We start from the raw sequence: 72,089 nt of genomic DNA, 5'->3' as shown, positions 1-72,089 counted from the left end.
TCGTAAATTCCTTTCATTTGTTCCTTGTTTTCCTATTTCTTGTACCCTTTCTTATAGTCTTAAGAATTGAATTCTTTAGTGTTGACTTTTATACTTTGTTAAACATGTCCAATGTCACTCCAACAAGGTTCTTACCATTTATGTTGAATATTAAGTTTCAACTAGATGATCTTACCAGAAGCTTCTAAAGTTCTCTAAGCATCGATCTATTCGAATGTCTAGGGACTAGACTCATTCGAGAATTAAATGGACAAAGATATTATGTTGTTAACCATTGGTAAAGCTGAGCGTATTAAACTCAATGCTTTATGATCTCAAAACTACAGTGTATTTTGAATTCACAAGCACCAACTGGTTTGCCATTTGATTTTGATGTTCGAAAACAACCATAAAAGTCGCTATAAGAAACGTACATTTTAAATTGCTCACTTTCTCTCATTTCCGTGAATCGTTCTTGGATTCACTACCAATCGAGGAAATTTACTGTTACCTTTCTAAAAGGATTTACTGCAGTGCAAGATATTTAATTATAAACAATAATTAAGACATACATTGAAGCATGCAAAGTCTAAACATTTATCATGAGTAATAACTTGAAAATTAAAGCAATCATGCAATTTTAACAAGTTATTAGCATTTTATTCGAATTTATTGTTCCGGAAGGTGTGAATAAAATGATTCCAAGATCCTAAAATCATTGAAGAATTAAGCACAGTTTGTCGACTTAATCCTAAATCATCTTAGGTAAGCAAAAGCCTTTTGCTAATAGTCTAGAAACTATTCTTGGTTGATAGGTACGTCTAAGAACTATTCTTGCTGCGCGCGATCAGCGCTGGGCGCAGCGCTCGTGGCACGCGAGCTTGCGCTTGCTGCGCGCGAGGCTGCGCGCGCTTGCGCGAGGCAGTGCGCGTTGTGGCGCAGCTCGCTTGCTGCCCACACGCGACTGCCATGCCTTGGCTTCGCCCATGCCCATTCATCCATAGCTCGTGGCCCACGACACAAGGCAGGGCTGCTGCCTTGTGCTCGTGCACCATGCCCTTGCTCATTGCATTCGTGCCGCACGGGCGACGAGCTCCCTTGCTCGTCGTCGCATGCCCGCACTATACAACACCCCTTAAGGGTAACACGAAGCGTCCATTGCTTTGTGCGTGCAAGTTATATGAACGAATCGCATAAAAATTTAAAATTTATATTTAAAATTAATGACAAATTAATGAATAATATTAATTTCATAATTTTAGGGCGAAAAAATCGAAAATTTATTATTCAATTGATTTCCGATTATCATGGATTCAAGCCTAGGTCATAAAAATTTAAAATTTAACATAAATTTACAATTTTTATGGTGGTTTTTAATCATAGGTATCTAATTAAATTATAATTAATTATGAAAATCAAATTAATTCTAAATTATTCTAATTTTCAACTAATTAATCATAATTACAAATTAGATTGCATAATTAACAAGGCTAGGCATTCAAACTTGTTAAACATACACAGTAGGTCAATCAAAAATTCAAGATTTATCAACAAGAATCGCAAATATTTAATTTAACATCTTAAATTTACGAAATTTTGCATTCGAAAAACTAAAACCTTTGAAAAGTCATAGTTAGGCTTCGAATTTGAGAATTCTGGGTTCGGCAGAAAATTACTATTTTTGTCAAAATTTTAGAATGCCTTTTACATGCGGAATTGACACAAAAATCACTCGATTTGGATGAGTAACGAAGAAACTGCCGAAAAACTGCGTACGTATAATTAAATAAACGCAATTTGCAATTAATTAACAATTACGAAAATTAATCACCCCTTTTAATTCTTGCAAATTTGTAATATTTAACCATGTTCATGCAATTTAGATTATGAAAATAATAAGAGGCTTCTTATACCACTGTTAGGATATGATACATATGACAATTCATAAATCATGCGGAAAAACCATTTAGCCAGGAATACATATTATTTACACATAATCATATACTACCTCCGTTCCTAAAAGTTCTTTACGCTTTCCGTTTTAGTCTGTTCCTGAAAGTTCTTTACACTCCTACTTTATTCCATTTTTACTCTTATTTGGCCCACCATAACTTACCCACTCACAATACTTTAATATTAGTTTCCACCCACTCACATTGTTGGACAATTTATAGCCACTCATTTTCCATTTGTTACCCCACCATCACATGTTCACCAAAATTCCTTAATTACCGTGTAAATAGTAACCGTAAAGATCATTTAGGAACGGAGGTAGTAGCATAGTTTAGATGCATACTCTTTGTTGCGTGCCTTCCCTAGCTGCGCCCGAACCGAACAAGAACAAGTCTTTAGGACTCCAAGTGTCGTCCCTCCGTAGATAGTCCACAGCACGTCCGGATCCGCCTTAAGATTGACCAACTAGAATCGCCCTTAAGGTACTAAAGATTTTCGGCACTTTTAGTCAAGGAATGTGTCTGAATTTTCTCTCAAAAACTCACTTTGAATACTTGAATAATCTATGAAAATATGTGACCCTAGGCACCTATTTATAGAGTTATGGAAAGGGTTTTGGAATCCTATTAGGATACTAATTTATTTAATTATAACCCTACTAGGACTCTAATTAAATAATCATTATCTAATAGTTTTAGGATTTAATCACACTTCGAATCCCGATTGCTTCAGGATTCCCGCACAAGCATTGCACGAGTACCGTACACCCGCGCAGGCCTTGCGGCCCACGCTAGGCGCACAGCGCTCGGCCCACTGCTGTGCTCTCGCGCGCGCGCCCAAGGCTTTGGCTGGGCCTGGCCTTGCGCTGGGCCTGATCGAGGCTTGGCGTGCGATGGTGCGCGTTGGCTCGCTGGGCGACGGCCTGGCTTCGTGCTGGGCCTTCGTCTAGCGGGCCTCGTCCGATGCTAATTCGTACGATACGCTTCCGATTAAATTCCCGATTCCGGAATTCATTTCCGATACGAACAATATTTAATATTTCCGATTCCGGAATCAATTTCCGTTTCGAACAAATATTTAATATTTCCGTTTCCGGAATTATTTTCCGATTCCGATAATATTTCCGATTCTGACAATATTTCCGTTTCCGGCAATATTTCCGATTCTGGCAATATTTCCATTTCCGATAATATTTTCCGATACGTACCATGCTTCCGTTTCCGGCAACATCTACGACTTGGATAATATTTATATTTCCGATACGATCCATATTTCCGTTTCCGACAATATCATCGTTTCCGGAGTATTCATTTCTTGCCTGTGACGATCTCAGCTCCCACTGAAACCAAGATCCGTCGATTCCGAATATCCATAGATGGAGTATTTAATGCCATTAAATACTTGATCCGTTTACGTACTATTTGTGTGACCCTACGGGTTCAGTCAAGAGTAAGCTGTGGATTAATATCATTAATTCCACTTGAACTGAAGCGGCCTCTAGCTAGGCATTCAGCTCACTTGATCTCACTGAATTATTAACTTGTTAATTAATACTGAACCGCATTTATTAGATTTAACATAGAATGCATACTTGGACCAAGGGCATTATTTCCTTCAAGAAGCAATCCAGTTCATCGAAGATTATGATCCAGCATTCCTAGACCCGCATGCATCCCGAGTCATCCCTAGAATGCTGTTGGCTCAAGGTTATTTCCCAGGAACCCCATTGGGCATAAGAAAGAAGGAATGCACATTCCATCCTTTTCCCGACAAATCTACTCCCTTTGGCTTAGGTTATGAACCAACGGAGGAAGATATTGCTGACCGCCTATCTAGGCTACGCCTTAACAAAGCCAAACAAACCACCCTCCTTCCCCCATATCAAAGGACCCTTAACGGGATGTTTGTTCGGGAAGGAGAAAAACACCCATGCTGTGATTTCCCTGAACCCTTCGTTCAGGATGGCTTGCTAAAACCCGGATTTGAAATTTTCCATGACTGCCACACCTTGGATGAGGCACCCCACCTCACCAAGACTAAAACAGCTGAAATATTGGACAACCAGGCTCTATGGACGTTGTTTAACGAATCAAGGCCTATGGAGAACGAGACTGTGATGACTACCCTAGCTTTACAAGATGAAGGTTTCGATCCAATCCGGTTAATCTCTCCTGCATCAACACTAGAAGAGGTCGGGAACGGATGGGTGAAGACATATCAGTGGGTCAACGCAAATGGAATAGGATTCAAGATGAGTACCGGTGAAGGACCGAAGTCTTATGAGACTAAACCCCAGGCTTGAGCCATATAGAGCACCATTAGTAGTTCTTTAGATTGATAGAAAAAATAATAGAGACTTTAGATGGTCCTAAGGCCCTTTAGAATATGGGCCAGTTTTATTTCAGTGTGTCTTCCTTACTTTCCAAATCAATAAAGGCGTAATATTTCTCCTAAAAATTTTATTCTAACACTAAATAAACACCAAATGTACTTGCAAAATGAAAAAAATAAAGAAGCGGCCCACTATAGAACCAACAAACAAAGCCAACTCGGTTTTGAAATAATGCCATGTGAACCAGTTCCCGAAACCCATAAAATAAACCACACTATCCCATCCTCAAAACCTAAAAAGCCAACCAATGTCATCATGAGAGCCAATCCATGCAACCCAAAATCAAAAAGAAATCAAAAATTTAAAACAAATGCAAATGTTACCAAAAAAATAAATTCATAAAACATAGAATCCACCAACAGCTGTTTCACATAGATTCCATCATACCCTCCACAAAGATCTTCATAAGTTCCGCACCCTAACTCCATTTTCAAGACTGTTTTGAGTCACCAATAGAAGAAATTAATCTGGACAAAAATGCGTTTCGCGCTAACAGTCAAAAAAGCCTCCAAAATAGCCTCAAAATTAACTTTTACTACGAAGCAAAATATCAAGGCACAAAAAACGAAATAGAAATAAACGCAAGAACATGTGAAGCAAAAACGTCAAAATTGACCGCCCAAGTTATCTTCAGCGCCCAGGGCTGGGCGCCGAAATTTCTGACGCCCCAGCCTGGGCGTTGAAACTCTCTGCCTGCCAAAAGTTTTCCTTTTTTCGAAAAGTGCTCGTCATTTTATCCGCACACAACGGAAAAATAACGAACACTTGGGGGGTACAGTACGTATCCAAATAGGTTTACCAACAAATTGGTCGAATTTTACGCAACCTATGGAAAACGGCAGATGAAAATAATGGCAAATACTTCACTCATTTGACCGATTAAGTAATATGTTTCCACTTCGGGACATATCTACCGAAATCCGGCATACTAGAACTTATTCTAAAGCTAAGAACTACGCGCGACCTGATTCTGACAAGATACGTAGGCAATCCTTACCAAGGATTCGGTCCAAATAATAATAAAAAAAATTATATTCTTTGTGTAAAAAAGTGTTAGACATATAAACAAAATTGAATGGAAACTAAAAATACGCCTTTATTAAAATATAATAAGAAGGAAAACAAAGTGCTAGGAATAAAAACAAACACAACTGAAATAAATAGAGGGCACCTACACCGTAGCAAAGAACTACACTACTCTAGTTCTTCCAGATCATCAAATAAAGTCTTGAAGAGAGCAATGTTCGCAGGATCCACCCCCATAGTCTTCTGCGCTGCCCTAATATCAATCTCCATAAGAACTGGCTCCTGGACACTAACTTCCAAAGATGCCAAAGCTTTAGAAACATTCTCAGTTATAGCCCGCTCAGCCTCAAGGGCACAAACAGTGGTGGGAGAAGGATTACTATCATCAACTGGACTAGCCACTGTTTCTACAGGCGGCTGAGCCTTCCTAACCCATACATTGTTCCGGCGACGATCTCCGCGAGAGCTTGCATTTCTTTTAACAACAGCAGGCCCTTTCATGTTAGGCATCTTTTTAGGCCTGACACTGGAACGGGGAAGAACTTCCTTTCGCTTTCGATCAGGACGAGCTTTCACAGTCTTAAAACTATAGGTACGAGGTCTGGCAGAATCAGGACCCTCATACTTAACACGAATACGAGGTATCAAAAGCTCAGCCGGCTCCCCATTACGAGCCTCGGTCCTCACATCCTTGTCATCGGAACTCATCCACAACTTATAGTTTTCAGAAAGACCCACAAACCCATTTGTAGCTACAGCCCAACGCGGGAGACCATCATAATACCTAGCCCACGCTAAGACCCGTGTTTGTGCAAAGGTCGCTACCTTAGGTGGTACCGTATCAGAAAAGGGGATAGTCTGCCTTAAACCATATTGACATATGACTCGGTAAGGGAAAATATAAATGGGACAAGATAGCCCCAACAGAGAAACATAAACCGATACATCAAACCCCCCTGTCATAGTAGTCAAACCCCACCATGGTACCACCCACTTAATAGAACAAATGCCATAAGTAAAAAGGGAGGTCCATTCGGCCTCGTCCTGGCCTTGGTGCAAGTATTTTCGGTTACCCAAAGCTATAGGGCGATAATGTTTAGGATCGGCAGGAGCTTCCAAAAGTCTAAGCCGTTCCGCAAGCCAAATCTGCAAAAACAGGTACGATCGAATCAAAAGAATGAAAAGAAAGAAAAAAGGGTTCCTGGGGCGTAGTTTCAACGCCCAGGACCAGGCGCCGAATATTCCAGCGCCCAGCCCTGGGCGCTGAAACTCAGCCCCAGGCAAAAAGAAATATATAAAAGTGGCGTATGTGTGCGCAAAGAAAAAAATAGATTACCTGCAGTAATAGGGGGCTTCCCTTAAAAATTTCGGATTTGGCATCCTTCTTCAGCTCATCCGCACTCAGCAAAGTCTCAGCAACAACCAACGGCATAATAGAATAGCAACTTTCCATCTGGCTAATCAAGGGGATCAGCCTTATGTCACCAAACTCACCATTATTATTCGACAGCAAATAATGATTCAACAAGCAAAATACAAGGGCTCGAATGTTCAATTTTTGTTCGGTCATATTCTTACTAGGCCTAAAATGATGTTTTACGAGTTTTTCCAAGTTAACCTTATCGTCTACAACAAGTTCAGCAAACATGTTATCATCTAGCCCTAGGAAAGCCCTTATGGTTGTTTTGCCCTCTTCAATAGTGCCAGGGGTAACAGGAGTAGCATTAGTAGGATAACCAAGGATCGCAGCAAATTCATTAGGCAAAGGACATATTTCATTGCCCCGAAAGGAAAAAACATGATGATCGGAGTCCCAAAAGTTTAGGGCAGCATGCAGAAAATTATAATCAATATTAATTTGTTGTAAGCCTAAAAGTGCCTCTAAGTGGTATTCTTTTAAAAAACATTTTCTGTGGGAGTAAGGGCTCGTAGCCAACGCCTAACAGTCCGTTGGAGTGAGAAAGTACGGATCGACATGGCAAAAGCAGTAAATAATTAGAGCACAGCAAAAAAGAGAGAAAGAATTTGAGAGTGGTGGAAAATAAGGACGTACCTAGCCCCTATATATAGCTGAACGCACCCAATAAACATCTTGATCCCATTCGGAAACGTGTTAGAAATCTGAAAATTAAATATTACCAGGAAAGAACTTTCAGCGCCCACCTCTGGGCGCCGAAATTTTTAACGCCTGAGCTTGGGCGCTGAAAAATGCAGCCCAGGGCCCAGATTTCACAAAAACACGGAATAGGAAAGGACTTAAGACCGTGTTGCTAAAACACGAGGCCCTATTACAAGTAAGATCAAGCCCAAAGCACCTTTAGCTCCCAAATAAGCAAAATAATAACATTGAAACTTGGTCGAAACTTAGACTCATCTCAGAAAACGCTCATGTACACTTTTCAAAAAAAGCAAGTTAAATATCATGGTCATTCTTCGAAACACCAAAAATATGTGTCGTCAAGTCATTGGTTTTCCAAATAGAAAATGTATGTCTGTCAAAGGGATAATCCGGGCCAAGCCAAAACCGGATGTCGCCTGAAAGCTAAAGTCGCACTCCACGGCTTCACTAAAATAGCACACTACTATAGGAGGTCGCTCGCACATACGAGTGTGACCCCAAACATGATTACAAGACGCGAAAAACAACAGACGAGCCCCAACACTTGGGGGCTCGCGAAAAGTGGACTCCAACAAAGAGCGCGCAATCAAAATCACATTCCCAGACTGCGCCACGCACCATATCATGTTTGGATATCTCAAAAAGTATATTGTTAAATATACACAGTGTGGACCCACTTATAGGACACATCTAATCAGGAAATATTACAACCCACCAACAGGTTGTAATCACCAAAAGCTCTTCTACATAGGCAAAATAAGAAATTCAAGATGGGCTCGCCCACCCTCAGCGGGCGGGGTCTGCGTCACTAGCCGCGCAGGTCCTCAGTTTTTCGAAGAATAAAGTCTTCAAATTTAAAATAGGCTCGCCATCTTCAGCCGGCGGGGTCTACGGCGCAAACCACGTAGGTCCTTATTTTCAAAAAAAACAAAAATTTCAAAACAGATTCGTCCACTTCTATCGGACGGGGCGTCCACCCTCAGCGGACAGGTTCGCCATCTTCAGCTGGCGGGGTCTACGTCACAAACCGCGTAGGTCCTTATTTTCAAAAACATCAAACAGATTCATCCACTTCTATCGGACGGGGGGTCCACCCTCAGCGGACAGGCTCGCCCACCTTCAGCGGGCGGGGTCTGCGTCACTAACAGCGCAGGTCCTTAGTCGCTGCAGCGATAACTTTTATTGGTTTTCCCTTTTTCCAAAAATTAAAGGATTGGTTTTTCGTTTTTCCAAAAAAGAGCGATGTGTTGGATTTTCCTTCGTTTTACGTCCTATAAAAACAAGGGGGTTTTCTCGTTTAGCTAGCCCTGAAAATGAGAATTTTTAAAAACGTTTTACCTCGTGATTGGGCTTGGCCAGGCCCAATTACACTTTACAGCTTTAATTTCGAAAACATCTGTAGTTACTCCCAATGACAAAGTGAGGGAGTTTCTACGCATCTTTAGATCCTTCCAATGACAAAGTGAGGAAGTTTCTATACTATCAGTTGACAAATCCCAATGACACGTGAGGGATATGTCGACACTTCAAGTGATGACCCTTAAGTCAAATGTTATCACTCGGGGGCTCGTGAGACCCTCGCAAAACAGGTCACATACACCATGGCTTTTGTGACGCACTCCGTCTAATACTTTGACCATCGTCTTACTCCAAGACTCAGTCAAAGTGGGGGCTAACTGTAGACACCTACTCTTGTCCCCATTCCCGCAAGGGAAAGGTTCGATGATGAAAGCATAAAAACTCCACTTGACAACGCATCTCCTACAAAAAAAACGAATCTCGATTCCCCATTTCATTTCACCCGAAACCTGCTATTTATGGAAACCTGCTAAAAATAGTAACTGCCGTAAAAAGTAGCGTCTAAAAGTGGCAAATCATAAAAGATAGAAACCTGTCAGAATTAGGTGTTGCATTCCAACATAAATCCTAAATGAGATAGAAAACCGCGAGAATCCTATTCCCAATAGGATTCGGAAATAAGAGTTACGTATTAATTAAAATCCTAACGAGCCTAGAGTTCGTAACGGGCCCAGACGCATTCCGTCACAAAATTGATATGCGCTAAAAGACTCGAATTAATCTCAAACTCTACGGATTTTAGGAATCCGAATCTGACTAAACAAAGCTGCCCAGACCCTATTTTCAACGCCTGGCTCTGGGCGCCAAAATCTTCGGCGCCCAGGCCTGGGCGCTGAAAGTACCTTGGTACGTCTCTTTTCCTAATTCTTTGCGGATTAGAACTCTGCAATTCTATCTTTCCACGAACTCTTCCCTATAAATAGGACCCTAGTTTCGACGTGAAACGACAGACAACAACACATAACATATTCTGAGTATTGACTCTAAACCCCTTAGCCTAAGCCTCTCGCTGTGAAACTGTTCACGCGTTCTGTCGCAATCGATCCATAAATCGAACAGAACGTATCCTGTCCCATAATTGAGATTCGTTAAATAAAAAGGAGAAATAGCAAAGTCAAAGTGGTTAGTTTTCTGAGAACCGTGACGCACCTCTCAAGGGTGCGTCGTGATGTGTCCCTTTTCGATGATTTAACTGCTTTCCTCGCCCTTTTTATGAACTGTTAAACTAACCTAATATGATTGTTCTATCACGCCTAACAAATATAATATTTTTGGGGAATCGTATTATCATGCTAGGTCCCTTAATGTTATTTAAATCAGATAATCACGATCGAATTAGTATTATATGTTGCATATTGCTAAAATCAACTCAGATTAGTTTAATAGTTAACGCATGTCCCTTCAATTATTTATGCTGAGCTAGTAAGGATATCCTGCCTCTGGAGTTATCGACGAGCGAATTACTCCTCTCGGTAGTTACAGTCCCCCGAACCCTCAATCTCTACCTTGCGGGTGTATATTGAGAGATCCCCACACCAGGGATCACAAGGGAACCTACGGCCGTCGTGGTCAAACATAATTGCACTCCCTTTATGTCACGATAACCGGGTTTTGTCAGTTTTTCTCATTGTCGTTAAAAACTGAATGGCAACTCCTATATTACTAGTCAATTGGGTGTATACTCACAGGAAATCCAATTTGAATAAAAAGAATCGTCACACCCACGAGGGACAAGGTCACGCATTAGCCTCGCGCTTTTTCGACCCCCTCACAGATTGTTTCTAGTGTTATTAGAGTTTCTTAATTGACTTCCAGTTCCTGCATACTGAGAGTTAGAGCCATATTATATTCACTCTTATAAGGCTTATTATCAAGCCTCCTAGCATTGGATGCTGTAGATTTTGAGTGTGCATGGTTTATGCGATTCTTCACCTCCTTTTGTTGTTCCTCTTTGGGTAGCAGAACATAGGCGTTTGAAATAGTAGGTAAAGGATTCATCATGAGAATAATTCTCTTAGGATGATCATATTTCTAATTCAGCCTTTGATTCTACTATGTTTTAAGCAATTTCCGAGTGAGTGTACAGCTGCGGTCAATACAAACAGAAATAAGCAAAGGCTTCAATCCATCAAGATGATCCCATAGAAGTTTGGTCTTAGTAAAGAAACTAGCAACTTCTTCATAATCACCTTGAGTGAGTTCACTTAATTGTTGTTGAACAGAGAACAATTGAGGTCCAGATTCTCTGCAATATCTTTCCTCAAATTCAAGCCATATTGCTCTTGTTGTTTTGAGATAGAGAACACTTCTTGCAATTGAAGTTTCAAGAGAGGCCAACATCCATGAACTAACTAGATCATTACACCTATTCATATCATGTGATTTGTAGAATTCATTGCTAGTTGATTGAAGTTGCCATCAACAAAACACAACTTGTTTCTGGCTGATAATGCTATCATCATTCAGCGTCTCCAATCACTAAAAAAAATTCCTTCGAATTCAATGCTCACTAATTTTGAGGCATTTAGATCACTGTTACTAAGGTAGTAAGCACAATTAGGATTTTGAGATGGATCAACTTGCTGATCTGCAGGCATTATGCTACTGAAGCACCATAATTTCCTTGAAAAAATTGACTGGAATCGTGAGTTTAAACTGCAAATAGAAGAATTATAGCAGGATTAAATTGGTCATCTGCTCTGATACCATGTTAGAAATCATTATCTGTGATGATTTCATTGCTTGAAGCCGAATATCAACAAGCATTAAGAGAGATAGAGTTTAGAGAATTTAGAAAAATAAAAGTCATTGAATGAACAAAAATGAGGAAGAATACAACAACTACACTATATATACATGATAAGTGGTGAGGTGTTTCAACCAATAAGGTTTCTGCATATTAACACCTCATCAAGTACAACTGACTATGAAGCTTTATTACAATGAGACTGCCTAACTAAACTCTAACAGACTACCTAGATTTAATGAGAAGTTAGTGGAGCTGTTGACATAACTTCTAGAAGGAAAGTAGGATGGCTATTGTGTTGTTGTTGATAATTGATGCATTGCTACGCCCTGCTGTGCTGATGCAATGTAGGATAGAAGAAAGCATAAGGTTAGCAGTGGTAGTAGGACAGACATTGTAGGACATATTAATGCAATTTACGAGTTATTTATTGATTTAGAAAAAAAAAGATATTGTTAAGAAGAGAAAATTTGGTAATGGTGATTAGAAACATTATAGTTAACAAGGACAAATTGTGTTTTACCACCTATAAAAATCGAAAAATTGTTTTTTACCACCTAAAAAACTAAAACTTGTATTTTACCACCTAAAAAAGAATTAAAACTTGTTTTTTACCACCTAAAAACAAAAAAGTAGATGCAACCTTTATGTGTGGCTACCTAATTCAATTTCTCTCCAATTTTTTACACTCCCTTTATGAATTTCTTTAACTCTTTCACCTTCTCCCTTTATTTTCATTAAATTTTGTTAATTTTATGAATTAATAATGGTGAAAAATTATGTGAATTCATGGAAAATAAGAAAGAGGGGGAAGAGAAGAGAGTTAATTACATGAAATAGTGGAAGAAAAGAATATATATGAAATATTACCGTTATTGTGCCCCCCATAACATTTTCATCTATTTTTTCATTTTTCAGGTGGTAAAAAACAATTTTTGAAATTTTTTTTAGGTGGTAAAATTCAAGTTTTAGATTTTTAGGTGGTAAAAAATAATTTTTCGATTTTTTTAGGTGGTAAAAAACAATTTATCCAGTTAACAAACATAATTCCATAAAATAAACCTGAGAAATATTAATATTATAACAGTCTTTAGTATAAATAAGTTACAATAATATTACTCACTCCGTCTCGGAATACTCGCACCATTTTGACTTTTTGCACTATTCACATAATTCACTATGACCCTATTTTATTTCTAGTAAATAAAAATAAATGTAAGTATATAATATATTGTTGGCTCCATCTTAATACATATTTTTAAAATATTAATATTTTATAAGTTTTTATAATATGTAATTAAAGATATTAGTGGTCAAAGTTGTGCATTGACAAGCGTGTCTAGTCAAAGCGGTGCGAGTATTCCGGGACGGAGGGTGTAATAGATTGATATGTGTAATTTTAGAGTTTTACTAGTTTAGGGCCCGTGCAACGCACGACTACTACTAAAACAATTTATTATTTTAATAGTAACTAAAAGACTTGTGATATTAGGAAAACATGAAAGTACAAAGGATATATGAAAAAGTATAAATTCAAAGTTGTGTAAAAAAAAATATTCAAATAAACTAAATTTGCATATTACTATACAAAGTTAAAAATTATAGTCGTTTACTTGTATATAGAACGATCTAACAACGTTAACCAAACCCGAAGGACTCAAGACTAATTTTCGAAAAGACCTGAGCATAACCGTGTTAGTCAAATACAACATATTTTGAATTGAGTAAAATCTTGATAAATAAACTCATATGTTAGTCTACTTACCATGTATTATATTATTAATAGTAGACTAACATTAGAAGTTCATTTATCAATATTTTTTATATTTCTTATCAGATTAAAAAGTTATAATAATACATAAATAAAATTATATTATAAAGGAAAAAATAATATTGATTTAGCTTTCCTCCAATAATATATTATGCAGTACACATCTATGGTAATTAAAATATATTTTTATCTTAGTTTTCTAAAAAAACGTAATGTAATTTATTTATTTTAAAGTAACAAAATAAAAAAAACATTTTGGTGGGAAAAAATCGCAACAGAAAATAACACGTTGTCATTCCTAGTGTCTCTTTTAGTATATATAGTAATAGATTATGGACGAAAACGAAAATCAAGGTATGCAAGATCAAACATCAAAATGGGGGAATACTAGCACAACATAGTTTTAGGTTTTTTTAATAATTTCGCACGCATCACATGCATATAAGACTAGTTTCTCATAACCAAACACCTCCACTAAATTTATACGATTAATTGACCAAAGAATGACTCTTGTTAATTTATTTGTTTAAATTTGAAACCCTTAATTAGGGGACGACATAAGGGAATACGTGTATAAATTATAGTATTATTCTGTATTACGATAAATAATTAACGTTTGGAATTTTTGTAGGGAAACAAGGAGAGGAATTGTGGTTTGGATTCTTCAAAAAATTATCCAGCCTTTTGTAGTTTTGCAGGTGTCAATAGAAGTTCACGGGTTTAGGATTATCTTTATTTTTATGAAAAATGGAATATTGTGGATCTAATACAACTAATAATAACTTGATTTGGTTGCGGTGCAGCGGAGTCAAGATCGCCGTTTTGGCTAGTCAAATTCTCTATTATTTTAAGCCGACAATTTTCCTCTTTCTCCTTTTGTTTGATAATTTATTTATGCATTAACTAGTTTTTAGAGTCCGGATCCTCTAGAGTTTTAATAAAACTCTACAAGATATAGTTGTATCTAAACCACACATTTTATAATCAATGGCTCATAATAGTGGGAAGGGAAAATCAATAGGTAGATATTAATGAGAAAAAATAAGGGAGATTTTGAAAAGATAATATATGAGCCATTGATTTTTCTTCTAATGGTCGATATTGCTCAAACTCTACCTTGTAGAGTTATTAGCTTTTGAGTCCATTTAAGGAACAAACGATTGCATAGTACTTCGTAATTGTTTACTCGTCTTTTAAAGTTCTAATTTTAATGAGAACTTGTGATTTATCGGGAATATGTGATTTAAATAGAGGTGAAATGTAAAGGTCGAAAGAATATACGAATTATAAATTAAATGCATGGTAAATTAATATTGAATTTATTCTATAGGAGAACTTTTAAGGTCATTTTCGTAAATAGTCTTTTGGTGTCCCCCTATAGAATAGTGTGAAATACCCTCCATAACTTCATCATCAAATTGAATTAATTAAAAAGTTGATTTTGCTTTAAACATTGAATTTGATTAATTTAAAAACCGATTATTTAATGTAAATCACCAATTAAGAAATTCTAATGCAAAACATGGATTGATTCATGCAATCTCTAAAAGAAATAAAAATAAATTAGTCAATCAAACTTAATACAGAGTATACTACTTACCTATTATATTAACATTAATTGTAAAATTGAATAAAAAGGCATAAAAGAAAATTAGTTAGTAAATCAGATTTAATCATAAAAGACAAAAGTCAAAAATAACAAAAGAAAGTCAGAATCAAACACTTAATCACATCTAAATATAATCCCTATTAATCACATAATTTTTTTCCCCTTCAAGTATTTTATTATGCCACAATTTTATATTGTCACAAATAAATCATATTTTAATTTATTTTTTTTAAACAAAATTCAATGAAACAAATAACTCCGTAATAATAAATACATCCCCCAATTATTTTAATGTCTAATTTTTTTAGAGAAACTTTTCGAATAATTTTTTCTATATAACATAATTTTGTTTTTTATACGGTTTTCTATATAACAAAATGCACCAAATACCCTCAAACTTTCATGAAGGCACCAAATACCCCTGAGGTATGGAATAATAACCAAATATGGCCACAAGGCTAACCGACGTTAAGTCCCCATTAGTGTATGTTTACCTTTTTGCCCTTACTCATCTATTTTCTCAATTAATCTTAACATTAACCCTTATTAACTTAATTAAACACCTAAACTAACAATTAACTATTATCTAAAAAAACAATTAACCTCAAAACTTTGGCCTTTCTCTTTCCTCTTTCTCCGATCCATCACTCACCCACCTCCACCATCACGTCCCCCTTTCCCCAAGCACTCCATCTCTCCCAACCCCAACCTCCAACAATGGCCTGTCAAACCCAGAAACCTCAAACAAAACAAATGGAAAATTCCCCTTCTCCTTCCTCAAAGGCATCTCCACTACCACCCTGCCCTCTCTCCTCCTAGCCACCTCCATCATCGCTCTAGCAAGTCCGACCATCTCCACCACCACCTCTCCCTTTCTCCTCCCAGCCGCCTCCATCACCGCTCTAGCACAGTTCGACCAGCCACCACCACCTTCTTTTGGCCACATCGATCGCCTTGCATCCACGGTCAAAAATCAAAATATTTCACCCACCACTTCCCCACAAATGTTCCCCCTTCCTCCCCGTGAAGAGTGTAAGAAAGAGAAAAGAGAAAGCCAATTAGAAACAATTAACCATCCCAACCAAAAACGCAAAACCCTCTACCAACTCTCTCCTCCACTTAAGAATCCTAAATCACATTCGGTGATGTGGCCTAATTGGGGAATTCCACCCTGAACCTACCAAAGAGAGACGCATGGCCCTTTCATGCTAGGCAGGCACACATCCAAGTAACGAACTTTTTGAGAAAAGTAACAATAGAGGCTCAAAGAATATCTATAGCAGGCCCACAATGAAAAGGCACACTAAGCCCTTACATCCACTAAGGACACATGCATATCCCCATCTCTGAGGTCAGCCAATCATATAGCTAGGGTTTGGGACCAATTCCCAAAAACCCTAGTCCTATAAATAGTTCAGATCCTAAGGTGAAAGGGGCATTCAATTCATTCCCACCTACCTAAAACTACTCTTGCTCTGCCTTCTCTCTACAAATTACTTCTCTCTCTAGCGTAAACTTACTTAGGCATCGCAGGAAATATTCCTACGGGAATATTCTTGTTTTGAAGGTTGCAGGAAGATCGTGCCAGCGCATACTTGATACCTTCGAGGAAAGGGTGACACATCAGCACCAACGAAGTTTCCACAACATTTGGCGCCGTATGTCGGGAGGTATAGTATCATGGCGGAACTGCAATCTAACAGCGAGGGACAATAACGACAACTCGGGAGAAAGGCGTCCATGTGAAAGGAGCCAACACCATATGGAAGAAGCAAATCGGATTGCCAATGCCGGGAACACACCTCGTCGAGTCCAGGAAGCTGAAGTAATCGTTGACGAAGAGGAGCAGGACGTCGAGGCACCCCCTCCTGTTTGTCATCTCAGCCCCAATATAAAGGATACCGTACTGGATGAAAATTTGGACCTGCCGGTTTCAGTTGGAACGCTGCAAGAAATACTAGTAGGATTCCAGCAACAAATGAGTCAAACCTTTCAACAACATATGAGCACCACGTTGCAAGACGAAATACGGAGGAGCATGCTAATCTATAATACTGAAAGGACAGCCCCACAAAGGCCTCTCAGCCTTGGCAGCGACCGGATAAGAAGAATGCTGCTCAGATCTAATGTCTGGAGACCAGGGGAAAGTTCTCGTGTAGCTAGCCGTGGAGCCAGTCCTTTGGCAGAACGTCCGGACACGGACTGTGGCAATCGAGCCCCTCCAGCCCGGCGAGAACAAATAGCCCGACCAGTCTCCCGAGTGAATCCATCCGCCGCCTTGCGTCCATCAACAAGGCGGCAAGAGCACTATGAGGCCGAGTCTGAATTATATGACACTAGATCCACCCCCGTCATGGAGGACCACCCTTTCTATCCCTCCACTCGAGGGAAAACTCAGATGACCCCTCCCAGAGTGAGTGCGCGTCACCGAATGGCTTCCAGCCATCGTGAACCCACTTACCACATCCAGCAAGGATTGAATAACCTGACGCTAAGGCACATGAGCACTCCTTTCTGCGAGGCTATAATGAACACTCCCAAAGAGCCTAAAGTTAAGACTCCTACCATTGAGGCCTACGACGACACCTCTGACCCGGATATGCACTTAGTTGCATACCGTCACCATATGTACGTAAAAGGGACCAATGAGGCTACATGGTGCAAATACTTTCAAGCCACCCTCAAAGGTGTTGCACCCAAATGGTTCGAACGGTTGCCTGCAGGATCAATTGCCTCCTTCAATGAGCTAGAGACACTATTTTTCACTAGGTTTATGGCATACAAGGAAGAAAGGAAAACAAGTATGCACCTAGGCCGCATTCAGCAGGGAAAGGATGAATCTTTGCGAAGGTATGTCAAACGCTTCAACTTAGAAGCAGGAAAAATTCCAGATTTGCCCGATGGCATGTCCTTCGATAACTTCATCAGGGGTTTAAAGAAAGGATCATTCAAATTTGATCTAGTAAAAAAGAGTGTACGAACAATGGCAGAAGTCCTAGACGAGGCTGAGGCATTCCTACACGCCAAAGAAATATGCAGTGTGTCCAATGACGGAAAGGATGGGGAAACAACAGACTCATCCGGGAAAAAGGAAAGGACTGATCGAAAAGTCACACGGGTCAACGGCACCTGGGCACTTTCTAAAGAACAAGACTCCACCTCTCTGGGACAAAAGCGAGGACGGCCGCAAGAGAAGGAACCTTTTGAGTATAACACGGACCTTCTTACCATTCTGGTAGATGTAGGGACCAGGTTCGACCTAGAGCGACCTTTCCCAATGAAATCTTTTGCTGAGAATCGAGATCCCAAGCTGTACTTCCAGTTCCACGAAGATATAGGTCATAATACCAAAGATTGTAGGAGTCTGAAAAGAACCCTGGACGGACTGGCTTCCAAAGGGCACTTAAAAAACTATCTTCAAAGGAACACTCACGGCACAGGAAAAATCCATTACAAGAAGAACAAGTCACCCGTTTCAGCTAAAGACGGAAATCACACTGAAGGGGGATTCGTAGCTCTCATATCAGGAGGCCCTGCCTCTAGAGGACCCACCACGAGGGGACATAAAGACTATGCACATCGATTAGGACAGGTAATGCTATCGAGGAATCCACCAATGGACCCATTCCCCCGGATAGAAATATGTGAATATGATGGAGGACGTGTAACCACCCCACATGATGATCCGCTAGTCATCGAAATCAAGATCTCCAACATGAGAGTAAAGCGTATATTGATAGATACAGGGAGTTCATCCGACACAATGAGCATGGAGTGCCTAAGCCGTCTAGCTCATGATCCTAAAACAATTGAAAGCATTCAATATCCCATCATTGGCTTTGGAGGATGCATCATACATCGTGTAGGCGTCATAACCCTACCAGTACGAATAGAAGGACGTAATGACGGAAGAAAGATGGATGTGGTGTTAGGTTATGATACATATGACAATTCATAAATCATGCGGAAAAACCATTTAGCCAGGAATACATATTATTTACACATAATCATATAGCATAGTTTAGATGCATACTCTTTGTTGCGTGCCTTCCCTAGCTGCGCCCGAACCGAACAAGAACAAGTCTTTAGGACTCCAAGTGTCGTCCCTCCGTAGATAGTCCACAGCACGTCCGGATCCGCCTTAAGATTGACCAACTAGAATCGCCCTTAAGGTACTAAAGATTTTCGGCACTCTTAGGTCAAGGAATGTGTCTGAATTTTCTCTCAAAAACTCACTTTGAATACTTGAATAATCTATGAAAATATGTGACCCTAGGCACGTATTTATAGAGTTATGGAAAGGGTTTTGGAATCCTATTAGGATACTAATTTATTTAATTATAACCCTACTAGGACTCTATTTAAATAATCATTATCTAATAGTTTTAGGATTTAATCACACTTCGAATCCCGATTGCTTTAGGATTCCCGCACAAGCATTTCACGAGCACCGTACACCCGCGCAAGCCTTGCGGCCCACGCTAGGCGCACAGCGCTCGGCCCACTGCTGTGCTCCGCGCGCGCGCCCAAGGCCTTGGCTGGGCCTGGCCTTGCGCTGGGCCTGGTCGAGGCTTGGCGTGCGCTGGTGTGCGTTGGCTCCCTGGGCGACGGCCTGGCTTCGTGCTGGGCCTTCGTCTAGCGGGCCTCGTCCGATGCTAATTCGTACGATACGCTTCCGATTAAATTCCCGATTCCGGAATTCATTTCCGATACGAACAATATTTAATATTTCCGATTCCGGAATCAATTTCCGTTTCGAACAAATATTTAATATTTCCGTTTCCGGAATTATTTTCCGATTCCGATAATATTTCCGATTCTGACAATATTTCCGTTTCCGGCAATATTTCCGATTCTGGCAATATTTTCCGATACGTACCATGTTTCCGTTTCCGGCAACATCTACGACTTGGATAATATTTATATTTCCGATACGATCCATATTTCCGTTTCCGGCAATATCATCGTTTCCGGAGTATTCATTTCTTGCCTGTGACGATCTCAGCTCCCACTGAAACCAAGATCCGTCGATTCCGAATATCCATAGATGGAGTATTTAATGCCATTAAATACTTGATCCGTTTACGTACTATTTGTGTGACCCTACGGGTTCAGTCAAGAATACGCTGTGGATTAATATCATTAATTCCACTTGAACTGAAGCGGCCTCTAGCTAGGCATTCAGCTCACTTGATCTCACTGAATTATTAACTTGTTAATTAATACTGAACCGCATTTATTAGACTTAACATAGAATGCATACTTGGACCAAGGGAATTATTTCCTTCAGTCTCCCACTTGTCCTTAGGGACAAGTGTGCATTTCCTAATTCCTTTGTCGCTCGATGCTTGCTCTTGAACATAAGGTAAGAGTTGTCATCCTTATTATGTCCAGAGGTGTTTCTCGGTTTCAGAGTTCAACTGATCAAATAAACAGATAATCATAGCCTATGATTCATCCGAGCACGACCATGCATTTCACAGTTTCTAGCTCTCCGAGTGGCCTTGTACAACTTTTAAGCATCTCATCCCGATTTATGGGAGGACAATCCCAATCTTGCGATCTTGAGATTAGACTTCGTTTGATAGGTGATTACCCGAGCGTCGCCTTTATAGCCTCCTTTTACGGTGCGACGGTTGGTCAACGTCAAAGCAACCAGTTCTCAAACAAGTAATCTCAAATCACTCAGGTATTGAGGATTTAGTGTCTAATAATTTTAATGAAATTTACTTATGACAGATTTTCATCTCTTACAGTAAAGTTTCATAGGTCTTGTCCGATACTAGTCTTCCCAAAGTAAGTATCTATGCAAATGATTATGACATTACCATGTCCACATAGTTCAAGAAACAGAACTACTAGTCATCTTGCATTCTAATCGTCTAACGTTTTCTATGCGTCCAATTTTATAGAAAACTCCGACTAGGGACCATTTTCAACCTTTGACATTCAAGTTCACTTGATAGACATTTCTTAGTCACAAGACTGGTCCTGACAGTCTATCTTGAATATATCGTCAAATTAAAGGGACTCATCATTTAATAAACCACAAATTAAATGGAAAAATGAATTCTTTTCATTTATTGTGAATGATTAACCAATAATGTTTTACAAAGATTTAAACTCTAAAACTTTAAAACATTAAACAGAGACATCAAAGCCATTCTCCAATATGCTTGATTCCCATAGCTGCAGTGTGCGAGTTGTGCTTCGCCTGCGGCAGAGGTTTAGTCAATGGATCTGATATGTTGTCATCAGTTCCAATCTTGCTTATCTCGACTTCTTTTCTTTCAACGAACTCTCGTAGAAGGTGAAATCTACGAAGTACATGCTTGACTCTCTGGTGGTGTCTAGGCTCCTTTGCCTGTGCAATAGCTCCGTTATTGTCACAATACAGGGCTATTGGTCCTTTAATGGAGGGGACTACACCAAGTTCACCTATGAACTTCCTTAGCCATATAGCTTCCTTTGCTGCTTCATGTGCAGCAATGTACTCCGCTTCAGTTGTAGAATCCGCAATGGTGCTTTGTTTAGCACTTTTCCAGCTTATTGCTCCTCCGTTGAGGCAGAAGACAAACCCAGACTGTGATCTGAAATCATCTTTGTCGGTTTGGAAACTTGCGTCCGTATAGCCTTTAACAATTAATTCATCATCTCCACCATAGACCAGGAAGTCATCTTTGTGCCTTTTCAGGTACTTCAGAATATTCTTGGCAGCAGTCCAATGCGCCTCCCCTGGGTCTGACTGGTATCTGCTCGTAGCACTGAGTGCGTACGCAACATCCGGGGGTGTACATATCATAGCATACATTATTGAACCAATCAATGATGCATATGGAATCCCATTCATTCGTCTACGCTCATCAAGTGTTTTTGGGCACTGAGTCTTGCTTAGAGTTATTCCATGAGACATGGGTAGGTAGCCTCGCTTGGAGTCCGCCATCTTGAACCTATCAAGCACCTTATTGATATAAGTGCTTTGACTAAGTCCAATCATCCTTTTAGATCTATCTCTGTAAATCTTGATGCCCAATATGTACTGTGCTTCTCCTAGATCTTTCATCGAAAAACATTTCCCAAGCCAAATCTTGACAGAGTTCAACATAGGAATGTCATTTCCGATAAGTAATATGTCGTCGACATATAATACTAGGAAAGCAATTTTTCTCCCACTGACCTTCTTGAATACACAAGATTCGTCTGCGTTCTTGATGAAACCAAAGTCACTGAGTGCTTCATCAAAACGTATATTCCAGCTCCTGGATGCCTGCTTCAATCCGTAGATTGACTTCTTTAGCTTGCATACCTTTTTAGCATTCTTTGGATCCTCAAAACCTTCAGGCTGTGTCATAAACACAGTTTCTGTTAAAACGCCGTTTAAGAAAGCAGTTTTGACATCCATCTGCCATATTTCGTAATCGTAATATGCAGCGATTGCTAACATTATCCGAATAGACTTTAGCATTGCAACTGGTGAAAAGGTTTCATCGTAATCCACACCGTGGACTTGCCTGTAACCTTTTGCAACCAATCTAGCTTTGAAAACTTCAAGTTTCCCATCCTTGTCCTTTTTCAGTTTGAAAACCCATTTGCTTCCAATGGCTTGGTAGCCATCTGGCAAATCGACCAAATCCCATACTTGGTTCTCAGACATGGAGTCTAATTCAGATTGCATGGCTTCTTGCCATTGCTTGGAGCTAGGGCTCGTCATAGCTTGTTTGTAAGTCGCAGGTTCATCACTTTCAAGTAATAGAACGTCATAGCTCTCGTTCGTCAAAATACCTAAGTACCTTTCCGGTTGAGATCTATATCTTTGCGATCTACGCGGGGTAACATTTCTAGTTTGACCATGATTCTCACCAGATTCTTCTAAAGATCTCTGAGTTTCATCCTGAATGTTATCTTGAGAATTCTCTAGAGTTTGTTGTTCGACTCGAATTTCTTCGAGGTCTACTTTTCTCCCACTTGTCATTTTGGAAATGTGATCTTTCTCCAAAAAGACACCATCTCGAGCAACAAACACCTTGTTCTCAGATGTATTGTAGAAGTAATACCCCTTTGTTTCCTTTGGATAGCCCACAAGGATACATTTGTCAGATTTTGGATGAAGTTTGTCTGAAATTAATCGTTTGACGTATACTTCACATCCCCAAATCTTAAGAAAAGACACATTTGGAGGCTTTCCAAACCATAATTCGTATGGAGTCTTTTCGACAGCTTTAGACGGGGCTCTATTTATAGTGAGTGCAGCTGTATTTAGTGCATGTCCCCAAAATTCTAATGGAAGTTCGGCCTGACCCATCATTGACCTGACCATGTCTAACAAGGTTCTGTTCCTCCGTTCCGACACACTGTTCCATTGTGGTGTTCCAGGAGGAGTCAATTCTGATAGAATTCCACATTCTTTCAGATGGTCATCAAATTCATAGCTCAGATATTCACCGCCTCTATCAGACCGCAATGCCTTAATCTTCTTGCCTAATTGATTCTCTACTTCACTCTGAAATTCCTTGAATTTGTCAAAGGATTCAGACTTATGCTTCATTAGGTAGACATAACCATACCTACTGAAGTCATCAGTGAAAGTGATAAAGTAGCTGAAACCACCTCTAGCATTTGTACTCATTGGTCCACATACATCTGTATGGATTAAACCCAATAGTTCATTTGCTCTTTCTCCAACTTTAGAGAAAGGTTGCTTTGTCATTTTGCCAAGTAAACATGATTCGCATTTACCATAATCCTCTAAGTCAAATGGTTCTAGAATTCCTTCCTTTTGAAGTCTTTCTAAGCGTTTCAAGTTTATATGGCCTAATCGACAATGCCACAGATAGGTGAGATCTGAATCATCCTTTTTGTCCTTTTTGGTATTTATGTTATATACTTGTTTGTCGTGATCTAATAAATAAAGTCCATTGACTAATCTAGCAGATCCATAAAACATCTCTTTAAAATAAAACGAACAACTATTGTCTTTTATTAAAAAGGAAAATCCCTTAGCATCTAAGCAAGAAACTGAAATGATGTTTTTAGTAAGACTTGGAACATTGAAACATTCTTCCAGTTCCAAAACTAGCCCGGAGGGCAACGACAAATAGTAAGTTCCTACAGCTAATGCAGCAATCCGTGCTCCATTTCCCACTCGTAGGTCGACTTCACCCTTGCTTAACTTTCTACTTCTTCTTAGTCCCTGTGGATTGGAACATAAGTGTGAGCCACAACCTGTATCTAATACCCAAGAAGTTGAATTAGCAAGTATACAGTCTATAACGAAAATACCTGAAGATGGAACGACTGTTCCGTTCTTCTGATCTTCCTTTAGCTTCAAGCAATCTCTCTTCCAATGCCCCTTCTTCTTGCAGTAGAAGCATTCGGATTCAGAAGTGGGTTGACTGACCTTCCTCTTTACAGATTTGGCGCCAGTTTTCTTAGTTGGGCTGGCCTTGTCGCCACCTTTCTTAGCATTCCTCTTCTTTCCAGATTTCTTGAACTTGCCCCCACGCACCATAAGCACATCCTGCTTATCACTTTTGAGCGTCTTTTCAGCGGTCTTCAGCATACCGTGAAGCTCAGTGAGCGTTTTGTCCAGACTATTCATACTGTAGTTCAGTTTGAACTGATCATACCCGCTATGAAGAGAATGGAGGATGGTGTCTATAGCCATTTCCTGAGAAAATTGCTGATCCAGCCGACTCATATTCTCAATGAGTCCAATCATTTTGAGAACATGTGGACTTACGGGCTCGCCTTTCTTAAGCTTGGTCTCAAGAATTTGCCTATGAGTCTCGAATCTTTCGACTCGAGCCAGATCTTGGAACATGTTCTTCAACTCACTGATGATTGTGAAAGCATCTGAGTTGATGAACGTTTTCTGCAGATCCGCACTCATGGTGGCGAGCATTAGACATTTCACATCCTTGTTGGCATCAATCCAACGATTGAGGGCTGCCTGAGTGACCCCGTCGCCTGCGGCTTCGGGCATCGCCTCATCTAGGACATACTCCTTTTCTTCCTGCATAAGAACTATTTGCAAGTTCCTTTGCCAGTCAAGGAAGTTTTTCCCGTTCAACTTCTCCTTTTCGAGAATTGATCGAATGTTGAATGAATTGTTGTTTGCCATATTAAAAACTACAATTGAAAAGAATAAACAAATAAATAACCATTCACAGTTTCTCTTAATAAACTTAAATTCTAGCATACATGCATAATTCAATGTTTATTAAGCATTTTATTCAAGTTATGTGTTCCGGCAGGTGTGAATAAAATGATTCCAAGATCCTAAAATCATTGAAGAACTAAGCACAGTTTGTCGACTTAATCCTAAAACATCTTAGGTAAGCAAAAGCCTTTTGCTAATAGTCTAGAAACTATCTTTGGTTGATAGGTACGTCTAAGAACTTATTAGGTAAACCTATCGATTTTGCCACGACATAAAAGGACTCCTTACTTATATCGTTGAGTTTCACTAAAACTAACATGTACTCACAATTATTTTGTGTACCTTGCCCCTTTAGGACCAATAAGTAACACCTCGCTGAGCGAAAACTATTACTAGATTGATGTAAAGGATATCCAAGCAAGTGTATATTTTTGCATGGCACCTTTTAACTCAATTTTTAAGTTTGGAACTTAAGGCTCTTACTATGTTGGTTAGATTTTAAGTGAACTAAAATCCTTAATCATGCAACATAATCAAGCCACAATCTTATGCATAATTAAGACATATTTAAAGCAATAAATAACTTAAAGCATGCATAAGATAAATGTGATCTAGTATGGCCCGACTTCATCTTGAAGCTTTGACTTCAAAGTCCGTCTTGAAAATCTCCGTGGGAGGCACCATTTTCTTCAAATAGGATAAGCTATAATTAAAACTAATTACAACTATTTGATGGTACGCATACCATATTTGAATTAAAAAATAACTTTGGTACTTTAGACCAATTACATTCAAATTAATGGTGCGCAGACCATATTTTCTATCCTATTTGGGCCATACTAGTCACTTCATAACCTGCAAAACAGTACATATACAATATATACCATTCACCCATTCATTATCATGAATGGCCCACATAGCTGGTTAGTAAAACACATTATGCATCACGTAAACATTTGCAGCAATTAATCAAGGGCACCAATAATCTACCAATTATTCAGTCCTTATTAATTCTAATCAAGTTGTTTTAACCTTAAGGATTTGTAGACCTAATCAAGAGTTTATGACTAAAAGGGCTCCCACTTAAACCAATAAATTCGTATGCTTTACTAATTTTAAACATAAAAATGTATTTCTAGTCTAACCGGAAACATACAAATTTAATTAAAATTTAAAGCTCATATGAATTTATAATTGAATCCAAAAAGTTTAATTTAATTTTAGTCGTATTTAAATTAATTCATGATTTTAATTTTAGTAAAATAATTAGAATAAATAAAATTTATTATAATTATAATATTCAAAATTAAAATCCAAGAAAATAATTTAAATTATTAATTTTAAAATTAATTAAAATTACGTAAACTGAAAATTTCAAATTAAACATTCAAAACGATCTAATCGCAACGCAAACACCCTACGCATCGCACGCCCATGGGCCACACGCACACAGCCATCGCTGGCCATGTGCGCGCAGCCCATGCGCTCGTCGCATAGCTGCTGCATCTTCCATCGCAAGCCATCGCACAAGTGGTGCTCGCTGCGCGCGCGCCAGCGCTCGACGCACGCGAGCCATCGCTCGCTGTGCGCGCTCGCCAGCGCTTGCTGCGCGCGCTCCAGCGCTTGATGCACGCGAGCCATCGCTCGCTGTGCGCGAGCAATTGCTTGCTGCGTGCGATCAGCGCTGGGCGCAGCGCTCGTGGCACGCAAGCTTGCACTCGCTGCGCGCGAGGCTGCGCGCGCTTGCGCGAGGCAGTGCGCGTTGTGTCGCAGCTCGCTTGCTGCCCACACGCGACTGCCATGCCTTGCCTTCGCCCATGCCCATTCATCCATAGCTCGTGGCCCACGACACAAGGCAGGGTTGCTGCCTTGTGCTCGTGCACCATGCCCCTGCTCATTGCATTCGTGCCGTACGGGCGACGAGCTCCCTTGCTCGTCGTCGCATGCCCGCACTATACAACACCCCTTAAGGGTAACACGAAGCGTCCATTGCTTTGTGCGTGCAAGTCATATGAACGAATCGCATAAAAATTTAAAATTTATATTTAAAATTAATGACAAATTAATAAATAATATTAATTTCATAATTTTAGGGCGAAAAATCGAAAATTTATTATTCAATTGATTTCCGATTATTATGGATTCAAGCCTAGGTCATAAAAATTTAAAATTTAACATAAATTTACAATTTTTATGGTGGTTTTTAATCATAGGTATCTAATTAAATTATAATTAATTATGAAAATCAAATTAATTCTAAATTATTCTAATTTTCAACAAATTAATCATAATTACAAATTAGATTGCATAATTAACAAGGCTAGGCATTAAAACTTGTTAAACATATACAGTAGGTCAATCAAAAATTCAAGATTTATCAACAAGAATCGCAAATATCACTCGATTTGGATGAGTAACGAAGAAACTGCCGAAAAACTGCGTACGTATAATTAAATAAACGCAATTTGCAATTAATTAACAATTACGAAAATTAATCACCCCTTTTAATTCTTGCAAATTTGTAATATTTAACCATGTTCATGCAATTTAGATTATGAAAATAATAAGAGGCTCGTGATACCACTGTTAGGTTATGATACATATGACAATTCATAAATCATGCGGAAAAACCATTTAGCCAGGAATACATATTATTTACACATAATCATATAGCATAGTTTAGATGCATACTCTTTGTTGCGTGCCTTCCCTAGCTGCGCCCGAACCGAACAAGAACAAGTCTTTAGGACTCCAAGTGTCGTCCCTCCGTAGATAGTCCACAGCACGTCCGGATCCGCCTTAAGATTGACCAACTAGAATCGCCCTTAAGGTACTAAAGATTTTCGGCACTCTTAGGTCAAGGAATGTGTCTGAATTTTCTCTCAAAAACTCACTTTGAATACTTGAATAATCTATGAAAATATGTGACCCTAGGCACGTATTTATAGAGTTATGGAAAGGGTTTTGGAATCCTATTAGGATACTAATTTATTTAATTATAACCCTACTAGGACTCTAATTAAATAATCATTATCTAATAGTTTTAGGATTTAATCACACTTCGAATCCCGATTGCTTTAGGATTCCCGCACAAGCATTGCACGAGCACCGTACACCCGCGCAAGCCTTGCGGCCCACGCTAGGCGCACAGCGCTCGGCCCACTGCTGTGCTCCGCGCGCGCGCCCAAGGCCTTGGCTGGGCCTGGTCGAGGCTTGGCGTGCGCTGGTTTGCGTTGGCTCGCTGGGCGACGGCCTGGCTTCGTGCTGGGCCTTCGTCTAGCGGGCCTCGTCCAATGCTAATTCGTACGATACGCTTCCGATTAAATTCCCGATTCCGGAATTCATTTCCGATACGAACAATATTTAATATTTCCGATTCCGGAATCAATTTCCGTTTCGAACAAATATTTAATATTTCCGTTTCCGGAATTATTTTCCGATTCCGATAATATTTCCGGTTCTGACAATATTTCCGTTTCCGGCAATATTTCCGATTCTGGCAATATTTTCCGATACGTACCATGTTTCCGTTTCCGGCAACATCTACGACTTGGATAATATTTATATTTCCGATACGATCCATATTACCGTTTCCGGCAATATCATCGTTTCCGGAGTATTCATTTCTTGCCTGTGACGATCTCAGCTCCCACTGAAACCAAGATCCGTCGATTCCGAATATCCATAGATGGAGTATTTAATGCCATTAAATACTTGATTCGTTTACGTACTATTTGTGTGACCCTACGGGTTCAGTCAAGAGTAAGCTGTGGATTAATATCATTAATTCCACTTGAACTGAAGCGGCCTCTAGCTAGGCATTCAGCTCACTTGATCTCACTGAATTATTAACTTGTTAATTAATACTGAACCGCATTTATTAGACTTAACATAGAATGCATACTTGGACCAAGGGCATTATTTCCTTCATGTGGATTTCCTAATTTTCCAAGGCCTAACATCATACAATGTCATTTTGGGACGCCCTACTCTGAACAAGATAAAAGCTGTGGTTGTCACTCATTTGATGCTCTTAAAGTATGTGTGTGACAATGGTTCAATAGGAACTATTCATGGAGATCAGCAACAAGCGCGAGACTGCTACCTAACAACTCTCAACCCGTCAGCATGGAGGAAGGAGCCGACTGGAACATGAGTCAAAAGAAAGCACGAAGAGAACCCCCTAGAAGCTGAAGAAGTTATCCCGATCAAGGTAGAAAAAAGTGGCTAGGTCACAGCTCACTCAATAGACTAGTCAGGTATTATGTAAGAGCCTGCAAAACGGACAGAAAGCATGTAAGAGCCAACAAAACGGCCGGTATTATGTAAGAGCCAACAAAACGATCATGAGCATGTAAGAGCCAATAAAACGACCAATCCTTGTAAGAGACCAAACAAAAAGGTCATTCGTTAATTCAATATGAGCTAAATTTATAAGTTAATATCTTCTCCAGTATCAACTCCGAATTCTCACTAACTCTATGGCACAATAAGATGCCCAACAAATAGAAATAAAGAAGTAAAACGCAAATATTGACTCAATAAGATAGTCAATCAATACTGACGCCTTCTCACTGACGGCGTAAAAAAAAAAGACTAATCGGTTGACGGCATGAGAAGTGGCTTAGATTAGCGCCCCAATCAGACTGGTCACCTAAAACACTGGGGTTACCTTCCAAATATGGGCAACAAAGTCCATCCCAAAACCAAAACATGTTGTAATACCCCGAAATTTTTAAACTTGATTTATTAAAATTAAAAATGTTTATTAGCTTGATTTCGTTTTAAATGAATTACGAATATTCGAATTTCGTTAATTTAAATCTTTTTACGATTTATTTTTAAAAGATAAATTTATAAACGAAAATTTATTTATTTTTTGTTAACGATAATTTTTATAAGGAATTATTTTAATTAAACATTTCTATTTTTAGTAATTTCCAAAAATAGCAATAATTTCTGAATTTTCGGCCAAATATTGTAAAATTACGAAAATGCCCTCAAGGAACCAAAATTCCATTTTGCTCTCTTCCCTTGCTCTCCACGTACAAAGCAGGAAGTGAAGACTTCCTTCCTTCCCACAATTCAGTCCAAATTCATATACTTGGACCCCAAGCCACCTCCTTGTTCTTCACTCTTTCCCATTTACAAATTCAGAATTTTTGGAAGGAATTTAAACAACAAACCAAATACAATTCCAATTTCAATCTCAATTTTCTGTGATTCAAACCCACCACCACCACCATCAACCACCGTCTGCCACCACTGCAGCCACCACCGTCTGCCACCATTCTCACCATCACCCAACACCACCTAACCACCACTCACCACCGAGCACCACCACCCCACCGTGTCTCCCCTCCCCTGCCCTCTTCTTCCACGTCGTAACTCCCCTGCCCCTTTCCCCTTTTCTCTTCGCCGCACCACCACCATCACTCTCTACCACCGCCCACCATCACCTCCATCCACATGCATCATCTCACCAACCAACCCTTCCCCAGATTCCGGCGAGCCGCCATCCAGGACCAACCGAAAAGCCTCACAAAACTCCCTTGTGTTTCGCCCCAACCGTGCCCCTTTCTCCGTTTTTCTCGTCGTCCGGCCACCCCAGACCAACCACCAGCACCGGCGCAACCCTTCTGCGACGCCCAGCCATCCGCCGCTCCTTCTCCTCGCAGCTCTCCCTCCCCTTCGTGCCTCCCCTGTTTCGGCCCCCCTCCCCTGCTCTTGACCCCTTTCCCAGGAAACCGAAACAAAAAAAAAAAAAAAAAAAAAAAGAGAGAAACCCAATTCTAATTTTTTAAGCCTTGATTTTTATTTTCCCTCAAACCCAACTTCAGATTGGGCCATTCCTTAATTTGGGATTTTTGGGTGAGTTAAGGTTGATTTATAATTTTCAGATTTTAATTTATCAATACTTATGATTTAATAATTTTATAAAATGATTATTTACTAATAAAAATTGTTTATTATTTTTCAGGATTTATTATCGATTATATGAGAATAAGATTCTAGTTTTATTTATCAAAATGGAATTTAAATAATATTTCCATGAAAAAATTGATTTATAAAATATATATGTATTTCGATTGAAAATTCGATTAATAATAATATTTCGTTAAATTTCGAAATTATATTTTATTAATATTCGTTAGTTATAAATTCGTTACTTAAAAAATTTATGATTTTATAAAATATCGATTTTAAATTACTTATCGATCTAGTACTAATTAAATGATTTACTATCTTGAAAGAAATTGGACTCGGAGCTCAGGACGAACGAACCAAGGAAAATCCTTAGCAAATCGCGAAAGTGATGTAACGACCATTGCTAGTACCCGCAATTCCCTTCTAAATGCGATTGTGAAATTACAACGTTATGATTGATTTATGAACTGAATGTTTTTGACATGTTTTATGAATTGCGGGAAATGAAATGTGATTTGATTGAATTATTTATTATAATATGATTTGATGGAACTATTTCTTATATTATGATTGATTGAATTTCTTATAAAATGATGTTTATAAGAAACCATGAAAGAAAGGATGTTTTATTTTGATCACATTATCCAAATGAAATATGTTACTTCAACTGAAGTAAAAAGGATAAAATGTAAAATTAAACGAAACATGATAAAGGAAAGTGAAAGACCTACTCCGTTTGGCAGTATATGTTCCCAGGTTACGATTCTCGGTCATGCATGTACCCATGGGGCATCCGCCCATTGAGCCAAGGCTCTCATGTTTTCGGGACAAGGCCCCATGTTTTATGGACAGCGGTCCATCGTGGAAGACGTTCCACCATGTCATACTTGCCACGGCTAGCATGTGCACCCAAAAAGTATGAATGAATTAAATAAAGGACTTTATAAAATGTTTTACATTATTCTATTCTCCATGTGTTATTAAATAAAATGAATTGAAATGAATTTACGTTGCTAGAATAGTTCGTTACTGAGTCTTTGGCTCACCGTTTTTGTTTTCTGTTTTAGGTACTGCTGAGAACGATGGAAACGAGTAGTGGCGAGGATTTCACTTTAATATTATTTACCTAGTTTATGCTTAATGCTTTAATAGTTTAATTAAAGACTTTTAGTAAGTTATGTACTTTTATTTTGGGAATATAAAGGATTATTATATTAACTTTTGGGATTTAATAGCTTATGATTGATGGTTGCCTTGTAATTCCCAAGAGGGAGTTAAGGCAGGTAATGTCCTGACCAAATTAGGTTATTTCCGCTGCTAATTATGCTTTAATGATTGAATTAGAGGTCGGGGAGTTACAGTTTGGTATTCAGAGCAAAGGTTCTGGACCATAAGTGCTAAACCTTGCGGGTTTTGCACGTAATTAAATTAATTAGGCTTTAAGCAAAGAATTTAAGGAATGAGTTAAAAAGGAATATTCTAAAATCATGTAGGTTAAAATGAATATGAGTGTGAATGTAGGAACGAGATGAACGGGTTTATTTTCTATGATTTATTTGCTTCCATTTGTTGAGACATATTATGCTGAATGTTGTCTATCGAGGCTACTAATGATGTTCCCAAGGGCTCGCAACGAGCACCATGTTCACAATGATAACCACATTACCCACGAGTATTATGCCCATATCGATGCATTTATGAATGTTTTCTTTCCTAGTAGAGAAATTATGACATAGAAATTGTCCTATGGTGATTAGAGAAAATTGAGTTCTAGCTGACTTAATAGCCTTCGACCTATCTAGTTAATTTATGGGAATGAATTGGCTGACTGAATATGAAGCTAACATTAATTATTTGGGGAATAGTGTGACCATAATGGCAAATGAGGATAGGATTTCGTCCCAAAAGTTAGTGAAGAAAACCAATGATTCAAAATGTCTCTGCTTTGAAAACCCCCAATGACCGATGGTGAGTTTTTCTGGTTATCCTTGTAGTGTTGTCGATCACCCATCACTGATACAACTATCGTTTGTGAATACGCAAATGTTTTCCAGAAAAGAAACCTAGTATGCCTCCACCAAGAGAATCAAACTTTAGCATTAAAGTAATCACAAGATCCACCCCTATTCCTAAAGCACCTATAGAATGACACCAACTGAGTTGCAAAGAATTGAAGAAACAACTAAGTGGTTTACTTGGATAAGGGTATATTCAACTGAACTGAGTGCTTCACTTTTGGGAGTCCTGTCATATCTGTGAGGAAAAATGAGAAACTTTGAGGTTATGCATAGATTATAGAGAGTTGGACAAGAATAAATATCCTTTATCCCGCATTGATGATTTGTTTGACTAAGTTCGAGGTGCAAAAGTGTTTTCAAAGATAGATTTGAGGTCTGGATACCATCAACTTTACAATAAATTTGAGGATATTCCAAGGACAACCTTTAGAACCAACTATGGTTACCACGAGTTTGTTGTAATACCTTTTGGGTTAACGAAGGCATCAACTGTATTTGTGGATTTAATGAACCGCATTTTCAAACCATACCTTGATAAGTTTGTAGTTGTTTCCATTGATGACATTTTGGGTATATTCTAAGAGTAATGAGGAACACGAGGAGCATCTGAGAAAAGTGTTAGATATGTTGATTGAAAACCAATTATGTGCTAAGTTGTCAAAGTGTAAATTATGGCTTAAGGAAATATCGTTTTAAGGTCATATTATTTCTGAGAAAGGTGTATCTGTTGGTCATGAGGAAGTAAACGCAATTGTGGAATATCCTAGACCAACCAATGTCCCTGAAGTATGAAGTTTTATGGGTTTAGCTGGAGATTATCGAAGATTTATTTAATATTTCTCTAAGGTTGCCTTACCCACAATCCGATTGGTTAGAAAGATTATCAAATTTATGAGGAATGATGATTGTGAATCTGCAATTCGAGAACTTGAGAGACGTATCACCATTGCCTATATCCATACCCTTCCACCGGAACTGAGAGATTTTCTATTTATAGCAATGCTTCCAAACATGGAATAGGATGTGCCAAAATGAAGAGAGAACGACCTAGATTATGCTTCTCGCCAGCTCAAGTCCATGAACGGAACTAACCTACTTATGATCTCGATGTAAAATACCATCCTAAGAAAAGCTAATGTTATTGTAGATGTTTTGAGTCAAAAGTCTTACCTAAATTCGATCCTACCTTTTTCTGAGCCAACCAAGATGATATGTAAGACATGAAATCCGTGTTCATTAAGAATAAAGGGAATTTTTAAGTGCGTTAGTAACGAGACCAACTGTGAATTATTAAGGATTTGCGATAGGAACAAATTAATGATCGTTGTGGAAGTCATGACCATTAGGTTCGAGATTCTTCTGAGCTATCCCATCAGCTACACGTACTAAAATATTGTCTATTGACAACGAACATAGAACCAATGACATTGTTAGCATTCCTCAGAAACCCATGATTGGAGTAGATCCTATGACAAAACCACATGAAAAAGGCATAAATGTTACCAATGGTCCTTGTAATTCTTTTTTCTAATTATTCTGTATGATACCCGTTGGTATTCCTTCATTTATTATTTGTCATACATGTTTAGAGTTTATACCAAATAGGTTGACATGAGTAGGATAGTGAGTACTAGGTAACCTGAAAGTTCAAGGCATATTTAGGGGATGTAATGAAAGGATGATAGGTTGGAGATTATGAAGAAGATTGACATTTATGCGTATGAAAGAATAAGAGTAAGTTACTCCAATGACTAAGAGACAAAAGTTCAAAATTGAAAGTTTATCAGACAACTAGGGAAAGGAAAATTTTAGTTGTCTATAGTAAGTGCGCGAATATATTTCAAAGAGGATATATGATAGACCCCTTTAAAGCGAACAAGATTTCAGGTTTCACCTTATCATTATGTCGTGAGATGAGTTAATCTGAGGCAATCATTTGAAGAACGATAACATAAAGAAGTCACTTGGGAACCGTGATCTTATGTGCAAAGAAACGATAATGTATGAGTATTATAGAGGATCACGATAAGTTACCATTATGCTTCATATATCTGGTATCAATGGAATTGGTACAAAAGTATTTTTGAAGGTTCTTTGAGCTATTAAAACTATACTAGAGGTTGTAAACCAAATACCATAAAGTTAGCTGAAATTATTTTGGGATTATCAATTGTATGTAAGATCTTGATGAATCACAATTAAGACCCGTGCTTTGATACATTTAGTAAACCTACCTATGGATAGTTTAAGAATTATGGATAACCCTAAGGAACAAATTTGAGGAAAATACAGGAGTTCGCGAAGTTTAGAAATATGTCAAGTTGGCAAGAAAGTAGTTTCGAAGGCTATGGAAGGCAAGCTAGAGTGAACAACCTAGACTAATCTATGCTAAAGTATCTACCGCATATTTTGAGTATATGTAGAAATCTCAACCAGGCTATGTTCAAGGATCGAGTCACGTAATTTGAGTTGAGCCCTCCATTGTTGAAAGAATTTGACTTAGGAGAGGGAATGTTGAACATCATTGTTTTGAAGTGAAATCAAAGAAACGCATGTTGAAGGACTAAAAGATGATTGATATGCCTCTATATATTAAGGAATCTAAGAAGTTATCAAGAATTAATCTATCAATAAGGTTAATGATATCATTGAATGTTAGAAATTCGAAAAGAATGATTGAGGATTGCAATGGAATTGAGATTAGAAAATCAACATATGACATGTATATAGGACCAGGTAGTCTGAACTAAGTAATCTGGGAGCTAGATTGTTTCTGATAAAGGCACGCTTTATGGCTTAGCATTCTCCGAAAAATCCGAGGTTTGTCGACTTAGAATATAAAGGATAAGTAACAAAGTCATATGTCTACCGATGTATTCCTATTCACGTGATTGGACTCGAACCCCTGCAACGAACGTAGTCAACGAAATTATTGGACGTAGAAGAAAAGATCGAATATCGAAATCAAAACGAATAAAGTAATGAAACTCAACAACAAGATTCCTGAAGCAAAGAAGCCCAATAGCAAATGAAAACGAAATATCTTCAAATAGTTGCCTAAGAACGATATGATGTACGAATCTCCATGTTTTCTGTGAATGTGTAATGTATCAACCATGCTTATGCGTGAGATCAAATGATTGGTTATGACATGTATGTTTTCGATTAGTGAATGACGAATAGAACGATTAAATATGACTCGTATAATTCTAAGAATGGCAAGTTCGACTGAGCTCCCAGTTTCGAGGAAGAAACTTTTTCTAAGGGGGTAAGGATGTAATACCCCAAAATTTTTAAACTTGATTTATTAAAATTAAAAATATTTATTAGCTTAATTTCGTTTTAAATGAATTACGAATAATCGAATTTCGTTAATTTAAACGTTTTTACGATTTATTTTTAAATGATAAATATATAAACGAAAATTTATTTATTTTTCGTTAACAATAATTTTTAAAAGGAATTATTTTTATTAAACATTTCTATTTTTAGTAATTTCAAAAAATAGCAACAATTTCTGAATTTTTGGCCAAATATTGTGAAATTAAGAAAATGCCCTCAAGGAACCAAAATTCCATTTTGCTCTCTTCCCTTGCTCTCCACGTACAAAGCAGGAAGTGAAGACTTCCTTCCTTCCCACAACTAAGTCCAAATTCATATACTTGGACCCCAAGCACACCTCATTGTTCTTCACTCTTCTCATTTACAAATTCAGAATTTTTGGATGGAATTTCAACAACAAACCAAATACAATTCCAATTTCAATCTCAATTTTCTATGATTCAAACCCACCACCACCACCATCAACCACCGTCTGCCACCACTGCAGCCACCACCATCCACCATCATTCTCACCATCACCCAACACCACCTAACCACCACTCACCACCGAGCACCACCACCCCACCGTGTCTCCCCTCCCCTGCCCTCTTCTTCCACGTCGTAACTCCCCTGCCCCTTTCCCCTTTTCTCTTCGCCGCACCACCACCATCACTCTCTACCACCGCCCACCATCACCTCCATCCACATGCATCATCTCACCAACCAACCCTTCCCCAGATTCCGGCGAGCCGCCGTCCAGGACCAACCGAAAAGCCTCACAAAACTCCCCTGTGTTTCGCCCCAACCGTGCCCCTTTCTCCCTTTTTCTCGTCGTTCGGCCACCCCAGACCAACCACCATCACCGGCGCAACCCTTCTGCGACGCCCAGCCATCCGCCGCTCCTTCTCCTCGCAGCTCTTCCTCCCCTGTTTCGGCCCCCCTCCCCTGCTCTTGACCCCTCCAGGAAACCGAAACAAAAAAAGAAAAAAAGAAAGAGAAAAGCCCAATTCTAATTTTTTTTAAGCCTTGATTTTTATTTTCCCTTAAACCCAATTTCAGATTGGGCCATTCCTTAATTTGGGCTTTTTGGGTGAGTTATAATTTTCAGATTTTAATTTATCAATACTTATGATTTAATAATTTTATAAAATGATTATTTACTAATAAAAATTGTTTATTATTTTCCAGGTTTTATTATCGATTTTATGAGAATAAGATTCTAGTTTTATTTATCAAAATGGAATTTAAATAATATTTCCATGAAAAAAATTGATTTATAAAATATATATGTATTTCTATTGAAAATTCGATTAATAATAATATTTCGTTAAATTTCGAAATTATATTTTATTAAAATTCGTTATTTATAAATTCGTTACTTATAATTTATGATTTTATAAAATATCGATTTTAAATTATTTATCGATCTAGTACTAATTAAATGATTTATTATCTTGAAAAAATTGGACTCGGAGCTCAGGACGAACGAACCAAGAAAAATCCTTAGCAAATCGCGAAAGTGAGGTAACGACTATTGCTAGTACCCACAATTCCCTTCTAAATGCGATTATGAAATTACAACCTTATGATTGATTTATGAACTGAATGTTTGACATGTTTTATGAATTGCGGGAAATGAAATGTGATTTGATTGAATTATTTATTATAATATGATTTGATGGAATTATTTCTTATATTATGATTGATTGAATTTCTTATAAAATGATGTTTATAAGAAACCATGAAATAAAGTATGTTTTATTTTGATCACATGTGAAGGAAATATGTCCTTCACCCAAGGTGCATTTAGTCTAATATATACCAAGGTTCAGATTAATTGCGAACAATTACTTCAATGAGATCAAGTGATCGGAACAGCTAGCTGGAGCAATGCTTCCGATCAGTGAGTTCTAATGAATATTAAGCTCACAACTTACTCTTGAATGAACCTACAAGGTCACGCCAATGGCATGTAACAGATCACCGTATTAAATGAATCGGAAATTCATTTAATACTTTTCGGGAATTAGTTTTGGAAAACGTATTATACGATACGAACTTGCATCGGAATCGTATATCGTATTGCAAATATTCGTAAGTTGGGCGAAACGAATAAATCTTATCATACAAAGGTAATTCGACGTATACGATATGATAAATAATAACCGTAAGGTATTAGTCGCGAATACGAAGGGCATCGGAGCTGCCGGCCCGTCGAGCCAAGCACGCAAGCGTGCAAGGCCCAACGAGCCAGCGAGCATGCGAGTAAGGCGCAAGCCAACCCGCGTGTGGCACGAGCACGCAACAGCAGCGCAGCAACATAGCAGCGACGAGCGAGCAAGGCCCATGGCCCGGCTGCGCGCGCTATGGGCTTCGGCCTGCAACGTGTGGCTGGGCGTTGGGCTGTGGGCATGTGTCCGTGTGTTTGGTGTGGCCGGTCAAGGGCTCTTGGTCTTGGCCGGTTACATCATTTAATACAATTAGGTTATTGTATTTACACACAACTCATTACACATAGTTTTTCAACCCTAAACATAATTCAGAATATTACGTTCTTCAGTTTTCTCTCTGTGAAAACTATTCTTCCCAAATAGCTAAAAACTCTTGATTGATTGTCTAAGCTACGGTTATGAAGACGGATATGATCGCGTCGGTGAACCAAGTAGAGGAACGACAAGTGGAGTTCTAAGTTCGTGTTCGTTGACAGATTACTTTGGAAAATACGCTTCGAATGTAACTTTGCTTAATCTGTGCTTTGTGCATGTTTCCTGGCTTTGGGGATTTTTTCCGCACATGTTATTATGTTTAACTGTATTCCCCTACAACATGCTCCAAAGGCAATATGTTACTTCAACTGAAGTAAAAAGGATAAAATTTAAATTAAACGAAACATGATAAAGAAAAGTGAAAGACCTAGTCCGTTTGGCAGTATATGTTCATATGTTACGATTCTCGGTCATGCATGTACCCATGCGGCATCCGCCCATTGAGCCAAGGCTCTCATGTTTTCGGGCCAAGGCCCCATGTTTTATGGACATCGGTCCATCGTGGAAGAAGTTCCACTATGTCATACTTGCCACGGTTAGCATGTGCACCCAAAAACTATGAATGAATTAAATAAAGGAACTTATAAAATGATTACATTATTCTATTCTCCCTGTGTTATTAAATAAAATGAATCGAAATTAATTTACGTTGCTAGAATAGTTCGTTACTGAGTCTTCGGCTCACCGTTTTTGTTTTCTGTTTTAGGTACTGCTGGGAACGATGGAAACGAGTAGTGGCGAGGATTTTACTTTAATATTATTTACCTAGTTTATGCTTAATGCTTTAATAGTTTAATTAAAGACTTTTAGTAAGTTATGTACTTTTATTTTGGGAATATAAAGGATTACTATATTAACTTTTGGGATTTAATAGCTTATGATTGATGGTTGCCTTGTAATTCCCAAGAGGGAGTTACGACAGGTAATGTCCCGACCAAATTAGGTTATTTCCACTGCTAATTATGCTTTAATAATTGAATTAGAGGTTACACATGTGTGTAATAGCTCGTATTTTAAGCAACTTTTAATCACGCGCTAATTATTTTTATCGCCTAAAACCGCCCTTAAGATTTTCTTCTGAAACTAACTTCATATTTAGTTTTGGAATTATATTAAGTTGGTGAGTGAATTTAAAATAATATTAATTACTCTTATGCTACTCTTACAAAAATTAATTCTCAAATTTTACGTCTTCAATTAAATTCTTTTTCATATATATATATATATATATATATATATATATATATATGGAAAGGCTCACGTGAGAAGTGCAAGTTACGTGAGAAGTGCAACAATCAGCCCGCGGCCCACGGATGGGCGTGAGAAGTGCAAACTATATATAGGAAGGCTCACGTGAGAAGTGCAAGTTACGTGAGAAGCGTGAGAAGTATTATGGAACGTCAGATTTATCTGATCTAACGATATTCGTCATCCTGCCTCATTAATGGCAAAAAGGTAAATACATACAGCTTTCACAAAATAAGGGGACAATCAGGATCGCGCGTGGTATTCAACCTCCCGCTTTCTCTTTCCTCTCAGATATACCCACCATTGTCATTCTCTTCACATCATCGCATGGAGTCATGCTGAAGCTCGGTTGCCGATCAATGTCGGAAAACTTACGGTCAAGATTCGATCGGAAAATAGAAAGAGTGGTGTAGTTTATTACTAGTGGTTCGATGGGGATCTATTATCTAGGGTCATTCATTTGCCGGAAAACCTTCGATTATGGTCCAATGGAGTTTTGCAATTCATAAATTTTTTAAGTAGTGGGGTTATAGATTTGATCTGCTTTCATTTTCAATTCCTAATTGAGTAGGTGTTTGAAGGTACGAGTATTTGGCCATCTGCAATTAAAAATTTGATGTTGATTATTGTGAGATATAATTGATGTACCTATAAGGGTTAGTTGATGTATTTGCAGTAGTTACCTAATGTATCTACATTCAGACTGTCTTGTTGTTCCAAATTTATATTGTTTGAGTTCAAGCTCCATTTTATCTCTCCTCAAGCATTCATCCATGGCCAAGTTCTTGTTCTTAATGTCGTTGTCGCTCGTGTTGTTGCCTCCTCTTTCCTTGGTGGTGTCGTGTCTGCTTCGCCGTCGGCTGTTGCTCGTTTAATTTGTTTTTTCTGACCATGAAGAGATTACTTATGGTAAGAATTTTAGTTTGATATTGATTTTTTTGTTTATCTTGATGTATCTAAAAATGGTTATTACTCAATGTACCTCCAACTATTATTTAGTGTATCTTTAATGGTTACCTAATGTATCTTCAATGCTTACTCAATGTATATAAGATTTCTGATTTCATCTTGAAGGGTGGCTCCATTAAGAGATGTGTAGTTTGGAAAGAATAAATTCAAACAAGTACTATAAATAATAAAATATATATATATATTGATATGTTGATATCACTTCTCACGTTTCTCACCGTAATGCCCCTTCTCACCGGATCCCAACCCTATATATATATATATATATATATATATATATATATATATATATATATATATATATATATTAGGTTTGAATATCATTACTCTAATTTATTTTAATTTTGTTTCCTCTTGATAATTATTCTAATTTCTAATTTTGATCATTAATCTAATTTCTACTAAGTTATTTTAATGAGATATTTTGTTTATAGCAAAACATTATTCTTGCAATTCATTACCCCTAGCTCCCACTTGCCTCGTGTCAACCCCAAGAAGAAGCCAACAAGCACAACTAGTACAACATTCAACCTTACCTAATGAGTCAATTAATAAAGAAACTAAACAATTTTCATTTACTTCGTGCCAAAAACAAAACAACTCAGGAACCTTCCCCTCCCTCCACGCCTCTCGATTTTCTCTCTCCTCTTTGCCCCGCTGCACTGCCACGCCGCCGACGCTGCTCCTGCCACCTTCTCTCTTGTCGGCGTTGCTTCTATTGTGGTCGTAGTAGTTCGTGATGTTCGTTGTGGGTTGTTGTTGTGATTGGTTGTGCGGATCTTCTCCCTCCTCTCCCCTTCCTTTCGTCTCTGTGTGATTCTGCCGCCGCCGATGGTGGCCTTCAATTGCCGTCCTCGGTGTTCGGCCATTCAATTTGGTAATGTCTCTAATCTTGTTTGAATTTGATTTAATTCACAAACCCTAACTTCCTCTTTCCTTGATTGTGTCTCTCTTCCGATCTCCCCTGCCTTGTCTCTCCTCCGTGCTCGTCGAAGCTCCACGACAGCTGCTGGAGCTGCGGTTGTTTTCGTTGATGTTGATGGAGTTGTTAATCTCGTGAGGTTGATCTCTCCTATTCCACCTTACTCTTTCATTTTAATTTAAGGATATACTTCAATTCCTTTTTGATTTATTCTAGTTTAGCCCAATCAGATTGAAATAGTTATTGGAAATCAATTTGTCATTGGCTAATTGTTTTGGTTAATTTAAGTGGACAATTCAAGTTATTATTTTGTTGAGAGGATTTTTCTAAATGATGGTGTAATTGAGATTTCTATTATTATTTTGATTTAATCGCATTTACAAGTTTATGAACGAATATTGTCAAGCTATATGATTTTCCAAATCACCATTCTTGTTTAAAAGTTCAAATCGGTTTTCTTGAAATAGAATACGTGATACACTAGTTTTTAAGACAAGGCTTTGGAAATCAATTACGATTTATAAAAGAATTATATGGAGCTCTAGCTCAAGTTAAGTGAACGTTTATTGATTCATGTACTTTTATGTTTGAGGTAAGTGAGTGGAGAACGATTAAGGTGAATCAAAGTACGGGGTTATGCGGAGAGCCGTGACTAAGTGTGTAGCCTTGAAGTTTATATATGTGGTGATTCGAGGTACACATTGTCCAACCAACTTCAATGTTTGAAATTATATTTTGTGTTCAAGTATTATGAATATATGTAAATATATGTATGTATGGATTCTGAATGGTGTTTGCAAATTAAATTGTGCTTTGGAAATTAATTTGTGTTTTGCAAATTGAATTGAGTTTTGCAAATTGAATTGTGTATTCCGAATTGATTTATGCTTTGTAAATTGGATTGAATGCTTTAAGAATCTTTATTCTTTTGAATGATTATTTGTGCTGATTGGGAAAGAATTCAAGTGAGGGATGATTTTGTTTGAAAGGTTGTGTGATTTGATAATTGAGTTGATCAAGGGTTGTTGAGGATTGAAATTGGGATTAAACTAGTGTCATGGTGAATTGTGAGATATGTGAATGATTCAAAAGGGTCTTAAATAAGAGTTAATTATAAATTGAGGGCGTTATTGATTGCAAAAAGGTCAAGTGTGTAATGGGAGTAATCTAACTCGAGTCCCTAAGGTATTGAGGGTTGAATGATAAACTTTATACTAAAATTTAGAATAATCTAAGGCGTGATTGATAATGATCTTGAAAGAACTGATTTTCAAGGAAGAAATATATTTATAATTTTATTAAATTATATTCTCTTTGAATTTCTTGAAATCAAACGTTTTATTTTCTTTTCTTAAAATTGTGAATTATGAGTTTAAACTAAATTTGAATAACTATAAAGATCTTAAATTAACATAGCTATAATTAAGATGTAATCTGTTGTGAGCGTGTTTTCTTAAAGGAAGTGATTTTTACAAACAAGGATAGTGCTTTCAAATAAGTTTCACAAAACGAATTTTTGATCCGCTTTCTAAAAACGATTTTGTTATAAAGAACATTGAAATTATTTGAATTTCCAACTAAACTAAGATGTTTATGAAAATCGTATATATATATAAAAAAAAAACTAATAGTTATTTCCTTATTCGATAAGATTGTTTTAATATAAAAGATTCTATTAAATGTTTTATAAAACACATTTCAGGCACACTAAGCCACTCAAGAATGAATTTGGGCTTGAGGAAAGTATAAGTTATTAATAATGATAGGATCTTAAATGAATGTATCTCACTAACAGTCAATTGTCAGTCAATGGTTTAAGAGTATGTCCAAGGATGAGGAGTGATTCTAAGGTAAGGAGAATAGTTGAGAAGAGTGTCCATATCTTAAGTAGATTGTGGCGGTTTGATTAAGTATAAGAGAAAGTGTCAGCAAGTCTTGAGTTTGATATTTAATTGGGTTGAGGATTTATTCTGAGAAATAAAGTGAGTTGAGATATGATGAGAATGAAGCTAATACATGAGTATGGGAGTGCGAATGATATTTTGAGAATGAAATTGCATAAATGGGTAATAAAATGCTTAAGTAGGGCAAAGTGGCCGTGTATGTGTTGCATATTGCTCACATGCGTCGGTGATGAAAAACATTTAAAGCGAGTGCTACAATTATAGACCCGTAGTTCGGCGGGATAGACCCGTTAAAGCGGCTTGGCCGTAAAGCGAGTGCTACAAAAGTAGACTCGTAGAGGCGGGATAAACCCGTAATTAGGGACATGTCCTAGTTAAGTCTTGCAAGCGTATGTTTATCAGGAGGGTGACGACCCCCACCAAATAGAGACAGTTGGTCATATTGACCCCTCTCCATTTGTGTTCACTTTCCCCAACAGTAAGCTAGTATTTTGTGATTGAGTAAGCCATTATGTTAAGATTAAGTTGTATGTTTTCGCAGTTATACATTTCTTATGAATATCTATATTTATATTTGTATTGTGTTATGAGAACTTCTGAAGAGAACTATATGAATTTGGCAATGTTGTACCAATGAGTTTCCCATTGAGTTATGAACATATGTTATGTTGAGTTTCGCCATGCGACACAAAAGATGGTTGGGGAAATTTACTTTTAGGGAAATACTTGGTCTATGGTTATAGATAATTGACGAGCAAGGTTATGGTTGAAAAAGGTTAAGAGTATGGTAAAACTCGATGAATCTTGAGTTGTGAGTCTAATTATGTGACGTGATTGCGAATTTAGAAACTATCTGTTGTGGTAATTAAGGTATGAAGTTATTGCGAACATTACTATTGTATTGCTTTCCAAATTTTTGTTTGAAGGGTAAAGATTTCGTGAAATGGATTTCAATGAAGTTATAACGTTTTATCAAGTTATATTTTCTAATTGAGTTTGATAAGCGAAGTTGCTTTTCAAAACAAACATAAAAACTAAAACTAAAACTATTTTGAGCCACCTATCAAATGCATTTTAGGTTGGATATGTGTACTCAGATTTCCGCTGATTTTTGTTCAATGAACCTGTCCTGGTGGGGGCAGAGTTAAAATCTTTTGCAGGTAGCGAGAATCGAGTTTCAGTTTAGGATCAAGGTGCGTAGAGTCCTCCGGATGTCTTATATGTTTCAAGGCGGGTTTATGGATTCTCTAAGTTTATTTAAGTCTTTTCCAATTTGTTAATGGATTGTATTATTCCTTTCTAGAGCTTTTTGGTTTATTATTTATGGATTATATATCCTTGTTGAGTTTGGTGACACCCTGGTGATGTTTTGGGAAATGTTATATGTTGGAATGTTGTAATTGAAGCAGGTGAAAGAAAATCTGACGTAATATCCTAAGCAATGTTTTAGGTTGTCCATATTTAGGGGAAGTGCTGCCGAAATTTTTAATAACTAATTAAGTTTAAGGGTCTTGATTAGTGTCATTGAGATAGGCTAAACCCGTGATTAAATCTTTGAAGTTGTTTGAAGAGTTGAAGTTTGTTTAGCAGGTTTTAAAGTTGAAATTACGTTCAGTTTGTTTAAATTAAGTCTAAGTGTGTTTAGAAAGCAGCTCGTTAAGGGCAGGCTGTTACATGTGTCCACAAATGGGTAATTAAAAATAAAGCATAAACAGTCAAAAGTGCACAGAAGGCACAATAATTCATACATGCGCACGTAACGCAGAAAACCCAAATAAAAAGTGCCTAAAGGCACCAATGTCAAATACAAGAGCCCATGGCGCTATAAAAACCAGCATACAAAGAAAATTCTAAGGACAAGGAGCGGTGGAACTACCATCCTGGACGTCCTGCCCGGCCGGGGAGTTCACCTCTTCTTCCTCCACGTCCTCCACGTCCTCCACGTCCTCCTCTTCCCCTTCGTTAACAAACTCAGGAGGATCAAGCCCAAGTCGCTATGCAGCCAGGACGTCCATCTGGTACGAAATCCGACGCCTGAACTAGAAAAAGTCTTTTTCATCCATCTCTTGATCCCACGCTCACCGAGGACCCTCCAGAACAACTTCCTTCCCGAACATGAAGGAACAAGCGGCACTAGTAGAAAAAACCCTTATTGCAGCGGGCTTTTAGACCCCTGTTGCAGCGTACATCGTATGCTGCAACTGGGGGCCTGCAACAAGTCTGAACTTGTTGCAGCGTACAATGTTCGCTGCAAAAAGTGATTTGTTGCAGCGGGCTTTTAGATGTACGCTGCAACAAGTGCCAAAAAATTAGCAAAATTTTGGACTTGTTGCAGCGTACATATATATGTACGCTGCAAAAGACTCAACTTTTTGCAGCGTACATTTATTTGTACGCTGCAACAAGTCTGAATTACTCAATTTTTTGCAGCGTACATTTATTTGTACGCTGCAACAAGTCTGAATTTTTGCGAAATTTTTTTCCCTTGTTGCAGCGTACAACATATATGTACGCTGCAAAAAAGCACTTTTGGCGGGAAAATTCTAATTTTGTTTAGGGATACCTAGAGTGCCTTGCACCAAATATAGAAACCTGTCAAAACAATAATAGAATAACGCAACCTGTATAACAAATATAAAAACAACAACTGGAGTTTTGTATACTATATATCCCAAAACCAAAGTGCACATATTACATTTAAATATATGTTCCAATTTCAACATAAACATACATTTTAATATAAAATTTATTCTATAACAACTAAACCAACTCGATCAAGCGCGCTAAAGCCAATAATAAATACTTGTTGGTAAAAAACTTAGCCCATTGCTCACGAACCACATCAAATTCCTCGCATAAGGCGCAATCCTCGGAGTGTAGACCTTTACAAAAACAGAAATTTAAATTAAACATTAGATTAAATACAAATTAAATATCACATTTTAACATTCAAGAAACTAATGACAATGTAACTATCTAATGAACTTCCCTAGACATGTCTTACAACAATACACTTAGTTGATAGTTAGAGATTGCTAAGCTCCAGTTACATCCACTTCACAACATTTTGCATGATTACAAAACAGAAGTGCTATGTTCATTTACATTTGCGAAGTTAATCAGCTAGGAAAAGGCTAAGCATAGAAAAACAGCACCACAGAATTAATTTGCAGTTCATCAAACTTGGTCTCAATTAGATAGCGACTCTGAAGTATGAACCAATTGAAATCTTATAACCATTACCTTCAAGCCTTGTCTCCAGATGTTTCCTTTTAGATGTCTTGAGGCTTGTTAGTTTCACTCTAAAACATAAACAGAAATCAAACTAAGGAAACGAAGCTAATGATGAATCGATAGTCCACAGATTGTTAGATTAAGTGTACTCACAAATCTGTCTGAATCCGAGACTCAACATTCTGCAGCTGTGCATGAATTTCTTCGGCAGCAGACACCAGTATTTCTGAGCATTTTTTGTTTGTCACTGACATCATTTTGGTTTTAACCTTTTCTAACTCCAAGCCTAACAACGAAACCACTCTGAAATACCACCAAGAAAAACTAGAATTAAAAAGATAGATATAAATCAGGGTAGAAAAAAGTTCTTTTCAATTTTTTGTTTTTGTTTTTCCAAGACTCCAAGTTTGAGAATGAGAAGAATAACCTGGCCAATCCGTCGGTTCCGTCCTCTGGAATTTCATCCAAGCATTCCGTTAACACATCACCAGAATTGCCCCTTTCTGATAACTCAGAAGAAATTAACATATATAACCAAGTACAAAAGATCAATCCCACTTGAAGCAAAAGACCCTAGCATATAGAAGCACAATGAAAATTACTGAGGTGTACCTTCTGGAGTATACAAAGTAGGACTGATATCAGTAGAGTCAACATCATGACTGCTATGTCGTTTACGTCGGAAGACCACAGGTTTCCGAACAGGCCTACTTCCGTTCTTTGGAGATGAGTGAACAGTTACTTCTGGATACGTTGCCCAAAAAAGTCCATATTTCATGAATAATAAACATAAAACGAAAATTTAAGGCATGCCAAATGTGACCTAAGAAAAAGTCTCGAACTCATACTCCCATTTAAACGCTCACAACTATTAAACTTGATGACGCCTTGAGGAAATCGGGTTCTCCACAAAACCCTTTACAGATGAAGGGCCATGGTATAGACAGATTATTTAGCATTTCCAGACACTAGGCAATCATTCCATTTAGGATTGATGTCAGTCTCATTAGTAACAGATACAAGAAGAATTGCCAGACATAGAGCCTCACAAAAAAGGGGTGGAAAGATTCTCTCAACAATACAAGAGGCCTTCACTCCACTCTGTACATTGTGCTTTACCGTCAAATACTGTGCATCAGATGCTTCCTTCTGTGAATGCCTGATTGAAACACCAGCCTCTTTCATGAATCCACAACGAGATTTGGCAACGGACTCAACGACCACCCCAATGGACATCTTCTGAGATTGGCTACATGGTTGATGATTGAATCCAGAACTCGGACAACAACTCATCTTCTTTTGAACAAATTGCTGATTCGAGACCCTAAACCTGAAATTGGAAAAACAGTTAAGCGAAGAAAAAATTACAACAGCGTCTTTAAAGTACAACCATTAGCTAATCAGGCTCGTCCCTGAGCCAGGCACCCTCCCTTGCCCAGGGAGAAAGGATAATATGATTTTCTAGTACAATTATGAAGTGGGTAAAGACTAATTGAACATTGAACAACACTAAACAAATACAACAAAAAACCAACATAATGTATTTAACAATTTGATACATCATATCAGGCAAAATCTATCATCCCCACATGAGACCAAACACGTAATGGATCTTTAAATTCAAATAAAATCAATAGAAAGTTCCAAAAAACGACACAAAACAGATAAGTGAATAAAGTACACGAGGAAAAAGAAGCTTAGTATATTCCTCTACAAGTCCCCAAATACAATTTCATGAAGAATTACCGAATTAGAGTATGAATAATGCAAACTACAATTCAAAAGAGTCCTATTAAAATCGAAATCAGTTTGTCATCCATGGCTCTTAAAATCTGATCACCAATACACCGGTTGAAACTAATTAGCAAGTATACTTTAATACTAAAATCAGAAAATATAAATCAAAACATGTAGAAACCAACACTAATAACCTACTTATACTTCAATGACGTAGTTGTCTAAATCTGAAAATAAGATCAACTAATGACTACAAATCTAACTTCTAAACTATAAATCTGATTAATTGCTTATCATAATTATACAAGTAAAAATCAGAAACCTAGTTTATACTTAGGGTTTGATGTTAAACTAATCTAACATCATAATCAATCAAGGAAACAGAATGATAAATCTCCGCTACCACCACCGGAAAACAGACGACGGCGGAAGTAGCGGCAGAGCAACAGCAGCATAACAATTTAGCCTCCTCAAATACATCATAATGTATTTAACAATTTGATACATCATATCAGGCAAAATCTATCATCCCCACATGAGACCAAACACGTAATGGATCTTTAAATTCAAATAAAATCAATAGAAAGTTCCAAAAAACGACACAAAACAGATAAGTGAATAAAGTACACGAGGAAAAAGAAGCTTAGTATATTCCTCTACAAGTCCCCAAATACAATTTCATGAAGAATTACCGAATTAGAGTATGAATAATGCAAACTACAATTCAAAAGAGTCCTATTAAAATCGAAATCAGTTTGTCATCCATGGCTCTTAAAATCTGATCACTAATACACCGGTTGAAACTAATTAGCAAGTATACTTTAATACTAAAATCAGAAAATATAAATCAAAACATGTAGAAACCAACACTAATAACCTACTTATACTTCAATGACGTAGTTGTCTAAATCTGAAAATAAGATCAACTAATGACTACAAATCTAACTTCTAAACTATAAATCTGATTAATTGCTTATCATAATTATACAAGTAAAAATCAGAAACCTAGTTTATACTTAGGGTTTGATGTTAAACTAATCTAACATCATAATCAATCAAGGAAACAGAATGATAAATCTCCGCTACCACCACCGGAAAACAGACGACGGCGGAAGTAGCGGCAGAGCAACAGCAGCATAACAATTTAGCCTCCTCAACACCAAGCGGCGGAAGTAGGTGCATAAAAACAAATACAAAAAGTTAGAAAACTATACCTCCTCAATTTCGAAGGCGGCTGAGTTCGAAGGCTGAGGTCGAAGGCCAGATGCTTGGAGAGAAAGAGTCGAGCAAATTTTCACAAAAACCAAGACGAATTGTCACCCAATTTCAACAATTACTTGCAAAAAACCCAAAAAAACCACGAATTAGAGAAAACTTAGAACAAAAAAGGGGGGATTCAGAAAAAAGCGTCGAAATGGGAGTTACCTGGGGAAGAAACCGCGGCGAGAAAACGGGGGAGAATTCACGAAAAGGACCTCAGAATTGGGGGAATATGGCGGAGAAAGAAGGGATTTAGGAGAGAGAAAGAGAGCAGATGAAGAAGAAGAAGAATGAGGAGGTGAGAGAGTACGCAGGGAAAGCTGAGGGAAGAAGAGGGAGTATGAGCGTCCTTAGGTTTGAGATCCGAAATGTTTTTCTTAATTAGCTTTGCAGCGAAATTTTTTTATTGCAGCGGGCTTTTATCTGTACGCTGCAAAATAAATGGGCTATTGCAGGGGCTTTTACTTTGTACGCTGCAAAAAACTCTCTTGCTGCGGGCAATTAATTTGTACGCTGCAACAACCCTTTATAAAGTTTGACCCGCGTTGACCTACTGGTTGTTGAAGCGTATTATTACATGTACGTTGCAACAAGGGGGTTGCAACATGGGTTTTTTCTACTAGTGCGGCCTCCCCCCGGATAGTCTCCACTTCACCCTGAGTGACCTTAAGCTTCTTCTCCAGGGCGTCCACCTTTGTGGAGAAGTTTGCAACCCACTCCGAAATGGCAGCATACCCAGCCTTGAGGACAGTCAGTTTCTCCTCATGCTCCTTTAGCTTCGCCACATAAGTTTTGGCATCTGCCTTGAACTGCTGGAGAGCAGAAGTCTCCGACCTGATGACCACTTCCATTTCATCATTAATAAGTTTCGCCTTATTATCAGCGTACTTATCATGATTCTCAATTGGGTCTTTGTGATTCAGCAGCTCCTGGTGCATGCCGACACAGTACTGCTGAGCCTCGGCGAATCTGATAAAAAGCTGTGCAAAAATCAAACAAACCAGTTACTCATGGCGTCAAGAGTACAGTAGAAGGGATAGTTGAAAGAATAAGAAATTTCTAAAAAGTCTCACATCCAGCACAAGGGACTGCATGGCCCCAAAGAAGCCTTCCTCAATCCCTGGAAGGGATCTCACATAGTCCTTAGGGATAGCCGCGTAGACGAAGGTAATAATTTTATCCTTTTCCTTTGAGCTAAAACCACCGGAAGGGGGAATCTGTGCCACCTCGGCCCTCTTCATCCGTTCAAAGTCAACACCAGCTGTATCGACATATAATCACGAGATTAGCAATAGATCACTAAGTGGACAAGACGTCCCATTCACTACAAAACTTACCCGCATTTTCCGTCGGAGTAGGTTGGGGCATCGCCTTACCCTAAGCAGGAGAAGAAGGGTCAACCGACTCCCTGCTTGCCTCCTTCCCGGGCGACGGATCCGCAGCATGACCAACACTTGCTACTGCCTCAGTGGAGACCTCCTTGGCCATCGGGCCCTCATCTCCTATCACCTTAGGAGAAGACTCCTTGGCTACCTTGGCCGCAAGAAGATCTTCCAATTGTGTGGAAGAGGCCCCCACATCCACAGAAGGAGGAGACGTCGGCTCCAGTCCAGGCGATACCACATTATCAGCGCTGCCTTTCTTCTTGAAAAAAGGACGCTTCACCTTGGAAGCAGCCGAAGAAGGGGCTGGACGCTTCCCTATAACGGACGTAGTGGGTGCCTATAGATAGGAGAGCACAAATCTGTTAGGTTATGATACATATAAAGCATATATATTTCATGCGGAAAAACCATAAAGCCAGGATTCCAAATTAATTGCCACATAACAATTAGCATAATGTAGGATACATACTTATGTAGCGTGCTCTCTGTAGACACCTACTTTTGTCCCCATTCCCGCAAGGGAAAGGTTCGATGATGAAAGCATAAAAACTCCACTTGACAGCGCATCTCCTATAAAATAAACAAATCTCGATTCCCCATTTCATTTCACCCGAAACCTGCTATTTATGGAAACTTGCTAAAAATAGTAACTGCCGTAAAAGGTAGCGTCTAAAAGTGGCAAATCATAAAAGATAGAAACCTGTCAGAGTTAGGTGTTGCATTCCAACATAAATCCTAAATGAGATAGAAAACCGCGAGAATACTATTCCTAATAGGATTCGGAAATAGGAGTCACGTATTAATTAAAATCCTAACGAACCTAGAGTTCGTAACGGGCCCAGACGCATTCCGTCATAAAATTGATACGCGCTAAAAGACTCGAATTAATCTCAAACTCTACGGATTTTAGGAATCCGAATCTAACTAAACAAAACTGCCCATACCCTATTTTCAACGCCTGGCTCTGGGCGCCGAAATCTTCGGCGCCCAGGCCTGGGCGCTGAAAATACCTGGGTACGTCTCTTTTCCTAATTCTTTGTGGATTAGAACTCTGCAATTCTATCTTTCCACGAACTCTTCCCTATAAATAGGCCCCTAGTTTCGACGTGAAACAAAAACACAACAACACACAATTATATTTTGAGTATTGACTCCAACCCTTAGCCTAAGCCTCTCGCTGCGAAACTGTTCACGCGTTCTGTCGCAATCGATCCATAAATCGAACAGAACGTATCCTGTCCCATAATTGAGATTCGTTAAATAAAAAGGAGAAATAGCAAAGTCAAAGTGGTTAGTTTTCTGAGAACCGTGACGCACCTGAAGGAAATAATGCCCTTGGTCCAAGTATGCATTCTATGTTAAGTCTAATAAATGCGGTTCAATATTAATTAACAAGTTAATAATTCAGTGAGATCAAGTGAGCTGAATCCCTAGCTAGAGGCCGCTTCAGTTCAAGTGGAATTAATGATATTAATCCACAACTTACTCTTGACTGAACCCGTAGGGTCACACAAATAGTACGTAAACGGATCAAGTATTTAATGGCATTAAATACTCCATCTATGGATATTCGGAATCGACGGATCTTGGTTTCAGTGGGAGCTGAGATCGTCACAGGCAAGAAATGAATACTCCGGAAACGATGATATTGCCGGAAACGGAAATATGGATCGTATCGGAAATATAAATATTATCCAAGTCGTAGATGTTGCCGGAAACGAAAACATGGTACGTATCGAAAAATATTATCGGAAATGGAAATATTGCCGGAATCGGAAATATTGCCGGAAACGGAAATATTGTCAGAATCGGAAATATTATCGGAATCGGAAATTAATTCCGGAAACGGAAATATTAAATATTTGTTCGAAACGGAAATTGATTCCGGAATCGGAAATATTGAATATTGTTCGTATCGGAAATGAATTCCGGAATCGGGAAATTAATCGGAAGCGTATCGTACGAATTAGCATCGGACGAGGCCTGCCAGACGAAGGCCCAGCACGAAGCCGAGCCATCGCCCAGCAAGCCAGCGCGCCACAAACGCACCAGCCAAGGCTGCGCCAGGCCCACCGCAAGGCAGGCCCAGCGCGCGCCAAGGCTGCGGCAGCGTGTGGGCTTGCGGCAGTGGGCTGCGAGCTCGTGGGCTGCGCGCGCGCGCGCATGGCGCCCCTCGTGGGCTGCTGTGCGTGCGTGTGTGTTTGTGTGCTACTCGAATCCTAAAGCTACCGGGATTTGTCATATGATTAAATCTAATCCTAAAAGATTTAGTTTATTTAATTAGAGTCCTAGTAGGATTATAATTAAATAAATTAGTATCCTAATAGGATTCCAAATCCTTTTCCATAACTCTATAAATAGGTGCCTAGGGTCACATATTTACATTGAGTATTCAAGTATTCAAAGTGATTTTTGAGAGCAAAAATTCAGTCACACAATTGCCTATAAGTGCCGAAAATTCTAAGTACCTTAAGGGCGATCCTAGTTGGTCAATCTTAAGTTGGATCCGGACGTGCTGTGGACTATCTACGGAGGGACGACACTTGGAGTCCTAAAGAATTGTTCTTGTTCGGTTCGGGCGCAGCTAGGGAGGGCACGCAACAAAGAGTATGCATCTAAACTATGCTAAATGATTATGTGTAAATAATATGTTTTCCTGGCTTTATGGTTTTTCCGCATGATTTATGAATTGTCATATGTATCATAACCTAACAGTGGTATCACGAGCCTCTTATTATTTTCATAATCTAAATTGCATGAACATGGTTAAATATTACAAATTTGCAAGAATTAAAAGGGGTGATTAATTTTCGTAATTGTTAATTAATTGCAAATTGCGTTTATTTAATTATACGTACGCAGTTTTTCGGCAGTTTCTTCGTTACTCATCCAAATCGAGTGATTTTTGTGTCAATTACGCATGTAAAAGGCATTCTAAAATTTTGACAAAAATAGTAATTTTCTGCCGAACCCAGAATTCTCAAATTCGAAGCCTAACTATGACTTTTCGGAGGTTTTAGTTTTTCGAATGCAAAATTTCGTCAATTTAAATATTTGCGATTCTTGTTGATAAATCTTGAATTTTTTATTGACCTACTGTATATGTTTAACAAGTTTGAATGCCTAGCCTTGTTAATTATGCAATCTAATTTGTAATTATGATTAATTTGTTGAAAATTAGAATAATTTAGAATTAATTTGATTTTCATAATTAATTATAATTTAATTAGATACCTATGATTAAAAACCACCATAAAAATTGTAAATTTATGTTAAATTTTAAATTTTTATGACCTAGACTTGAATCCATGTTAATCGGAAATCAATTGAATAATAAATTTTCGATTTTTCGCCCTAAAATTATGAAATTAATATTATTTATTAATTTGTCATTAATTTTAAATATAAATTTTTTAAACTTTATGCGATTCGCTCATATAACTTGCACGCATAAAGCAATGGACGCTACGTGTTACCCTTAAGGGGTGTTGTATAGTGCGGGCATGTGACGACGAGCGAGGGAGCTCGTCGCCCATGCGGCACGAATGCAATGAGCAAGGCCATGGTGCACGAGCACAAGGCAGCAGCCCTGCCTTGTGTCGTGGGCTGTGAGCAATGGACGAATGGGCGAGGGCGAAAGCAAGGCACAGCAGTCGCGTGTGGGCAACAAGCGAGCTGCGCCACAGCGCGCACTGCCTCGCGCAAGCGTGCGGAGCCTCGCGCGCAGCGAGCGCAAGCTCGCGTGCCACGAGTGCTACGCCCAGCGTCGATGCCTCGCGCAGCGAGCGATGGCTCGCAGGATCGAGCGCTGGCTAGCGCGCGCAGCGAGCGCTGGCGAGCGCGCGCAGCGAGCAATGGCCCACATAAAGCGAGCGCTGGCGAGCGCGCGCAGCGAGCGCTGGCTCGCATGAAGCGAGCGCTGGCGAGCGAGCGCAGCGAGCGATGGCTCGCGTGCATCGAGTGCTGGCGCGCGCAGCGAGCACCAGCTCGCGTGATGCCTTGCGAAGGAGAGCAGCAGCAGCGATGCGACGCAGCGCATGGGCTGCGCGCACATGGCCAGCGATGGCTGTGTGCGTGTGGCCCATGGGCGTGCGTTGCGTGGGGTTGTTGCGTTGCGATTAGATCGTTTTGAAATTTTAATTTGAAATTTTCAGTTTATGTAATTTTAATTAATTTTAAAATTAATAATTTAAATTATTTTCTTGGATTTTAATTTTGAATATTGTAATTATAATAAATTTTATTTATTCTAATTATTTTACTAAAATTAAAATCATGAATTAATTTAAATACGACTGAAATTAAATTAAACTTTGTGGATTCAATTATAAATTTATATGAGCTTTAAATTTTAATTAAATTTGTATGTTTCCGGTTAGACTAGAAATACATTTTTATGTTTAAAATTAGTAAAGCATATGAATTTATTGGTTTAAGTGGGAGCCCCTTTTAGTCATAAACTATTGATTAGGTCTACAAAACCTTAAGGTTAAAACAACTTGATTAGAATTAATAAGGACTGAATAATTTGTAGATTATTGGTGCCCTTGATTAATTGATGCAAATGTTTATGTGATGCATAATGTGTTTTACTAACCAGCTATGTGGGCCATTCATGTTAATGAATGGGTGAATGGTATATATTGTATATGTACTGTTTTGCAGGTTATGAAGTGACTAGTATGGCCCAAATAGTATAGGAAATATGGTCTGCGTACCATTAATTTGAATGTAATTGGTCTATAGTACCAAAGTTGTTTTTCAATTCAAATATGGTCTGCGTACCATCAAATAGTTGTAATTAGTTTTAATTATAGCTTATCCTATTTGAAGAAAATGGTGCCTCCCACGGAGATTTTCAAGACGGACTTTGAAGTTAAAGCTTCAAGATGAAGTCGGGCCATACTAGATCACATTTATCTTATGCATGTTTTAAGTTATTTATTGCTTTTAAATATGTCTTAAAATGCATGAGATCAAAAGCTTGATTATGTTGCATGATTAAGGATTTTAGTTCACTTAAAATCTAACCAACATAGTAAGAGCCTTAAGTTCCAAACTTAAAAAATTGAGTTAAAAGGTGCCATGCCAAAATATACACTTGCTTGGATATCCTTTACATCAATCTAGTAATAGTTTTCGCTCAGCGAGGTGTTACTTATTGGTCCTAAAGGGGCAAGGTACACAAATAATTGTGAGTACATGTTAGTTTTGGTGAAACTCAACGATATAAGTAAGGAGTCCTTTTATGTCGTGGCAAAATCGATAGGTTTACCTAATAAGTTCTTAGACGTACCTATCAACCAAGAATAGTTTCTAGACTATTAGCAAAAGGCTTTTGCTTACCTAAGATGTTTTAGGATTAAGTCGACAAACTGTGCTTAGTTCTTCAATGATTTTAGGGTCTTGGAATCATTTTATTCACACCTGCCGGAACACATAATTCGAATAAAATGCCAATGACTTGTTTAAATTGCATGATTGCTTTCATTTTCAAGTTATTATTCATGATAAATGTTTAGACTTTTCATGCTTCAATGAATGTTTTAATTATTGTTTATAATTAAATATCTTGCACTGCGGTAAATCCTTTTAGAAAGGTAACAGTAAATTTCCTCGATTGGTAGTGAATCCAAGAACGATTCACGGAAATGAGAGAAAGTGAGCAATTTAAAATGTACGTTTCTTACAGCGACTTTTATGGATGTTTTCGAACATCAAAATCGAATGGCAAACCAATTGGTGCTTGTGAAATCAAAATACAATGTAGTTTTGAAATCATGAAGCATTGAGTTTAAACGCTCAGCTTTACCAATGGTTAACAACCTAATATCTTTGTCCATTTAATTCTCGAATGAGTCTAGTCCCTAGACATTCGAATAGATCGATGCTTAGAGAACTTTAGAAGCTTCTGGTAAGATCATCTAGTTGAAACAAAATATTCAACATAAATTAAAATGGTAAAGAACCTTGTTGGTGACATTGGAATGTCTAACAAAGTATAAAAATCAACACTAGAGAATTCAATTCTTAAGACTATAAGAAAGGGTACAAGAAATAGGAAAACAAAGGAACAAATGAAAGGAATTTACGATTCCGGTTCTACCTATAAGTTTATGTTTAAAGAAAAGTGACCTAGCAATCAAACTTCCTTGGTATCATATACCGCTTGAGGTTCTTACTTCGGTAATAACTCAAACAATGGAAGCTAGGCTACACTAATGACCTACAAGTGGGAAATGAAGCATGGCAATGCTACATTAGTTGTAGGGTCATCCAGTTTGTTTTAAGACCTTTCAAAGGCTGGAACTAAATGGCTATTTTGTTCCATAATCAGCATACCTAAATTTCTGCTTCAAACACAGAAAGACTCACATTCAGAAGAACAAAAACAATGCTTGTTTGTTTATTTGAATGAAATGGTCATTTACGGGATGAGTCAATATGCTTGATTAAAACAAACAACTCTTTAAAAGAACTTTACTAGGTTCAAATCAATCCCTTGATTTGAGTTCCACTAATCTTTGGCATTGTTGCTTAGACCATATCAACAAGTTAACATTCATAAGCTCTATTTTGATGGACTTTTGAAAGTTGATTGATTTCTAGATCATTTTAAGACAACTAGTCTTACTTGTTGAAAGTAACAAAAGATATGAACTATTGTTAGAACGCCTAGAAAATAGAGTTCAAAGCTAAAGAAAGATTTTATGACTTTATTATTTCACATGGATTTGAGTGAATATAGGTTTATTTACTCAAATGTGATATAAGTTGAATCTGTTTGGCTAGTTCAAAGATTCAAAAGTATAAAATCCACTTGGCAAGAAATCATAAAGATCTAGGTTAGATCATGTTGATGATTACTTGAGACCAAATATGATCATCAATGATTGTGTGTTGTAATTTCACAATCTAGGTCCATAATATATGGCATATCTTAGTTGGAATAATCGAAGTCAATTGGTACTTGATTCGATTAATGATGAATCATAAAAACTTTTCCTATAATTTCTAAAACAAAATGCTCAACTACCACCAAACTAAACCAAATTCGTCAAAGCTATTGAAAAGTAATTTCAGAATAACTTTTCATAAAATATATCTAGAGAGTTGCTAAACTCAGTGGGAGCTTAGTGTTTGTCATTCGACAAACTAAGGCCCAAGTATAGATATATGTTTCATTGTGATTTATTCAAATGAGACACAAGGGTATTGTTTCTACCACGAATTTTTGAGAACATAATGTTTGTTTGCTCGAAATAATGTCCTTTTGGAGATTCTTTTCCAAAATGACAAGTGGGAGAAAATAGACCTCGACTGTCTTCGAGGGGAACAACAAACATAAAACGGAGATTCCGGAGGCTTTTCGAAGTTCTTTAGAAAATCCGAACACTTATTCTTTGAGGACTTTAGAAGTAGCTTTAAAGAATAGACTTCTCTAAGAAGTGGCTTTACAAGTGCTTCAAGGAGAACAGAATATTCAAAGGACTTTCAAGTGGCTATTGATATTCTGTTGTTTGATGTTCTATACCCAAGTAGGCATAGAGTTCAAATCACTGAAACTATGAGATTCTTCTATAGTGAAGAAACATGGAGTTCAGGTCACTGAAACTATGCAATTCTTCTATTAGATAGTGAAGAAACCTACAACTTACAGTCCAACTATTATCATGTAGATTAATGAGTTTGTGACCTATAAGAAAGCTATGACAAAACCCAGATTCCCTAAAATGGTTAGAGGCCATATATAGACTCAAATGTTTTAAATGGTTAGAGGCCATAAAACATACTCAATGTTTTGATGACAAAATTGAAATTTTGTTGATTTGCAAGAATAGTTTCACACCTATTGGTTGCAAGTTTGTTTTAAGGATAAAAACCATCAAACATGAAATTGTGTTCACAACACAAAGCTAGATTAGTTGCTAAAAGGTTACAAGCAAATTCACGGCGTGGATTGTGTTGAAACCTCATGCATAATCGTAATGCTCAAGTCTATAACTCAAGCAATGATTGCATATTGGTACATATGACAATTGGATGACAAAACGTATTCCTCAATCAAATGTTGGAAGAAAACTATGTACATGGCATGTCATAGGATTTGTGGATCCAAATAAATGCTTGAAAAGAAAAGCTAGTTTATAAAATCTAAGTACAGATTTAAGCAAGCAATTGGGAATTAGAACTATATTTTAGTGAAGCTAATAAGTATTTTAGTTTCATAAAATGTACATGATTCTTATAGATATATAAGAAGTTTAGTGGGAGTACATAAAACTTAATTGGTCCTATGTGTATCACACACATATCTCTCTATTCTGAAATAACATTCAAATGCTAATGACTTAGATTTGAAATTATTCATCAATGAAGGACCAAGGCGAAACTTAGTACATACTGGGTATTAAGATCTATTTACAAAGATCTTATATTAATGTTTTAGATTAAGTAATGGCATTTACTAAATCAAACACGAAAGACTCCATTGGAGATATTCGACCCATGTGAATAAATCTAAGTAAAGAATGTTTTAACTATGTATTAGCATTTACTAAGTTAAACATCAAAGGATCTAAGTAAGATTCTTAACCTATATTATATGTCAAAAAATTTAGCTGGATTCAGTATCTATTGAAATTGAATGAGCTAAAGTTACATGAATAGAATTCAATTGGGAATAATTCTGCAAAAGAATTTATCATGTATATAATATAATATGAGGATCGCCAAAAACGTATCGTATGACTTTAGGCATGACGAACATATACCAATCTCTATTGATCTAAGTGAAGATCAACTAGATTGAGATCAAGAATACTTATGGTACTTGAAAAGGTACATAGGAATAGTTCTTGATTCAAGGAAATAAAGATATGCTAAATATTGATGCTACACGCATAAACACTGGCAAAGGATCAAGCAAGACCCTTTGGAGTTATCCATTGATAAGGACGAGCTATAGAACATCGTGTTTTGAAATGGCAACATGGATTGGAGACCATGAGTTGTTGCGTGGGATATTAAAATATTAATTTCTATGTTCAAAGATACAGCTGGAAAGTCTTCCACATATCTGTGAACTGCTTGGATAAGTAAATCCAAACAAAGCATCACTAGCAACCTAAACATTTGAAGTAGAAGTACTTATTGCCTAAGAAGCAATAAAAGAGAGTTGTTTGTATTAATGAGTTCTTCATTGAACTTAGGTAGATCACATGTCATCTGACTTGATGATTCTTCATTGAAAAATGCGTAGAACCACTCTTGTAGCTAGGCAGACTAGATCACAAAATACACATACTCAGAAGATCTTATCATCCTATCTCATAGAACATTCGATGAAAAGGATATTAAGATTGGCAAAGCATGATAACTAAACCTATGCAACAAGTGAGAAGCAACACTCACATTGTAGCACTGGAAATCAAGCATAGCTTTGAATTCCATTAAAATGTTTTTAAAGATGGGTTAGAGGCCCATGGTTGTAAAACAATGGGGTTGAACATTTATCATATATGAAATGTATTTTCATATTCCATTTAATCTTGGTTTAGTATTAAATGATGAGTCCCTTCAATTTGACGATATATTCAAGATAGACTGTCAGGACCAGTCCTGTGACTAAGAAATGTCTATCAAGTGAACTTGAATGTCAAAGGTTGAAAATGGTCCCTAGTCGGAGTTTTCTATAAAATTGGACCCATAGAAAACGTTAGACGACTAGAATGCAAGATGACTAGTAGTTCTGTTTCTTGAACTATGTGGACATGGCAATGTCATAATCATTTGCATAGATACTTACTTTGGGAAGACTAGTATCGGACAAGACCTATGAAACTTTACTGTAAGAGATGAAAATCTGTCATAAGTAAATTTCATTAAAATTATTAGACACTAAATCCTCAATACCTGAGTGATTTGAGATTACTTGTTTGAGAACTGGTTGCTTTGACGTTGACCAACCGTCGCACCGTAAAAGGAGGCTATAAAGGCAACGCTCAGGTAATCACCTATCAAACGAAGTCTAATCTCAAGATCGCAAGATTGGGATTGTCCTCCCATAAATCGGGATGAGATGCTTAAAAGTTGTACAAGGCCACTCGGAGAGCTAGAAACTGTGAAATGCATGGCCGTGCTCGGATGAATCATAGGCTATGATTATCTGTTTATTTGATCAGTGGAACTCTGAAACCGAGAAACACCTCTGGACATAATAAGGATGACAACTCTTACCTTATGTTCAAGAGCAAGCATCGAGCGACAAAGGAATTAGGAAATGCACACTTGTCCCTAAGGACAAGTGGGAGACTGAAGGAAATAATGCCCTTGGTCCAAGTATGCATTCTATGTTAAGTCTAATAAATGCGGTTCAGTATTAATTAACAAGTTAATAATTCAGTGAGATCAAGTGAGCTGAATGCCTAGGTAGAGGCCGCTTCAGTTCAAGTGGAATTAATGATATTAATCCACAGCTTACTCTTGACTGAACCCGTAGGGTCACACAAATAGTACGTAAACGGAGCCATTAAATACTCCATCTATGGATATTCGGAATCGACGGATCTTGGTTTCAGTGGGAGCTGAGATCGTCACAGGCAAGAAATGAATACTCCGGAAACGATGATATTGCCGGAAACGGAAATATGGATCGTATCGGAAGTACAAATATTATCCAAGTCGTAGATGTTGCCGGAAACGAAAACATGGTACGTATCGGAAAATATTATCGGAAATGGAAATATTGCCGGAATCGGAAATATTGCCGGAAACGGAAATATTGTCAGAATCGGAAATATTATCGGAATCGGAAAATAATTCCGGAAACGGAAATATTAAATATTTGTTCGAAACGGAAATTGATTCCGGAATCGGAAATATTGAATATTGTTCGTATCGGAAATGAATTCCGGAATCGGGAAATTAATCGGAAGCATATCGTACGAATTAGCATCGGACGAGGCCTGCCAGACGAAGGCCCAGCACGAAGCCGGGCCATCGCCCAGCAAGCCAGCGCGCCACAAACGCACCAGCCAAGGCTGCGCCAGGCCCACCGCAAGGCAGGCCCAGCGCGCGCCAAGGTTGCGGCAGCGTGTGGGCTTGCGGCAGTGGGCTGCGAGCTCGCGGGCTGCGCGCGCGCGCATGGCGCCCCTGGTGGGCTGCTGTGCGTGCGTGTGTGTTTGTGTGCTACTCGAATCCTAAAGCTACCGGGATTTGTCATATGATTAAATCTAATCCTAAAAGATTTAGTTTATTTAATTAGAGTCCTAGTAGGATTATAATTAAATAAATTAGTATCCTAGTAGGATTCCAAATCCTTTTCCATAACTCTATAAATAGGTGCCTAGGGTCACATATTTACATTGAGTATTCAAGTATTCAAAGTGTTTTTTGAGAGCAAAAATTCAGTCACACAATTGCCTATAAGTGCCGAAAATTCTAAGTACCTTAAGGGCGATCCTAGTTGGTCAATCTTAAGGCGGATCCGGACGTGCTGTGGACTATCTACGGAGGGACGACACTTGGAGCCCTAAAGACTTGTTCTTGTTCGGTTCGGGCGCAGCTAGGGAGGGCACGCAACAAAGAGTATGCATCTAAACTATGCTAAATGATTATGTGTAAATAATATGTTTTCCTGGCTTTATGGTTTTTCCGCATGATTTATGAATTGTCATATGTATCATAACCTAACAGCACCTCTCAAGGGTGCGTCGTAATGTGTCCCTTTTCGATGATTTAACTGCTTTCCTCGCCCTTTTTATGAACTGTTAAACTAACCTAAACTGATTGTTCTATCACGCCTAACAAATATAATATTTTTGGGAAATCGGATTATCATGCTAGGTCCCTTAATGCTACTTAAATCAGATAATCGCGATCGAATTAGTGTTATATGTTGCATATTACTAAAATCAACTCAGATTAAGTTTAATAGTTAACGCATGTCCCTTCAATTATTTATGCTGAGCTAGTAAGGATATCCTGCCTCTGGAGTTATCGACAAGCGAATTACTCCTCTCGGTAGTTACAGTCCCCCGAACCCTCAATCTCTACCTTGCGGGTGTATATTGAGAGATCCCCACACCAGGGATCACAAGGGAACCTACGGCCGTCGTGGTCAAACATAATTGCACTCCCTTTATGTCACGATAACCGGGTTTTGTTAGTTTTTCTCATTGTCGTTAAAAACTGAATGGCGACTCCTATATTACTAGTCAATTGGGTGTATACTCACAGGAAATCCAATTACACTTGATTGAATAAAAAGAATCGTCACACCCACGAGGGACAAGGTCACGCATTAGCCTCGCGCTTTTTCGACCCCCTCACAGTGGCGACTCCACTGGGGATAGTGAAGGAAATACTCGTTCTTGTAGGTAATCAAAATAGCCGAAGGGTGAAACGATCCTACCCCGCGTTTATTTCCCCATCAAGTTGGGACGACCTGAAATCAGCATATTAATGTGAACGGGCAGAACATCATAACGAATCTCGGCTCCCTCGGGAGTTGGGACTAAGGATACCCTTTTTTCGCCAATAGGGGGGTGCATACGCCGCGCATGTTGCCCACTCAGTACTTGTGCAGGTAGTACACCTATCCCGAACCCAATTGCTCGCTCATTAGGTCCCTCTCGCCTGCATGCCCCCTTGGCTTGCACTTGCTGTTAGGTTATGATACATATGACAATTCATAAATCATGCGGAAAAACCATAAAGCCAGGAAAGCATATCATTTACACATAATCATTTAGAATAGTTTAGATGCATACACTTTGTTGCGTGCCTTCCCTAGCTGCGCCCGAACCGAACAAGAACAAGTCTTTAGGACTCCAAGTGTCGTCCCTCCGTAGATAGTCCACAGCACGTCCGGATCCGCCTTAAGCTTGACCAACTAGGATCGCCCTTAAGATACTTAGAATTTTCGGCACATATAGGCAATTGTATGACTGAATTTTTGCTCTCAAAAATCACTTTGAATACTTGAATACTCGATATAAATTGTGAGCATTGATCACCTATTTATAGGGCATGGGTATCGGATATTAGAATCCTACTAGGAAACGATTTAGTGAATCTGAATTAATCTAAAATTCGATCACTTAATATATCTAGTAGACTTAGGAAATCAATCTTATACGAATCCTAACCGATCAAGGTTTCGTACGCAAGCACAAACACACACGCAGGCGCAGCAGCCCACGAGGGGCGCCATGCGCGCGCGCGCGCTGAGCCCAGGCCCAGCAAGTGCTCGCAGCCCACGAGGGGCGCGCGCCTGCTGGCCTTGCTCTCGCGTTTGGGCTTTGCTTGCTTTGGTCGCGCGCGGGCTTTGCTAGGCGTTGGGCCTAGCTTCGTGCTAGGCCTTGCGTCTAGAAAGCTCGTCCGATGTTTATTCGTACGATACGCTTCCGATTAAATTCCCGGTTCCGGAATTCATTTCCGATACGAACAATATTTAATATTTCCGATTCCGGAATCAATTTCCGTTTCGAACAAATATTTAATATTTCCGTTTCCGGAATTATTTTCCGATTCCGATAATATTTCCGATTCTGACAATATTTCCGTTTCCGGCAATATTTCCGATTCCGGCAATATTTCCATTTCCGATAATATTTCCGATTCTGACAATATTTTCGTTTCCGGCAATATTTCCGATTCCGGCAATATTTCCATTTCCGATAATATTTTCCGATACGTATCATGTTTCTGTTTCCGGCAACATCTACGACTTGGATAATATTTATATTTCCGATACGATCCATATTTCCGTTTCCGGCAATATCATCGTTTCCGGAGTATTCATTTCTTGTCTGTGACGATCTCAGCTCCCACTGAAACCAAGATCCGTCGATTCCGAATATCCATAGATGGAGTATTTAATGCCATTAAATACTTGATCCGTTTACGTACTATTTGTGTGACCCTACGGGTTCAGTCAAGAGTAAGCTGTGGATTAATATAATTCATTCCACTTGAACTGAAGCGGCCTCTAGTCAGGCATTCAGCTCACTTGATCTCACTGAATTATTAACTTGTTAATTAATACTGAACCGCATTTATTAGACTTAACATTGAATGCATACTTGGACCAAGGGCATTATTTCCTTCAGTCTCCCACTTGTCCTTAGGGACAAGTGTGCATTTCCTAATTCCTTTGTCGCTCGATGCTTGCTCTTGAACATAAGGTAAGAGTTGTCATCCTTATTATGTCCAGAGGTGTTCCTCTGTTTCAGAGTTCAACTGATCAAATAAACAGATAATCATAGCCTATGATTCATCCGAGCACGGCCATGCATTTCACAGTTTCTAGCTCTCCGAGTGGCCTTGTACAACTTTTAAGCATCTCATCCCGATTTATGGGAGGACAATCCCAATCTTGCGATCTTGAGATTAGACTTCGTTTGATAGGTGATACCCTGAGCGTTGCCTTTATAGCCTCCTTTTACGGTGCGACGGTTGGTCAACGTCAAAGCAACCAGTTCTCAAACAAGTAATCTCAAATCACTCAGGTATTGAGGATTTAGTGTCTAATAATTTTAATGAAATTTACTTATGACAGATTCTCATCTCTTACAGTAAAGTTTCATAGGTCTTGTCCGATACTAGTCTTCCCAAAGTAAGTATCTATGCAAATGATTATGACATTGCCATGTCCACATAGTTCAAGAAACAGAACTACTAGTCATCTTGCATTCTAATCGTCTAACGTTTTCTATACGTCCAATTTTATAGAAAACTCCGACTAGGGACCATTTTCAACCTTTGACATTCAAGTTCACTTGATAGATATTTCTTAGTCACAGGACTGGTCCTGACAGTCTATCTTGAATACATCGTCAAATTGAAGGGACTCATCATTTAATAAACCACAAATTAAATGGAAAAAATGAATTCTTTTCATTTATTGTGAATGATTAACCAATAATGTTTTACAAAGATTTAAACTCTAAAACTTTAAAACATTAAACAGGGATATCAAAGCCATTCTCCAATATGCTTGATTCCCATAGCTGCAGTGTGCGAGTTGTGCTTCGCCTGCGGCAGAGGTTTAGTCAATGGATCTAATATGTTGTCATCAGTTCCAATCTTGTTTATCTCGACTTCTTTTCTTTCAACGAACTCTCATAGAAGGTGAAATCTACGAAGTACATGCTTGACTCTCTGGTGGTGTCTAGGCTCCTTTGCCTGTGCAATAGCTCCGTTATTATCACAATACAGGGCTATTGGTCCTTTAATGGAGGGGACTACACCAAGTTCACCTATGAACTTCCTTAGCCATATAGCTTCCTTTGCTTCTTCATGTGCAGCAATGTACTCCGCTTCAGTTGTAGAATCCGCAATGGTGCTTTGCTTTACACTTTTCCAGCTTACTACACCCCCGTTGAGGCAGAAGACAAACCCAGACTGTGATCTGAAATCATCTTTGTCGGTTTGGAAACTTGCGTCCGTATAGCCTTTAACAATTAATTCATCATCTCCACCATAGACCAGGAAGTCATCTTTGTGCCTTTTCAGGTACTTCAGAATATTCTTGGCAGCAGTCCAATGCGCCTCTCCTGGGTCTGACTGGTATCTGCTCGTAGCACTGAGTGCGTACGCAACATCCGGGCGTTTACATATCATAGCATACAATATTGAACCAATCACTGATGCATATGGAATCCCATTCATTCGTCTACGCTCATCAAGTGTTTTTGGGCACTGAGTCTTGCTTAGAGTTATTCCATGAGACATGGGCAGGTAGCCTCGCTTGGAGTCCGCCATCTTGAACCTATCAAGCACCTTATTGATATAAGTGCTTTGACTAAGTCCAATCATCTTTTTAGATCTATCTCTGTAAATCTTGATGCCCAATATGTACTGTGCTTCTCCTAGATCTTTCACCGAAAAACATTTCCCAAGCCAAATCTTGACAGAGTTCAACATAGGAATGTCATTTCCGATAAGTAATATGTCGTCGACATATAATACTAGGAAAGCAATTTTGCTCCCACTGACCTTCTTGTATACACAAGATTCGTCTGCGTTCTTGATGAAACCAAAGTCACTTACTGCTTCATCAAAACGTATATTCCAGCTCCTGGATGCCTGCTTCAATCCGTAGATTGACTTCTTTAGCTTGCATACCTTTTTAGCATTCTTTGGATCCTCAAAACCTTCAGGCTGTGTCATAAACACAGTTTCTGTTAAAACGCCGTTTAAGAAAGCAGTTTTGACATCCATCTGCCATATTTCGTAATCGTAATATGCAGCGATTGCTAACATTATCCGAATAGACTTTAGCATTGCAACTGGTGAAAAGGTTTCATCGTAATCCACACCGTGGACTTGCCTGTAACCTTTTGCAACCAATCTAGCTTTGAAAACTTCAAGTTTCCCATCCTTGTCTTTTTTCAGTTTGAAAACCCATTTGCTTCCAATGGCTTGGTAGCCATCTGGCAAATCGACCAAATCCCATACTTTGTTTTCAGACATGGAGTCTAATTCAGATTGCATGGCTTCTTGCCATTGCTTGGAGCTAGGGCTCGTCATAGCTTGTTTGTAAGTCGCAGGTTCATCACTTTCAAGTAATAGAACGTCATAGCTCTCGTTCGTCAAAATACCTAAGTACCTTTCCGGTTGAGATCTATATCTTTGCGACCTACGCGGGGTAACATTTCTAGATTGACCATGATTCTCACCAGATTCTTCTAAAGATCTCTGAGTTTCATCCTGAATGTCATCTTGAGCATTTTCTAGAGTTTGTTGTTCGACTCGAATTTCTTCGAGGTCTACTTTTCTCCCACTTGTCATTTTGGAAATGTGATCTTTCTCCAAAAAGACACCATCTCGAGCAACAAACACCTTGTTCTCATATGTATTGTAGAAGTAATACCCCTTTGTTTGCTTTGGATAGCCCACAAGGATACATTTGTCAGATTTTGGATGAAGTTTGTCTGAAATTAATCGTTTGACGTATACTTCACATCCCCAAATCTTAAGAAAAGACACATTTGGAGGCTTTCCAAACCATAATTCATATGGAGTCTTTTCGACAGCTTTAGACGGAGCTCTATTTATAGTGAGTGCAGCTGTATTTAGTGCATGTCCCCAAAATTCTAATGGAAGTTTGGCCTGACCCATCATTGACCTGACCATGTCTAGCAAGGTTCTGTTCCTCCGTTCCGACACACCGTTCCATTGTGGTGTTCCAGGAGGAGTCAATTCTGATAGAATTCCACATTCTTTCAGATGGTCATCAAATTCATAGCTCAGATATTCACCGCCTCTATCAGACCGCAGTGCCTTAATCTTCTTGCCTAATTGATTCTCTACTTCACTCTGAAATTCCTTGAATTTGTCAAAGGATTCAGACTTATTCTTCATTAGGTAGACATAACCATATCTACTGAAGTCATCAGTGAAAGTGATAAAGTAGCTGAAACCACCTCTAGCATTTGTACTCATTGGTCCACATACATCTGTATGGATTAAACCCAATAGTTCATTTGCTCTTTCTCCAACTTTAGAGAAAGGTTGCTTTATCATTTTTCCAAGTAAACATGATTCGCATTTACCATAATCCTCTAAGTCAAATGGTTCTAGAATTCCTTCCTTTTGAAGTCTTTCTAAGCGTTTCAAGTTTATATGGCCTAATCGACAATGACACAGATAGGTGAGATATGAATCATCCTTTTTGGCCTTTTTGGTATTTATGTTATATACTTGTTTGTCGTGATCTAATAAATAAAGTCCATTGACTAATCTAGCAGATCCATAAAACATCTCTTTAAAATAAAACGAACAACTATTGTCTTTTATTAAAAAGGAAAATCCCTTAGCATCTAAGCAAGAAACTGAAATGATGTTTTTAGTAAGACTTGGAACATGAAAACATTCTTCCAGTTCCAAAACTAGCCCGGAGGGCAACGACAAATAATAAGTTCCTACAGCTAATGCAGCAATCCGTGCTCCATTTCCCACTCGTAGGTCGACTTCACCCTTGCTTAACTTTTTACTTCTTCTTAGTCCCTGTGGATTGGAACATAAGTGTGAGCCACAACCTGTATCTAATACCCAAGAAGTTGAATTAGCAAGTATACAGTCTATAACGAAAATACCTGAAGATGGAACGACTGTTCCGTTCTTCTGATCTTCCTTTAGCTTTGGACATTCTCTTTTGTAATGGCCTATTCCATCACAATAAAGACAGCTTGATGTGGACTTGTCCTGCTTTGATTTAGCATCGCCCTTGGACTTTCCACTTTTCTTGAACGGTCTCCTTCTAGCCTTGAGTAAATCTTTGGCTTCACAGTCCAGTATTATTTCAGCCTTTCTGACAAGGTGAACAAATTCTGCAACTGTTTCTTCTCTTGGTTCACTTAGGTATAGTTGCTTGAAGCGACCAAACCCACTGTGTAGTGAATTGAGCAAGATAGAGACTGCCATCCTTTCGCTTATTGGTGTTCCTAGTAGACTTAGGCGATCAAAGTATGAACGCATAAGATCCACATGGAACCTCAGTGGGACGCCTACCCTCTGTTTAGTGCGAAGGAGCTGAACATGTGTTTCTTGGACTTCCATCCTATAACACCTGTTGGGAGAACTAACCTTTAGACCAGACATTGATTCAATCAACTCATGGACGTTCAGGTCCCTGTCCTCCGTGCTTCCACGACAGATATCCCTCAGATTCTTGATGAGCGTAAAAGGTTCATAGGCTACAAACCTTCTAGCCCAATCATCAAGGATATTGTTCAGCATGAGACTCATAACCTTTTTGAGATCCGCATCCCAGGCGTCAAATCTCTCAGGGGTCATGTCTCTGGCATAGTAGCTTGGCATGGGATGTGATAGTACATACTCAAGTCCATTGAGTTTGACTATTTCAACTAGCTTAGCTTCCCATTCAAGAAAATTTTCCAGGTTCAGCTTGACCATAAGCTCAGAACCCAAGATGATGTTTTGATTGTTGTTTGCCATATTTAAAACTACAATTGAAAAGAATAAACAAATAAATAACCATTCACAGTTTCTCTTAATAAACTTAAATTCTAGCATACATGCATAATTCAATGTTCATTAAGCATTTTATTCAAGTTATGTGTTCCGGCAGGTGTGAATAAAATGATTCCAAGATCCTAAAATCATTGAAGAACTAAGCACAGTTTGTCGACTTAATCCTAAAACATCTTAGGTAAGCAAAAGCCTTTTGCTAATAGTCTAGAAACTATTCTTGGTTGATAGGTACGTCTAAGAACTTATTAGGTAAACCTATCGATTTTGCCACGACATAAAAGGACTCCTTACTTATATCGTTGAGTTTCACCAAAACTAACATGTACTCACAATTATTTGTGTACCTTGCCCCTTTAGGACCAATAAGTAACACCTCGCTGAGCGAAAACTATTACTAGATTGATGTAAAGGATATCCAAGCAAGTGTATATTTTGGCATGGCACCTTTTAACTCAATTTTTAAGTTTGGAACTTAAGGCTCTTACTATGTTGGTTAGATTTTAAGTGAACTAAAATCCTTAATCATGCAACATAATCAAGCTTTTGATCTCATGCATTTTAAGACATATTTAAAAGCAATAAATAACTTAAAACATGCATAAGATAAATGTGATCTAGTATGGCCCGACTTCATCTTGAAGCTTTAACTTCAAAGTCCGTCTTGAAAATCTCCGTGGGAGGCACCATTTTCTTCAAATAGAATAAGCTATAATTAAAACTAATTACAACTATTTGATGGTACGCAGACCATATTTGAATTGAAAAACAACTTTGGTACTTTAGACCAATTACATTCAAATTAATGGTACGCAGACCATATTTTCTATCCTATTTGGGCCATACTAGTCACTTCATAACCTGCAAAACAGTACATATACAATATATACCATTCACCCATTCATTATCATGAATGGCCCACATAGCTGGTTAGTAAAACACATTATGCATCACATAAACATTTGCAACAATTAATCAAGGGCACCAATAATCTACAAATTATTCAGTCCTTATTAATTCTAATCAAGTTGTTTTAACCTTAAGGAATTGTAGACCTAATCAAGAGTTTATGACTAAAAGGGGCTCCCACTTAAACCAATAAATTCATATGCTTTACTAATTTTAAACATAAAAATGTATTTCTAGTCTAACTGGAAACATACAAATTTAATTAAAATTTAAAGCTCATATAAATTTATAATTGAATCCAAAAGTTTAATTTAATTTCAGTCGTATTTAAATTAATTCATGATTTTAATTTTAGTAAAATAATTAGAATAAATAAAATTTATTATAATTACAATATTCAAAATTAAAATCCAAGAAAATAATTTAAATTATCAATTTTAAAATTAATTAAAATTACGTAAACTGAAAATTTCAAATTAAAATTTCAAAACGATCTAATCGCAACGCAACAATCCCACGCATCGCACACCCATGGGCCACACGCACACAGCCATCGCTGGCCATGTGCGCGCAGCCCATGCGCTGCGTCGCATCGC

The 72,089-nt window shown here is 38.2% G+C and overlaps 1 protein-coding gene and 1 long non-coding RNA gene across 2 annotated transcripts; one reads left to right on the top strand and one right to left on the bottom strand.

Annotated features, from left to right (window-relative positions):
- Nucleotides 1-41,686: 41,686 nt before the first annotated feature.
- Nucleotides 41,687-45,314, top strand: LOC110779440 (uncharacterized). The gene is made up of 3 exons (XR_002531120.2): nucleotides 41,687-42,204; nucleotides 42,663-42,759; nucleotides 45,112-45,314. It is a non-coding gene; the product is annotated as an uncharacterized lncRNA (long non-coding RNA).
- A 2,038-nt stretch (nucleotides 45,315-47,352) lies between these two features.
- LOC130461704 (meiosis-specific protein ASY3-like) lies at nucleotides 47,353-47,974 on the bottom strand. The gene is made up of 4 exons (XM_056829878.1): nucleotides 47,961-47,974; nucleotides 47,816-47,913; nucleotides 47,631-47,706; nucleotides 47,353-47,506 (listed from the first exon to the last, which is right to left on the bottom strand). Exons 1-4 carry the CDS (start codon nucleotides 47,972-47,974, stop codon nucleotides 47,353-47,355), a joined length of 342 nt encoding a protein of 113 aa, XP_056685856.1.
- Nucleotides 47,975-72,089: the final 24,115 nt, after the last annotated feature.

This window comes from Spinacia oleracea, chromosome 5, assembly GCF_020520425.1.
Source record: "Spinacia oleracea cultivar Varoflay chromosome 5, BTI_SOV_V1, whole genome shotgun sequence".
NCBI classification, from domain to species: domain Eukaryota; kingdom Viridiplantae; phylum Streptophyta; class Magnoliopsida; order Caryophyllales; family Amaranthaceae; genus Spinacia; species Spinacia oleracea.
Note: the sequence above shows the minus strand (reverse complement) of the source record. Positions and strands in the feature narration are given on the sequence as shown.

Coding starts and splice junctions, on each gene's coding strand:
- LOC130461704 (XM_056829878.1), bottom strand. Junction 47,707..47,815: donor TACTTTGTATACTCCAGAAG/GTACACCTCAGT, acceptor CTGAGTTATCAG/AAAGGGGCAATTCTGGTGAT. Junction 47,507..47,630: donor GGAACCGACGGATTGGCCAG/GTTATTCTTCTC, acceptor GTGGTATTTCAG/AGTGGTTTCGTTGTTAGGCT.